Here is a 72,089-nt window from a genome sequence, read left to right as displayed (position 1 = left end):
AATGTACTCACTCTTGCAAACAAGGAAATTACAACCATGGAACAGTGCGTCTCAGACATTAATCATAATTGCTTAATAATATCAAACAAGGAGATGTTACTGCAAACTTAGACTTCTTACTTAACTTCAGAATCGGAATCGCTGTCACATCTGCACATATTCCAATCGATGCGACGTACTTCCAAATGCCTGCATTAAGCAGTTTAGTCACAAAGAAATATTTTGTCAGCTAATTTAACTTAATTGCATGGCATAATCATTTCACCTATTTCTCTAAAAACAGATATTTTAATAAGAGAGCTGCAAGGAGGTTATAAAAATCTTACTTTATTTCCCAATTGCCAGGAAAGGTCTCTGCTGAAAGTTGCCAGACAATTACAGATTCTGGGGGTTTCCATAGCTCTTCAATGTATTTGTTATATACCATTAGTCACCAGGTGAAACCCTTCACTAATAGCAATACCCTTCAACAATAGCCCCAGAGAATTTAACACTGATTGATGGCAGGTCACCTGGAATTGGTTGGCAGAATTTCCAATTTTCTGTTGGGAAATTGCTTATTTCTCCAACTCTATTCCCATTTTTACAAGTGGACAGCAAGCGAAGATTATACATTATTATGTGTCTAAATATAAAATTGTGATGGATGGTGTCACACATTTAAAGAGAGTTAAGCATTTAATTTAAGATTTTTAAAAAATGTTTAAAATGTATTTTTAATCTTTCTCGGGAATTCATGGCTGATCCCTATTGAGGGAAATATTGAAAGATTGCCTAAGGAACGTCATTTAAATACAGTATCATTTTCATAAAAATTTACTTTTAGAGTTTCAAGGCAGCCACACCAGACCTTATTGTGAGTATATCTGGGGATCTCGGGCTTATGGAAGGACTAGGAAGGGATAAATAGACTATTTTCGTAAGCATGAGGACTAATGCTAAATTTGGCAGACAGAAGAGGACAGAAGGCAGCCAGACTCAAAAGCCACATTAAAATCAGAAGACAAAGATCTCCATTTACACAACATAACTATGTGCTTGAAAATGCATATTGGGTTAAATTTTAAGTGTGTTTGAGGTGCTAAAATGCTGCCTATTGTAATAACTCTGCAGATATCTCTATACATATCATCTGGACCTAATTCTTAATTTTAGCATTAAATAGGCAGCTGCCTAAATGCTAACACTGTGCAACAGGGGGCAAATAATGCAGTAATATTGAAGTGCAGTCACTGGGGGGCCAGGCTGAGAACACCCAGCAAAACCCTCAAGTCTCGGCCCAGCATCTAGTCTGTCTAAGGATTATTAAGAGTTCTCATTTTTGTCTTCGCACAAAACTGTAGTATATAGTTTCAAATCTAAAATATTTATTTCAAAAACTGAGTAATCAACTAAGTCTCTCTACTCACAGATACCTTTCATTAACAGATTTTTCTTTTTCATGTGTATAGGTGAAAGTTGAGGGGCAAAAATGAAAAGCCTGCCTGCTTTGTAAACTACACTTTTGGTGCGATGAACATATTGCCATGTTTGAAAATTACATGTGATTATTCCTAAGTGCCATTTTAGACGCTGGATATAACTTCTTTACAGTCAGCCTAATGTGTGTGACGGAAACCTACTAAGGGACATTTAGCTTGCTTAGTTTTTCTTGTTCACTCAACAAACACTTATGAAATATTTGCTCTTTATATAGGATCTACCTCCATCCATATTGGAAATACAAAACCTTCCCTCTTACAGAGCTCCCATTTCAGAGATTGAGCAACAAAAGTCAGACAAGAAAGATGGCACCTGCAAAACAGTACAGCAGTCAGGGGTGAAGCCAAACCGATGGCTAAACCCCAAGAGTCAATCATGAGGAGAGGTCAGAGAGTGATGGGATTGCTGGATGGTCCCTGGAGTGCATCAAGACACTGGTCACATGGTCATCTGACCAGCAAGTCTTCCAAGCTGAATAATAGAAAAGACAAAAGGAGCCTGCTTAGTATGTTCGTAAAAGGAGAGGGAGGGAGAGGGAGAGAATGAGAGAGTGGAACAGAGACAGAGAGTAAGAGAGCGAGACAGGCAGACAGGGGTAGAGAGAAAGAGAGTGAGACAGAGACAGAATGTAAGAAAGTGAGACAGAGAGAACAAAGAGAGTGAGACAGAGAGACAGAGAGTAAGAGAGTGATAGAGTAAGACAGAGAGAGGGAGAGCTGAACTCTTGCTTATATCTTTCTACCTTCAGAAATCATTCCCTCGAGTGTATTTGTGAAATGTCAAAAATATGAATGTTTTCTCACTAGAATTCTCTCCATATTGTGAGAACAAAAGTGTTTATTGAGAGGGTTTTTTTTTTTTTTAAAGCCTCCATGTTATAGCTCATTACTCGGTAAAGCACGGAGATTCTAGGGAAATGAAGACACTTCCAAGAATCTGCTATGCAGATGTCTGCTGTTTCCTTGTACAGCCCGGCCTATCATTTGACATCACTCGACAGTTGTTGGTGATAAATGTCAGCATGGCGTGATTTGCATGACAGTTATTTTGCACATGTTTCCTGCCAGACGACAAGCTCAGAGAGAGTGAGAGCCTGCTTGCACCCTGCACACACAACAGCACTTTAGTTTCTGCAGAGTCTGTAACAGTGCAGGCATTTTATCACATTTTCCTTTTACAGGAAATTTACTCCTTAAACAAAGGAAACAATAACTGTGAATTGTTAGCCCAGCCTAGGATGCAGCAGACACTCATTGTGACCTCTTGATGGTTGAATGAATGAATGAATGAATGAATGAATGAATGAATGAATGAAAATTATCTTCACCAATAAAATCTAGAGAGGACTAACTGATACAGATAATAGTGATTGATCCATCTTAAAGATTCTCGAAGTTATCAAAAAGCAACCAACAATCTTCAGCCAGAGAATCCCCACTTTGATATTTCTGGTTGTTTCTTGGTCCAAAGCTATGTACTTTTTGTTGTTGCTTATTTTTGAGATTGTATTTTTTAATTACACCATTTCTCTCTTCCCTTTCCTCCCTCTAAACCTTTCCATATAACCTTCCCCATTCTCTTCAAATTCATGACTTCTCTTCATTCATTGTTATTGTATGAACATACGCATTTATATTTTAAGTGTTGAGTCAACGCACTGCTACTTATATATATGTTTTCAGGGCTGACTGTTTGGAACTGGACGATCGATTGGTGTGCTCTTCCCTGGGAAGGACTGCCTCTCCCACTCCTAGCATTACCAGTTGCCTTTAGTCTGCGTAGAGTTGAGGCTTCATGGGCTTTTCCTCTTGCACGCGTGTTCATTGGTGCTCTCCTTGTTCTTATATTTTAAATTTTATTTATTATTTTATGTGCATGAGTATTTTGCTTGCATGTATGAATGTTTGGCTACCTTGTATGTGGCTGGTGCCCATGGAGGGTAGAAGAGGACATCAGGATCCTTGGAACTAGAGTTATAAACAGGTGTGGGCTGCCTTCTGGGTGCTGGGTCCTCTAGAAGAGCAGTATGTTCCACTAAGCCATCAATCCAGGCCCTTCTCCTTGTCTTTACATATTTGGGCAGAAATGTTGGTAAGACTCTATGGATATAATTTCTGTTGCTAGTAGGAGACTACAATCTCACAGCAAAATGCCTGATCCTCTAGCTCTTGCAATTTTTCCATCCTGTCTTCTGCAATGTTACTGAGCCGTAAGGTGTAGAACTGCTTTGCACATCTATCGATCAGGGCTGGCCTCCACAACTCTGCATATTGGTTTGTTGTGGTTTGCAGTAGGAGTCTGTTGCCAAGAAAAGTTTCCTTGATGAGGGATGAAGACTACACTTAGCTGGCGGTATAAGACTAAACATTTATAGATTATTGTTAAAGATTATGTTTTCCCTATCTAAAAAATCATTTTAATCCTATGAAGGATGGCGTAGCTCTAAAGATGACCTATGGAGCAGGGAAGATGAACTAGCAGCAGTTTCTGAGCGCTTGTGTATGTATCCACTGCTTGCCTTACACAGCTTGGCCACTGGATTAGGAGGCACGAGTGGGGAGTGGCTATGGCTCATGAACAGAAGAGAGAGACTTATAGAACCATAGTGCCAAGAGTGTGGGCCCTCTAATTTTTGTGAAGATGCAGTTTGGCTTTTGTTTTTTATTCCCAGTGACAATAGGAAATAAAAGAGAAACGCTGAGTTTCTCTACAGACAACAAACTGAGCAAAAGTAGACCCTCTAATGCAGCAGTTCTCAATCTCCCCAAAGCTGAGACCCCTCAATACAGTCCCTCATGTTGTGGTGACTCACAACCCTAAAAGTATTTCCATTGCTACTTTAGAACTGCAATTTTGCTGCTGCTATGAATCATAATGTGAATATTTTTGGGGAGAGAGAGGTTTGAGACAGGGGTTGCGACCCACAGGTTGAGAAACTCCTCTGTAATGCTTTCTCCACCACTGGATGTTTTCTGACTCTTCTGAAATTCTTGGCCTCATTCGCTGATTCATTAAAACCAAGGTGAGCCCATCTTTCCTGTCTCGACGTTGGGATCTGGCTACATTCTATGTTCATGCTCTGAAATACTTGCCTCTCGCACAAACTCGGTGAGACAGCTGCTGAGCTTGCTCAAACACCACCTGTAGCTTCTCAGGTACCAAGAATTGAGCTCTGCATCCCTCTGCCTGGTGATGCCTTTAGCACATGGTACCACTTTGCCACCTAGTAATAGTGCCCCAGAAGTAACCCTCAACTATGAAGACATGGTACTTCTGTGATAAAATCCCTAGGACCCTCATTCTTCAGTGAGAAGACCCCGAGGCCTGTTCTACAGTCCCCAGAGGTCTTGGTCCTTGGTTACCCACAGTGCATGCCCATGAAGTAAAAGACCTATATTTATTTGACTTCCAATCTGTGTCTCATGTCCTCTCTCACACACATAGAATAGAGAACCTGGCATCGGTTCCCAAATTAAACACTGACACACAAAGACTTGTCTCAGGATCGCCTGTGAGGATGATACAAGTTATGATGTTAGGGAATGGTGACAGTATCTATGATGTAGAGCCCTTAAGAGAGTTCATTCAGTGAAAACAAGCAAGTGTGCCCACAAGAAAGCACACAGCTGATAAAAGTCACTGGATTGATAAGTACTGAGTCTGCTGGTGTTGACATGTCTCCTCTGACAAAGTGTCCCCTGATTTTGATGATCTTGATTCTCTATGAGTGCCACACCTCTGCTCTTGGTATGTCTCTCAATCCCCATTCAGCTGACAGCACACATCAAGATTTCTTACCAAGATCTTCACCTTCAACTATTCCCTGAAGTGAGCTAACCTGAGCTACCCTCGACAGCATCCCAGTCAGCAAAGTGAAACTAAGCAGACATTAGTAAAATAGAATTTTTAAAGCTTGTATTGCTGCTAAAGTGTTACTGGGAGGACTTGAATTTTCCAGATTTGCCACTATTTAAAGATACAAATTTCCAGGTATCATTTTAGAATGTATTTGGACATTCATTTCTTGATATTCCTTTTCTTTTCTGTGTATAGTAGATAAATCTGTGTTGAATGGTATAAAGTCATATGATAGTAACCTGTCTCTAGCATGTAAAGATCTCTGAGCAACTAGGTGACATCTCTGAGCAAATGGTAGAGATTTAGGCTGTCCATTCTTGTTTACCTTTGAGGAATTAAAACAAAAACAGTATTGACAGACTGAATATTTCCACTCCTGAAGAGTTCTTTAAAATGCGGAAGAACTTTGTCCTGACCTCTAAGGTCTTCCTGGCTACTGTAAGCTACATAAAGATACTGGTAAGTTTCCAGTAATGTGCAATGACAGTGTACACACACACACACACACACACACACACACACACACACACACACACACACGTAGAAACACTGTAGGAACGTGTACAAAGAGATGGCCTGAAAGAGCATCAGTTGAAGCCTCAAAGGGAAAGTGACATGCATGAGAACTTTAGCATGAAACAGTAGGGAGAAGGTCTATTGGTGATAATGCTTTTCAAACTCTACCTAAATGGTAGGGTTAAAAAGACTAAGATCACATTGATCCCCAAAAGCTATACAAACACAAATTTCTTACCTGGGTTTGTATTAGTAATGCATGGAACTAAATCTGCATTATAGAAATACAAAATACAGTGGCAACAGAGTGTACCTGTAAGATACTATTTGCCTTTTTTATACCAAGCCATATCCAGGGCCAAAGGGACAGAGTTTGACATTATAGTCTGACCATTGCAGTTTAGTCAGTCATTTGAGATTGTGACAGGCAGAAGGTAAATGTCCTATGGTCAATGTGATATGGACTGTTTATTAATAAATAAGAACAAAATCTAATGAGCCATGCTTCCATTAGCTAGATCACATTCTAAGAACCCTTGTTACTCTTTATTAGGGCTTCTCTGCGTGAGACATCATCGGCTTTCCTAAAAGACAGTCATCATCATCCCTTGTATGTCTAAAATTGAAGCCACAAAATTTGATGCAGAGAGATTCCAAGGGCATCTGCGTGCAAAGATCCATCCAATTATAAATCCATGTCAAGGTCCATGCGTGTGCGCATGCATGTATGCTAGCGTGTTTGTAGTGTTGAAGGGAGGACATGAGTCACTGGAAAGTATGTATGTTAATAGAGCAGAGGGCCTGTGAGAGAAAGGTGTTACTTCTTACATTTTCCAGGAATGTTCACTCAAAGATGTTTAGGGAAAGTTCAAATTTTTTTTCCAAATTCTCAAAGTATCTTTATATTAAATATGGCTAATTGTATTTATTGCAAACATGGTTTAACAGTAATCCTCATATTATGTTTACAGAACATTAGGAAAAAAACATCATTTGAAGGAAATGCTTTTTTGCTTTTTATTTTAATTAATTTACTTTTTTACACTCCATATTATATCCCCCTACCCCAATCCACCCTCCAACTGTTCCACATGCCACACCTCCTCCCCACTCCCCTACCTCCACGTGGATGTCCCCATCCCCCACCCCACCTGACCTCCAAACTCCCTGGGGCCTCCAGTCTCTTGAGGGTTATGTGCATCATCTCTGAATGAACACAGACATGGCAGTCATCTACTGTATGTGTGTTAGGGGCCTCATATCAGCTTGTGTATGCTGTCTGTTTGGTGGTCCAGTGTATGAGAGATCTCAGGGGTCCAGATTAATTGAGGCTGCTGGTCCTCCTACAGGGTTGCCCTTCTCCTTGGTGTCTTTCAACCTTCCTTAATTCAACAACAGGGTTCAGCTGCTTCTGCCCATTGGTTGGGTGCAAATATTGCAGGGAAAGTTCAACTTTTAAAGATAATAATCTCCGTTTTAGACTTCACACAAAAACCTAACCATTAAGGTAAGAAATCGCAGATCAAAGGTAATCATCATAACCTAGAGAGCAGAGAAAAGTTATTTTTTTTCTCAGGTAAGATGCAAGAAACTTACTACCAGCGTGTTGTTATCAGACGCCTGCTCATTTCCATCACAGAGAGGAAGTGCAAGGCATCAGCCTTCCACAATATTTGGGTGCAATGTTATTTTCTCTGTCCCCAGAGCCAACACTTCCGTAATTATTTGATATATAAAAAAAAATTATCAAAAGCATTGGTGCACATCAGTGAGAACTTTCAACCACCTTGAAAATGACTTTTAGAATATTTCATTAGCAGACTGTCTCTCAGAGCCTGAGTTGACATTCATGTTTCTTCATACCAGTCTTTCATCCATAAAACCCTTTGTTCTCCTGAACAGTTTCCAGACAATGTAGGCAATCACAAAAAAAGCATCCACCCCAGCATTTGATCAGCCTTATTCAAATCTCATCTATTAATACTTTTGTGAGATCTTTCTAAGAATTTTATTTCCTTTCTTTCAATACCATCATATTATTTCTTTTTTAAAAAAAATGCTAAATTTAATGAAATGGAAGCCTGATATTTTGTAGGAAATAAGCACAGCTCGTGGGGAAAAAAATCCATCCACTATTATCACTTTCGATAAAGTATATGAGAAAGTAACCATTGTGTTGGGTTTGAAGATTTAATTTTAAATACATAAGATTGAATGTCTAGCCCTCAGAATATTATGGGAGGCAGCCTTTACTTAAACAGCATCTCCCACACACCCAAAAGTAACATATTCAAAATAAAATAATTTGAGTAGCCAAAAACATAAGTATGAATGTTTTAATAAAAAGCAAAGCATTAAATGAGCTGGTTAGGATTACAAAGTCTTCCTAGACCCCTTACAACATGAAGGATCGCTGTGATTAATATCTGCAAAATCAAGAATCATACCACTTCAGCTCTTCCAGGAGTTATGCAAAAACGGATACTTTAGTCAATCTACTGTAAGCATGACACTAGAGCTGCTCCTAAAGAACTGAACTGTTGCTGAGTCTTGGCATGGGAGAGGCCATATTTTATGAAGCACGCATACTCCAGAAGCAGGAAAAGCTGCTTTTGATTCACAGCTATGCCTACTAACCCGATTTTAGTCATTTAAATGATTTGGAAAAAGAGTGCATTCGTTACTTATCCTATCGATGTAATAAATGCCCTGACAAAAACAAGTTAAGGGAGAAAGGGGCTATCTTGGGCTCACAGCCCAAGGGCACAGCCCACCCTAGCAGTGAAATCCTAGCACAGGGGCTGGAGGCATTGACTCTGCAGTCAGGACCCAAGCCCAAGGAATGGCGCCGCCCACCTTTAGGATTTGTCTTCCTACCACAATGAGCTTAATCTAGATGCTTCCTCTGCAGCAGTACCAAGGCTATCCTCATCTAGATAATCTCTCACAAGTGTGATCAGAGACTTTGTATCATAGTCAAGTCCAGAGCCTGTTAATAGGTTAATATTGACAATCAATATTAAGCATCACAGACAGTTAACACAAGCCAGGAAAATCAAGAAATACTAAGCTCAATTTGATTTAATAACTCTGAGGTGTTGTTGGGTTTTGGGGGTTTGTACCATATGCATACAGGTGCCCAAGAAGGCCAAAAGGGGTGTCAAATCCACTGGAATTACAAACAGTTTGTAAGATGCTAGCTGATATAGGTGCTGGGAACAGAACCCAGGTCAAAAGCAACAATGTTCTTAAGTGCTGAGTCAACTCTCCAGCCCTCTTTTATTTTAAATGGATTAATTTCTTCTCTATGTGCTTCTGTCTGTAGAGAGGGGAGTTGCAAAACCCACCCTGGACTTGCCAGGCCACATCTTTGAGATTCTAATTTCACCTTCTTCTGAGAACCTTGAATTTCTAGGTTTACTGATTTGTCATCCAGATTAATTTACTAGTATGGGACTTCATATTTGTGTTTTGTTAGTAAACAAAAATTTATTTCAAGTAATATAATGTCACAGAGAGATAGACACTGTCAAAAAAATCAAAGGGTTGGAAAATAGTACTGAATGGAGCTGGAGAAACGGCCCAAGAGCTAGGAGCTTTGCAGCTCCTCCAGATGGCCCTGGTTTGATACTCAACACCTGCTTGGAGGCTCACACCGGGCTGTAACGCCAATATCACGGTATCTGGTGCCCTCTTCTGGCCATTATAAGTACTGCATGCATGCGGTGCACTGACATACAAGGGAGCCAAACATCCATGCGATGCAAAAATGAAATGAAAATAAATAAGGCTAAGAATATTTCTTAAACAAGAGAAATATATTTAGCATAATCATAAATTCAACAGAATGTTTTAATATCAAATTGGAGACAGAATACCCGCCCGTTTGTAATCCAGCACACGTGAGACAGGCAGAAGGATCACTGCAAGCTTGCTACAAGGTAGCACTGTCTCAGACACAAAAAAAGTAACATCGAGATGGAAATAAAATCAGTTCCTCACTGTCTCTCATTTTTGGCAGTTTCCCCAATGTTTGCTCCCACCATGAAGTGCTGCCTGCCCCAAAATGAGGAGCCTACCTACCCATCATAGCCTGAAACCTCCAAATGAGTGACTCAAAACAAGCTTGCTATCTTTGTAACTTACTCTCCCTGGTACTTATTGTAGGGATAGGAAGCTGGGTAAACACCAATTCCTGCTTTCACACGGGAAACATAGACACATGGGCGAACAGTCACAATTCCCAGTGTAGAAATTGTCTATGCGTTTCACGGACTATAGAGGAGAACCCACATTCTCTTACACGCTGGTCCTCATTTGTGCCTGTTACTTGGATCTATCTTTGTCATCCCCAGCACTCTGGAAAATTACATAGCGCTCTTAGGAAATCAGGAAACTATTCTGAGCCTGTGGTTTTCTATAGCTCACCATGGAACCGTGAAGGGCAGCTGCCAGCTTGACTCATACATACCACCCAAAATGTACTCCCAGACACTCCTCCAGACTCTCTGTTTCACGGTAGCCCCCACCTAGCCTTGTTTCACTTTCTGCAACCCACCCTCAAAGTCACTGCTGCCTCGGAAGCTGTCCGGTGATCTTTCGTGGTAATCTCCAGCAGCCAATTGGGTTTGGCAGTCTCTGTGCTCACCCTCTTCCGACCCACTCCCGAGTCTCCTCCAAGATGCCCCGTTTGTAGATCCCAATCTAAACGAATCATATCAGCTTACTACCTTGTTTCCAACTGGGGTTAGTCAAAGCAGAGCAGAGTCCTTTCATGCAAAGAGAGAGCTTTTCATTGAGGAAAAAATATAGAACGAAATCCTGTCATTTTTCTGTCTATGCCCTGGATGAGTCTAAAGGACATTAAGTGAAATAAACAGGTGCAGAAAAATAGTTGCCATACTGATATACGCAAAGGGAGATAGTTCATCTCAGAGGATGGTGGCTACAGAGACTGGGGAGGAAAGGGCAGGGCGAGGTGGAGAGGGATGGTTAACAGGTACGGGGTTGGAGAAGCTACTAATGTGTGGCAACACAGCAGGGTAACTCTAGTTAATAATTACTAGCTAAGATTTTTAAATAACAGGTGTTTGAGGTAAGGATTTGTCAGTTTCCCTGATATGATCCTTATGCATCATAAGCATGCATTGAAATATCACACTATACCTCAAATGCATGTACAGTTACTGTGCCGATTGAAAATTTAGATTTTAAAAATAGAGTCCCTCAGCTGGTCTCCACAAAGCTTCCTCGTGCTGCGTTCTGTAACTGCTCCTCTTCCAACTCTTGCCACTGGTAGCCAGCCTCATCGCCACCCTCCTCTATCCGAGGCTTTTAAAAAGCACCGTGTCGTGGAGTCCCCTCGGCCTGCCTACACTTTGGCTAAGTCTCTTTATTCAGTAAGACTCCTCACCTCAAACCACCCCCATTTGAGGTGGCAATCTGTTTCCTGCCAGCAGCCTGCCAAGCTGGAGTCCTTATCGGATTTGCTTGCTCGCCAACATTTGATACCAGCGTCGGCCGCCTTCTTATCTCTAGCGACCTGCTTCGTCTCCCTAATGAGTCTGCCTCAGAGTGGTCAGGAAAAGATGACAACACGAGTCTTCAAGTGGCCTCCCTCAGAAACTCGTGATCAGAGTAAAAAACGTGTGCTTTCCCCTACACAATACCTGAGTGCCGCCCACACACGGTCTGAGTGGACTTGTGCGATCTCCCACACGCTGATGAGCGTCACTGGTAAGTACTCTCCACTCTGAGATTCTCTGTAGAGAACCCGCACATCTTCAGCACCTCAGTCTTCTCAACTCAACACAGGGCCTTGGCTGCCCGTCGGCTTTCTTCTCCCATACAGTGTCCAGCATGCTCTCTCAAAGCAGTAAACACGGGCCACCAAAGGATTGATTTGTTTCCTGTCTCTCTTTTTATTTCTTTTTTTTATTATTAGATGTTTTCCTTATTTAAATTTCAAACGTTATCTCCTTTCCTGGTTTCCCTTCCGAAACCCCCTATCTCATCCCGCCCCCCCATCCCTGCTCACCAACCCACCCATTCCCGATTCCCTGTCCTGGCATTCCCCAACACTGGACATGGAGCCTTCTCAGGACCAAGGGCCTCTCCTCCCATTGATGTCCAACAATGCTATCCTCTGCTACATATCCAACTGGAGCCATAGGTCCCTCCATGTGTACTCTTTGGTTGGTGGTATAGTCCCTGGAAACTCTGGGGGTACTGGTTAGTTCATATTGTTCCTCCTTTGGGGCTGCAAACCCCTTCAGCTCCTTGGGTCCTTTCTCTAGCTCTTCCATTGGGGACCCTTTGTTCAGTCCATTGGTTGACTATGAGCATCTCCCTCTGTATTTGTCAGGCATGGGCAGAGCCTCTCAGGAGACAGCTATATCAGGCTTCTGTCACCAAGCTTTTGTTGGCATCCACAATAGTGTCTGGGTTTGTTACTGTATGTGGGATGGATCCCCAGCTGGGGCAGTCTCTTGATGGTCTGTGCTTCAGTCTCTGCTCCAAACTCTATCTCTGTATCTCCTCGCATAAATATTTTGTTCCTCCTTCTAAGAAGGAACTTCCTTCTTCTTGGGCTTCATTTGGTCTGTGAATTGTATCTTGGGAATTCTGGGTTCTGAGCTAATACCCACTTATCAGTGAATGCATATCATGTGTGTTCTTTTGGAATTGGGTTACCTCACTCAGGATGATATTTTCTACTCCCATCCATTTGCCTATGAATTTCATGAATTCATTGTTTTTAGTAGCTGTGTAGTATTCCATTGTATAAATGTACCATTTCTCTGTTGAGGGACATTTCTCTGTTGGGTTCTTTCCAGCTTCTTGCTATTATAAATAAGGCTGCTATGAACACAGTAGAGCATATACCCTTGTTATATGTTGGAGCATCTTTTGGGTATATGCTCAGGAGTGGTTTAGCTGGGTCCTCCAGTAGTACTATGTCCAATTTTCTGAGGAACCACCAAACTGATTTCCAGAGTTGTATCAGCATGCAATCCCACCACCAGTGGAGGAGTGTTCCTCTTCCTCCACATCCTTGCCAGCATCTGCTGTCACATGAGTTCTTGATCTTAATCATTCTGACTGGAGTGAGGTGGAATCTCAGGGTTGTTTTGATTTGCATTTTCCTGATGACTAAGGATGTTGAACATTTCTTTAGGTGCTTCTCAGCCATTCCTTTGTTGAGAATTCTTTGTTTAGCTCTGTACCCCATTTTTAATAGGGTTATTTGGTTCTCTGGAGTCTAACTTCTTGGGTTCTTTGTATGTATTGGATATTAGCCCTCTAGTGGGCTAATATAGTGCTGGTAAAGATCTTTTCCCAATCTGTCCGCTGCCTTTTTGTCCTATTGACAGTGTCCTTTGCCTTACAGAAGCTTTGTAATTGTATGAGGTCCCATTTGTCAATTCTTGATCTTAAAGCATAAGCTGTTCGTGTTCTGTTCAGGAAATTTTCCCCTGTGCCCATGTGCTTGAGGCTCTTCCCCACTTTCTTTTTTGTTTGTTTGTTTGTTTGTTTGTTTGTTTGGTTTGTTTTGTTTTTTGAGACAGGGTTTTTCTGTAAAGCCCTGGCTGTCCTGGAACTCACATTGGAGACCAGGCTAGCCTCGAACTCAGAAATCAGCCTACCTCTGCCTCTGCCTCTGCCTCTGCCTCTGCCTCTGCCTCTGCCTCTGCCTCTGCCTCTGCCTCTGCCTCTGCCTCTGCCTCTGCCTCTGCCTCTGCCTCTGCCTCTGCCTCTGCCTCTGCCTCTGCCTCTGCCTCTGCCTCTGCCTCTGCCTCTGCCTCTGCCTCCCGAGTGCTGGGATTAAAGGCTTGTGCCACCATGCCTGGCTCCCCACTTTCTTTTCTATTAGTTTCAGGATATCTGGTTTTATGTGGAGTTCCTTGATTCACTTGGGCTTGAGCTTTGTACAAGGAGATACTAATGGATCAATTTGCATTCTTCTGCATGCTAACGGCCAGTTGAACCAACACCATTTGTTGAAAATGCTGTCGTTTTATTCTATTGGATGGTTTTAGCTCTTTTGTCAAAGATCAAGTGACTATAGGTGTGTGAGTTCATTACTGGGTCTTCAATTATATTCCATTGATCTACCTGTCTGTCACTGTACAAGTACCATGAAGTTTTTATCACAATTGCTCTGTAGTACAGCTTGATGTCAGGGATGCTGATTCCCCCAGAAGTCCTTTTATTGTTGAGAAGAGTTTTTGCTCTCTTAGGTTTTTTTGTTATTCCAGATGAATTTGAAATTTTCCCTTTCTAACTCAGTGAAGAATTGAGTTGGAATTTTGATGGGAATTGCATTGAACGTGTAGATTGCTTTCGGCAAGATGGCCATTTTTACTATATTAATCCTGTCAATCTATGAGCATGGGAGATCTTTCCATCTTCTGAGATCTTCTTTGATTTCTTTCTTCAGAGACTTGAAGTTCTTATCATACAGATCTTTTACTTGTTTGATTACAGTCACACCAAGGTATTTTATATAGTTTGTGACTATTGTGAAGGGTGTCCTTTCCCTAATTTCTTTTTCAGCCTGTTTATCCTTTGAGTAGAGGAAGGTCACTGATTTGTTTGAGTTAATTTTATATCCAGCCACTTTGCTGAAGTTGTTTATCAGGTTTAGGAGTTCTCTAGTGGAATTTTGGGGATCACTTAAGTATATGATCATATCATCTGCAAATAGTGATATTTTGACTTCCTCTTTTCCAATTTGTATCCCTTTGATCTCCTTTTGTTGTCTAATTGTTCTAGCTAGAACTTCAAGTACTATATTGAATAGATAGGGAGAGAGTAAGCAGCCTTTCCTAGTCCCTAATTTTAGTTGGATTGCTTCAAATTTCTCTCCATTTAGTTTGATGTTGCCTACTGGTTTGCTATGTATTTCTTTTATTATGTCTAGTTATGGGCTTTGAATCCCTGATCTTTCAAAAATTTTTAACATGAAGGGATGTGAATTTTGTCAAATGCTCTTTCAGCATCTAATGAAATGATCATGTGGGTTTTTTTTCTTTGAGTTTGTTTATATTGTGGATTACATTGATGGGTTTCTGTATATTTAACCATCCCTGCATATCTGGGATGTAGCCTACTTGATCATGGTGAATGATCATTTTAATGTGTTCTTGGATTCAGTTGACTAGAATTTTATTGAGTATTTTTGCATCAATGTTCATAAGGTAGATTGGTCTGAGGTTCTCTTTCTTTGTTTGGTCTTTGTGTGATTTAGGTATAAGCATAATTGTGGCTTCATAGAATGAATTGGGTAGTGTTCCTTCTGTTTCTATTTTCTGGAATAATTTGAAGAATTCTGATATTAAGTCTTTTTTGAAAGTCTGATAGAACTCTGCACTAAACCCATCTGGTTTTGGGCTTTTTTTTGGTTGGGAGACTTTTAATGACTGCTTCTATTTCTTTAGGGGTTATGGGACTGTTTAGATAGTTTACCTGATCATAATTTAACTTCAGTATTTGGTATCTGTCTAGAAAATTGTCCATTTCACCCAGATTTTCCAGTTGTGTTGTACAGTCTTTTGTAGTAGGATCTGATGATTTATTGAATTTCCTCAGTTTCTGTTGTTATAGCTCCCTTTTCATTTCTGATTTTGTTAACTTGTGTACTGTCTCTGTGCCCTCTGGTTAGTCTGGCTAAGGGTTTATCTATCTTTTTTTATTTTATCAAAGAACCAGTTCCTGATTTGGTTGATTCTTTGTATAGTTCTTTTTGTTTCTACTTGGTTAATTTCAGCCCTGAGTTTGATTATTTCCTGCCTTCTATTCCTCTTGGGTGTATTTGGTTCTTTTTGTTCTGGAGCTTTCAGGTGTGCTGTTAAACTGCTAGGGTAAGCTCTCTTTAGTTTCTTTTTGGAGGCACTCAGACCTATGAGTGTTCCTCTTAGCACTGCTTTCATTGTGTCCCATAAGTTTGGGTAGGTTGTACCTTCATTTTCATTAAATTCTAAAAATCTTTAATTTCTTTCTTTATTTCTTCCTTGACAAACTTATCATTGAGTAGAGCATTGTTCAGCTTCCATGTGTATGTGGTCTTTCTGTTGTTTTTGTTGCTATTGAACACCAGCCTTAATCCATAGTGATCTGAGAGGAGGCATGGAATTATTTCAATCTTCTTATATCTGTTGAGGTCTGATTTGTGACTGATTATATGGTCAATTTTGGAGAAGGTACCATGAGATGCTGAGAAAAAGGTATATTCTTTTGATTTATGGTGAAATGTTCTACAGATAGCTGTTAAATCCATTTGATCCATAACTTCTGTTAGTTTCACTGTGTCTCTGTTTAGTTTGTGTTTCCAGGAACTGTCCATTGATGTGAGTGGAGTGTTGAAGTCCCCCACAATTATGTGTGCTTTTAGCTTTAGTAAAGTTTCTTTTATGAATGTTGGTACCCTTGCATTTGGAGCATAGATGTTCAGAATTGAGAGTTCTTCTTGGGAAATTTTTCCTTTGATGAGTATGATGTGTCTTATGTTATCTTTTTTGATGACTTTTGGTTGAAAGTTGATTTCATGCAATATTAGAATGGCTACTACTCCTGCTTGTTTCTTGAGATCATTTGCTTAGAAATTTATTTTCCAGCCCTTTATTCTGAGGTAGTGTTTGTGTTTGACACTGAGGTGTGTTTCTTGTATGCAGCAAAATGCTGGGTCCTGTTTATGTACCCAATCTGTTAGTCTATGTCTTTTTATTGGGGAATTAAGTCTATTGCTGTTAAGAGATATTAAGGAATAGTGATTGATGCTTCCTGTTATTTTTTTATGTTACTTTTATGTTTGTGTGGTTATCTTCTTTTGGGTTTATTGAAAGAAGATTATTTTCCTGCTTTTTCTAGGCTCTAGTTTCCCTCCTTGTGTTAGAGTTTTCCATCTATTATCCTTTATAGGGCTGGATTTGTGAAAATATATTGTGTAAATTTGGTTTTGTCATGGAATATCTTGGTTTCTCCATCTATGGTAATTGAGAGTTTTGCTGGGTATAGTAATCTGGGCTGTCATTTGTGTTCTATGCGGGTCTGTATGACATCTACCCAGGATCTTCTCACTTTCATAGTCTCTGGTGAGAAGTCTGGTGTAATTCTTATAGGTCTGTCTTTATACGATACTTGACATTTTTCCCTTACTGTTTTTTATATTCTTTCTTTGTTTTGTGCATTTGGTGTTTTGATCATTATGTTAGAGGAGGAATTTCTTTTCTGGACCAATCTGTTTGGAGTTCTGTAGGCTTCTTGTATGTTTATGGGCACCGCTTTCTTTATGTTAGGGAAGTTTACTTCTATAATTTTGTTGAATATATTTCCTGGCCCTTTAAGTTGGGAATCCTCACTCTCTTCTATACCTATTATCCTTAGGTTTCATCTCCTTCTTGTGTCCTGGATTTCCTGGATGTTTTGGGTTAGGAGCTTTTTGCATTTTGCATTTTCTTTGACTGTTGTGTCAATGTTTTCTATGGTGTCTTCTGCACCTAAGATTCTCTCTTCTATCTCTTGTATTCTGTTGGTGATGCTTGCATCTATGATTCCTTTTCTCTTTCCTAGGTGTTCTATCTCCAGTGTTGTCTTTCTTTGTGATTTCTTTATTGTTTCTAGTTCCATTTTTAGATCCTGGATGGTTTTGTTCAGTTCCTTTACCTGTTTAGCTGTGTTTTCCTGAGGAATTTTTGTGTTTCCTCTTTAAGGTCTTCTACCTGTTTACCTGTATTCTCTTGTACTTCTTTAAGAGAGTTATTTATGTCCTTCTTAAAGCCCACTATCATCATCATGAGACACGATTTAAAATCAGAGTCTTGCTTTTCTGGTGTGTTGGGGCAACCAGGGTCCACTGTGGTGGGAGAACTGGGTTCGGATGATGCCAAGTAGCCTTGATTTATGTTGCTTATGTTCTTGTGCTTGCCTTTTGCCATCTAGTTATCTCTGGTGTTAGCTGGTCTTGCTGTTTCTGACTGTGGCTTGTCCGTCCTGCAAGTCTGTGTGTCAGTACTCCTGGGAGACCAGTTCTCTCTGGGAGGGATTTAGGTATGGAGAGCTGTGGTACAGGGTCAGCTCTGGGGTGCAGAGACCAGAAGGATCCTGTCCGCAGCTGATCCTTGGTTCCTGGGTCCTGATGGCTCTGTGAGGGTCCCTCTTGGGCCAGGAATTTGAAAAGAAGTGGTGGTCTTACCTGTGCTTGCAGGTGTGTAGGCACTCCTGGGAGGTCAGCTCTCTCCTGGAGCTATTTGGGTATAGAGCCCTGTGGAAAAGGATCTTCTCCCATCCCAGGCCACCCCTCAGTCCCTGTGTCCTGAGGGTTCCAGGTGGGTTCCTCTGAGCAGCAGTGGTGTTCCTACCTGTGCTCATAAGCCTGTCCACCCTCCTGGGAGGTTCACTGCCTCCAGATGCTGTTTGGGTATGGACTCGTTTCCTATCTCTGAAAGGGCTGTTCCTTAACTTCCACTATTTTGATAACTTTTGATGTCATCTTTCCTTCTTTGTTTTCAATTTCAAACATCTCATCTTTAAATTTTTTCTTATTATTTATTCTTTTCTCATACGAGACTTCTGGATTGGAGCCTCCTCTCCTCTCTCTCTTTTCATCTCCCTCAGACTCACCCCTCCTTTGTTTCCTTTCAGAAAAGAGCATGCCTCTCAGGGATACCAACTGAACAAGGCATAACAAGATGCAATAAGGCTAGGCACAAACCATCATATCAGGCTGAACAAGGCAAGCCAGTAGGGAGAAAAGGGTCCCAAGAGCAGGCAAAAGAGTCAGAGATACCCTACTCCCACTGTTAGGAATCCCACAAGAACACCAAGCTACATAAAGTATAGACAGAGGACCTAGGTCAGACCCATACAGGCTCCCTGCTTACTTAAGGCTCTGTGAGCTCATTTGAGCAATGCTTAATTGATTCTGTGGGTCCTGTTCTCGAGGTATCCTCAAACCCTCTGGCTCCTACAATCCTTCTCCTCTTTTAGGTGCTTCCCCAAGCTCTGCCTAATGTTTGGCTATGGGTCTCTGTATCTACTCCCATCAACTGCTAGAGGAAGCCTCTCTGGTGACAACCAAGCTAGGCACCAATATAAGAGTATAGCAGAATATCATTAGGAATCATTTTATTGACATTTTTCGCCAGTCATGTTAGGGTCTACCCTAGGTAGACAGTTCCTGGTCATACCAGCAATGTCAAGCACAGGTTCCCTCTTGTGGCATGGACCTTAAGTTAGCCCAGTCTTTTGTTGGCCACTCTTACAAGCTCTGAGCTACCCTTTCCCCAGCACATCTTGCAGTCAGCAGAGGTTGTGGGTCGAAGGTTTTGTGGCTGGGTTGGTGTCACAGTCACATGACTGGAAGCCTTGCCAGGTTACAGAAGATGGTGAATTCAGGCTCCATATCCTCCAGTACTAGGATTCTTCACTCAGGTCACCTTCATAGGTTCCAGTAAGTTTCTACTGCACTAGGTTTCCACATTGCAGCTCCCCCAAAGCTGCACAATTTCAGTAATTTCTCCTCATACTCTCTCCCTTGGTCCCTTTATCCCTACCTAATCCCTCCTGTTCCCATCCCCAGTCCACCTGTATAATCTATTCTAATTCACCTTCCCACAGACATCCATGTGTCCACCTTGGTGCTTAGTCAGTCTGGGTCTGTGGATGATAGCTTGATGATCCTATACTAACAGCTAATGTTCACTTATAAATAAGTACATATAATGTTTGTACTTCTGGGTCTGGGTTGTTTCACTCAGGATAATTTTTTTTTCTAGTTCCATCCATTTGCCTGCAAATTTTATGATGTCATATATATAACAACTGAGTAATACTCCTTTGTGTAGATAAACTACATTTTCTTCATCCATTCTTCAGTTTACAGACATCTAGGTTATTTCCAGTTCTGGGTATTGTGAATAAAGCCACTATGAACATAGTTAAGTGAGTGTCCTCGTGGTAGGATGGAGAATCTTTGGGGTATATGCTCAAGAATGATATAGCTGGGTCTTGAGGTAGATCAATTCCCAGTTTTCTGAGGAAGAACAATATTGATTTCCATAGAGGCTGTACAAGTTTGCACTCTATTGTGGTTTGAAAGAAAATGACCCCATAGAATTATAGGAAGTGACATTATTAGAAGGTGTGGCCTTGTTGGAATAGGTGTGGCCTTATTGGAGGAAATGTGTCTTAGTCATTTCCTGATACCTGCCAATCTGGATGTAGAACTCTCAGCTCCTTCTCCAGGACCATGTCTGTATACACACTACCATGTTTCTGCTATGGTGATAATGGACTATACCTACAAACTGTAAGCTATCGCCAATTAGATGTTTTCTTTTATAAAAGTTGCTGTGGTCACGGTGTCTCTTCACAGCAATAGATAAGCTAAGACACACGTTCGCTGGCGATAGAGGAGTATTTCCCTTGCTCTACATCCTTACCAGCATGAGCTGTCACTTCTGTTATTGATCTTAGCCATTCTGACAGGTGTAAGATGGAATCTCAAAATAGTTTGGATTTGCATTTCCCTGATGACTAAGGATGTTGAACATTTCTTTAAATGTTTATCCCTTTCCCAGTTCCCTCCCCTTCTCCTCTGAGAGAGTGGAGGTACCCCCTGGAGATCCCCCCACCCCTGATACTGTGAATGACTGAAAGTCAGAGGACAACATGCAGGAGTTGATGGAAGATCCCCTCCCATCATATGGGTCCTATGATTCAAATTCTGGTCATCAGATTTAATAGCAAGCACCTTTATTCATGGAAGAATTCTGCTCCCTCAATTTCTTTCAGATATACCCCACCTTCCTACCCACCAAACTATATCTTTTTCTTTCTCGTTGATGTGCATAACATGTAGGAAAAAAAGTGCATCAAACAGGTAAACATTGTCCAAAAGACTTTTAAAACATACAGCCTATTGGTGTTGCCCTCAGCTTCCCTCCAGAGATGGAAAGAAAGTCCTTATTGCAGAAGACACCATACACTTCAGACATGGGGGCCCAGAGGCCCCTGAAATGGAACTGACCTGAATTCCTCTTCCATGAGAACCAGTTTACATGGTACCAGAAGGTACCATGGGATCCTCCAAAGCAGAGAATCAGCCAATATAGTCCTACCCAGCGAGGATGCCTATGAACCACAAAAACTACTAGCATGGCAGGATAACCCTAAAAGTGTGATAATAGCATGCATACTTTGATGGTAAGCAGCTCTCTAATTGGACTTAAAGAGGGAAACTTTGTCTGGTTCTGGAAACCTAGCCAAATACTCGAAGCTAATGAAGCTCTGTATCTTGGAGGATAACCTAAACCAGAATAATCTCTAACACCAATCTATAAATATTTGTCCTTATACCCACAGATAAGTGTAGTCTTCACCCCTCACCAAAGAAATTTCTTTTTGCAGAGGACCACTGCACAATATATACAGACTTATGGAGCCCAGTCCCAATGGATATGTCTACAAAATAGTTCCTGTGCCTAAGGCTCGGATAACATTGCAGAAGGTGATGGCTGGGAGGTGAAAAGAGTTTAAGAGCCAGATGATCAGGGACCCTAACTTATCTCCTAGTAACATTAGATGTTACCCGTAAAGTCTCAACAACATGATGCCTCAACATGAGCTGAGCAGACAGTAATAGACCTACTAAGAAACCCTATACAAAGAACTAAGGCAGTTAAGTAATGATGAAAGCAGGAGAAATGGTTTTCCCAAGGGAGAAGCATTATTGAATGATTATCCAATACCAAATAATCAGCCCTGAAAACATACATGCAAGTAACATTCTACAGACTGAGCAGGTTATACATAAGAACATATATGTGCATGTACATGTTCATGAAACAGCAATTAAAGAAAATGAGACCATGAATTTGAAGGAGGGCAAGGAGGGGTATATGAGAGGGTTTGGGGGGAGAAAAGGAGAGGGAAAAGTGATGTAATTATATTAAAATCTCAAAAATTAGAAAAAAAGAAAAGGACATAAAATAAAACAAAAACAATAAGACAAAATAGTATTACTCTTCCTTTATGAAGCTATTATAATCCAATGTCTGGAAGATATTATGGATTGACTTGAATGTTCACTTTCTAAGGATATTCCTTATCCAGCAGTGTTTTTGCAATTTTCTAATAAGACCATCTGTCAACTAACCAGAATATCCCCAAAGTAGAAATTTTTGACAGTATCAGAATCTTACTGTCTTAGGATTTTATTGCTGTGAAGAGACATTATGACCAAGCCAATTCTTATAAAAGAAAACATTTAATTAAGTCTGGCTTACAGTTTGAGAGGTTCAGTCCATTATCATCATTGTAGGAAGCATGGCAGCATCCAGGCAGGCATGGTGCTAGAGAAGGAGCTGAGAGGGTTCTACGTCTTGATCTGAAGGCAGCCAGGAGGAGACTGTATTCTTCAGGAGACTATACTCCACACTCGAAGCCCACCTACACAGTGACTCACTTCCTCCAACAAGGCCACATCTCCTCTCAAAAGGCTACACCTCCTAATAGTGCTACTCCCTATGTCCAAGCATTCAAATACATGAGTCTATGGGGGCCCTACCTATTCAAACCACCATATTTACCTAATCTTAAATATCCACCAATGATCTTTATTCACAATTTATTGTTTCTGATTTCTGCTATATCATAGTTCTTAATTTTATGAGTTGATTGTTAGCTATATTAAAATAATTGAGATCAATTGACTGTTATGGCTACTTAATTGCCAAGAAAGCAGAGAAAATCATTATTTAACTTTTAAAAATGAAGATATATGTGAGTATCCATCAATTTGCAAGTAAAAAATATGCAATTTAATTTTTACTGATAAACTCTTTTTCTGTGTAGTACTTTTCCACTTAATGGGCTATTAGTAGGAAGATTTATATCAATTTCTCTACTAAATACTGCCATTTTAAAATGTGATTCCTCAGTTATTTTGCTGTAGACTGTTTTGATAAATGTGAATAAAGTATTCTACATTTGTAGATAGCTAATATACCAAGACTTAAACTGGGCATTCTTTGCTTATGTGAGTTTCATCTAATTACATGGCCATTAGGTATATGTCTCAAATGCTCAATATCTTTCTCTTTACAATCAACTTATACTTAATTAAAAAGTAGTGACAAACTTGCTAACTCTGCATTAGCTACTCACTTGTGATACAAATTTAATAACAGGTCTAAATTATTTTAAGTGATTTAAGGATTTCCAATATACTCTCCCAACCTCAAAGGTTTTTTTTTACTATTATTATTCAAACAACCAGGAAGTGAAAACATCATGTTAATTAAGTGTTTTCCCTATTTTTAAAAAATAAGTTTCCCTTCATCTTAACATTATAACACAACATATTAACACTAAATTTACAGAATAAGAAAATAAATGAGCAGCACAAAATGTCTTATTTATTCAGTGCTATTGCTGTGTAATAAAACGTGATTTAAAATAGGAAGGGCAATATGGGATGAAACCCTACTTTGCTTTTGGGACAGAACCATTTTGATTTAGTCATGTCCCTGCTTCTGCCATTGTCATGTAGCTGCTTCCCATGGATTAGACATGACTACCGTTGGCCTCAAACAGAGCAGCTGTGATCACCCATACTTGAGCTGCTCATGAGAGTGGGACTATTAACATTCCCCTCAGGAGAGTGAAGGAAGACTTGTGAGGACTACAAACCTCCAGGGAACCACTGGGAGTCCCTGCTTTCCTTGAAATCGTATAAGAGGTTAAGCAGTAGACTGAGGGTTGGGACTTTTCAGTAGTACCGTATCCTAAGCTGCCCAGGGTACTTCCCCTGGGTGTGGCTGCCACTGACTCACACACGCTCTATGATGACCCTCTTTGGTTTGTTGTCATCCTCAGAACGTCTTCCAGAAGGAAGAGTACAGCAGAGGCCATAGGTAACTGGGCTTTGATTCTTCAAACCACAGAGTTATTGGGCTACTAAATGTTCTCCGTTTTCCAATCTACTTTCTCCCTCGGAAGGATACCCTCTCTTAATCCTCTCGCTTTGCTTGCTAGTACCTATGTATCTCTATCCAATGCTTGGTTCTGAGATGTTAAGAGACTAGGATGTCTCCAGGGGTGCCTTCCCATTACCAATTTCAACTGATAGCAATAGGAATTGATGCAAAACTATGACAAGGATAGACAGAGTTCACCAAAGTATTTGTTGGGGCGTTTCATAGGTGGACCTGAAATTCAGGGGACTCAATGAGACACAGAAAGACAAGCACTGCGTGATCATACACATACAAGGAATCTTTAAAAGACTGTTGCACAGGACTTGGAAACAGAATGACGGTTATCAAAGACTGAGGAAGGGGGTGCTATACTGAACCTATTTCCCCCTAGAGTGACATAATCATTAAGTATCATGAAGCAGAATGGCTGTGATAGCCTCCAATTTGTCACTGCACTATGACACTGTCTTGTAATCTACAAATGTGTTGAGCCACATTCACAAATACCCTTTGATACGTGTGTCCTGTGGACCACAGATTATACCTGAGCACTGTCATTCACAGCAGTGAAAAAAGCAGAACAATATGTCTGATACCTGGGTCTATGAATCTGTTTATATTTTTTCCCAGAAGAAAGTTGGTCAAAGTCACCAAACCCTTGCCTAAGATTCCAATAACCATTCCCTCCTACCCTTCCCATAGTCTTCACATGGTCTTGATGGTATGGGAGGTTGATGATTGGTGGGGCGGGGGTGGGGGGGTGAGACATCAGGATACAGTTTTCCTAAGTCATCATCATGTTAGGGTGGAAAGTTTCAGCGATGCCTTTAAATCATCCATGTCCCTGCAGGTAACTCCAATGAGTTTATTTAGGGGAAGGAGGAGGTAGATCAACCAATAAAGTGCTTGCCTTGCAGTCACAACAACCTGAAGTTGATCCCAGAACATGTATTTTAAAAACCTGACATGTTGGAATGCACATGAAATCCCAATGCTAGGAAGGCAGAGACAAGGGATGTCTGGGGCTCACTGGCAAGCCAGCCTAGTCTACTTCTTGAGACCCAGGCCAGAGAGAGACCTTGTGTCAAAAAAATTACATACATCTTCTGAAAAATGACACATGAGGAGCTTCTCTGGCCTTTGCAAGCACACACATTTATACCTATGCAGAAATCAATACTCATATGTAAGCACACAATCAAAATAAAAAATGAACTTTAAGGGCTGGAGAAATTGTTTTGTGCTCAAAAACACTTAGCTGTTCTTCCAGAGGATCCAAGATCAATTTTCAACACCCATACTGTATGGCTCACAATCGTCTGCCACTCCAGCTTGAAGGGACCTGATGCCTCTGGCCTTTCAGACACTCACACTCATGTGTACATTCACACACATACACACAATTCAAAATAATAGAATAGGGGCTTTTTACAATTTTCTAAGTAAACTTATTAGTTTAACAAGAGAGTTTTGGAAGGAATCATTTCTTTGATCTCTTGGCATCCTATCTATGGCAAAGAAACCTATATTACTTCTCCCCTAAACATTAACACATTTTTTTAAAAGTAGAGTTATAATACATAATGAGAAAGAATATTTGATTCCACAAGACACTTTATCAAGATGATAAAATAAATAACTACTGAAGCACTTTGCAGTCAAAATATTCTACTGTAGAAGCAACTTTCTCTTTCCCCAAAATAATACAACATCAGCATTCTTTTTTATTTAAATGTTTTTTATTATGTATTTTCCTCAATTATATTTCCAATGCTATCCCAAAAGTCCCCCATACCCTACCCCCCCAACATCAGCATTCTTTATGGTATTTCCAATAATGGCTTTCCTTGATGGTCTTGCTATCTACATAGGCATTTCTTCATTGTATATAAAAAATAACATATAAACTATGTCACAGTATACTCACCATCTCTGCCATTACTGCCAGGAATTGTCATTTATTATCCCTTCTGGATAAATCTTTCATTATAAAAGGCCAAAAGTTGAGTGTTAATTCAAATACTGTCAATATGTCTACCTATATTGTTAATCATACTGACAGACAATAAATTTCCTGCATAGCAAAAAGGAATCTTGAGGTGCTCACTTAAGAAAGAGAAATATTTCTAATGGTCATGAAAGTACTTTTAGTGTCTTAAGACCAAAAAATATGGCTTTTTAATACACATATTTTCTAGAACTTTTGGCCTCTCACAATTTAAATATGTTTGAGTTAGTTGCTTGCTTTTCTTTATGTAGAAGTAAAAAGATCCATCATTGACTTGTACTAATTATGTCAACCTTTTATGAATTAATGCTGAAGGTCTAATGTATAATATATTGTGTTTATATTTAATGATATTTTGTGTGCTTGGGATCTGAGTGCTATTAACTATCCCCATGACTCCCCTCCCCCACTGACACACACACACACACACACACACACACATGCAGTAACTATGTGAAAGGATGTGTCAATTATTTTGATTGTGAGAATCATCCAGTGTGTCATCATTATCACCTTAGACTCCTTGAATATGAGTAATCTTTTAATTTGTCAAATATCCTTCAGTAAATCTGAGAGAAGTGGTTTTTCCTCTGTAACATCCCATAAGATTATCTTCTCCACTCACATGTGTTCATTCCAAAATAATATTGTGCTGGTTAGTTTCATGTCAACTTGACTCAGCTAGAGTTACCTGAAAGGAAAAAAATCTCGACTGAAAAAATGCCTCCATATGATTGGACTGTAACACTGGGCAGTGGTGGTGCACCCCTTTAATCCCAACACTTGGGAGGCAGAGGCAGGCAGATTTCTGAGTTTGAGATCAGCCTGGTCTACAGAGTGAGTTCCAGGACAGCCAAGGCTATGCAGAGAAACCCTGTCTCAAAAAAATTAAAAAAAAAAAAAAAGATTGAACTGTAAGGCAATTGATTGGTGGGGGAGGACCCAGCCTATTGTGGGTGGTGCCATTTGTAGTGGCTATTCCTGGTTGTCAGCTTGACTATATTTGGAATGAACTACAATCCAGAATTGGAAGGTCACCAGTGACCCTAATCTGGAGGCTGGGAGATAGAAGTTTCTGACCTGGATCTTGGTATGGAGATCTTGAAGACTGGGAGATCTCCAAATTCAAGGTCATATGGGACTAAAGGTGTGGTGGCACACACCTTTAATCTGGGCTACACCTTCTTCTGGAGACCATATAAGGACATTGGAAGAAGGGAGTCGTGCTCTCGCTCCTTCGCCTGCTTGCCGTGTGGGGCTGAGTAACTGCTAGATCCTTGGACTTCCATTCACAGCTACTACTGAACCATTGTGGGCAATTGGACTGCAGACTGTAAGTCATCAATAAATTCCTTTACTATATAAAGACTGTCCATTAGTTCTGTGACTCTAGAGAACCCTGACTAATACACCATCCCTGGGCTGGTGGTCCTGGATTTTATAAGGAAGGAGACTGAGTAGGACATGGTGAACAATCCAATAAACAGCATCCTTCCATGGCCTTTGCATCAGCTCCTGACCCCTGTTTTGAGTTCTTGTCCATGACTTCCTTTGATGATGAACATACTATGGAAGTATAAGTCAAATAAACCCTTTTCTCCCCAACTTGCTTTTGATCATGGTGCTTTATCACAGCAGTAGTAACCCTAACTAAGACAAATATTTTCTTTATCCATTTTCCTCTCAGTTACCTTGATATTTGTGTTGTATTACCTCTCCTTGGAACTCAATCTTCAAAAACCTGAGGTTATAAACTTGAGTCATTAAAGCCAACTAGTACTACTTTATTTTGAGGCTCAAAGATTGGTCTTAAAATCATGAATGCCTATGTCACAAACTGTGAGTCACAAACAAAAACAGTATAGATGAATCAGGGCTTTTATGAACTTTAAAAAGGTAACAGAATCTTGAACATAGCAGCCATCCATGCCTTGAACAAATACTGAGACACAGGAAAGCACTAATCACTTTTAGACATTCTAGAAACAAGAAAACAGTGTGATTTCCAATTACCAAAAGTCTTAACCCCAAAGTAAGAGTAGTACTATGTCCAATTTTCTGAGGAAACACCAGATTGATTTCCAGAGTGGTTGTACAAGCTTGCAATCCCACCAACAATGGAGGAGTGTTCCCTTTCTCCACATCCCCACCAGCATCTGCTGTCACCTGAATTTTTGATCTTAGCCATTCTGACTGGTGTGAGGTGGAATCTCAGGATTGTTTTGACTTGTATTTCCCTGATGATTAAGGATGCTGAACATTTTTTTCAGGTGCTTCTCAGCCATTCGGTATTCCTCAGGTGAGAATTCTTTGTTTAGCTCTGAGCCCCATTTTTTAATGGGATTATTTGATTTTCTGAAGTCCACCTTCTTGAGTTCTTTATATATATTGGATATTAGTCCCCTGCCTGATTTAGGATAGATAAAAATCCTTTCCCAATCTGTTGGTGGCCTTTTTGTCTTATTGACAGTGTCTTTTGCCTTGCAGAAGCTTTGCAATTTTATGAGGTCCCATTTGTTGATTCTCAATCTTACAGCACAAGCCATTGCTGTTCTATTCAGGAATTTTTCCCCTGTGCCTATATCTTCAAGGCTTTTCCCCACTTTCTCCTCTATAAGTTTCAGTGTCTCTAAATTTGGAGCTGTGACGAAAGGATGGACCATCTAGTGATTGCCATATGCAGGGATCCATCCCATAATCAGCTTCCAAATGCTGACACCATTGCATACACTAGCAAGATTTTGCTGAAAGGACCCAGATATAGCTCTCTCTTGTGAGACTATGCCAGGGCCTAGCAAACACAGAAGTGGATGATCACAGTCAGCTATTGGATGGGTCACATGGCTCCTTATGGAGGAGCTAAAGAAATTACCCAAGGAGCTAAACGGAACTGCAACCCTATAGGTGAAACAACAATATGAACTAACCAGTACCCGGGAGCTCTTGTCTTTAGCTGCATATGTATCAAAAGATGGCCTAGTCGGTCATCACTGCAAAGAGAGGCCCATTGGACTTGCAAACTTTACATGCCCCAGTACAGGGGAACACCAGGGCCAAAAAGGGGCGTTGGGTGGTTAGGGGATTGGGGGGGGGTATGGGGGACCTTTGGGATATCATTGAAAATGTAAAAGAGGAAAATACCTAATTAAAAAAAAAGTTTCTGTGTCTTTGGTTTTATGTGGAATTCCTTGATCCACTTAGATTTGACCTTAGTACAAGGAGATAGGAATGGATCAATTCGCATTCTTCTACATGAGAACCGCCAGTTGTGCCAGCACCATTTGTTGAAAATGCTGTCTTTTTTTCCACTGGATGGTTTTAGCTCCCTTGTCAAAGATCAAGTGGCCATAGGTGTGTGGGTTCATTTCTGGGTCTTCAATTCTATTCCATTGGTCTACTTGTCTGTCGATATAATAAGGTCTAATCTTGATTATTCCTACATTTTAGAAAGCCATCATCAGAAGAAAAACTTCATGATAGGCCTTGTTCTCTCAAACAGAGAAAATAAATAAGTAAAAATATGATATCTGCCCATCAATCCAGTTATTCATTGAACAATCATTGTTTCCTAATATGTAACCGAGTTTAATATATAAAATTCCTATCGATAATATTTAAGGACCTAACAGCATAAAAGTTCCTCTCTCAAGGCTAAACAAGATACCATGCAGAGTGGTGACAAACTTCTGACTTAGAAGAGAGACTTAGAAGCATAAATATAAAAACTAAATTATGAAGGACAGAGAATTGGCATGTTTTATTTCCATGTTTGTTTTCTTAACTCTAGTTTATTGCTGTGCAAACTAGTTTGTTTTGGGCAATGATAAATGTTTTAAGACAGGAATATATATTTAATAACCAAACTAGAACAAGTCTTAACCTTACACCTATGTATTATCTAGAGACGTGTTGAAAATCTGATCATCTTACTGTCACTGCTCCAAGCTATCTTTTTCTAATAAGGTTAAGGAGGTCACATACTTCATTTCTTTCAAGATGTGCTGTGATGTGCCTGGAGTCAGCACTTCAAATACCATCCAAGGTTTCATATCAACAGCAACCTTCCCTACCCAGCATTCATGAGGAATTGAAAATAAGTCTTTTCAACATCGTGCAAGGAATTATATTTTAAAGGAAGTTTTTGTTAAATGGATAAAAATAAAATAAATTCATAACCTTGACTTTCTGACGTTAATCTGTACACGTTTTATTCAAACTGTGTCCCTTGGGTCGTTGTCTGCACAGAGGGATGTGTTTCTTTCCTCTGCATGAGTAGGATGCCTGCATTTCTCCCTACTCCTAGCCCCAGTAGGATGTTGACTTGTGATCAACAGAGAGAAAAGATCGTGGAGAAATGGGCTATTTATCCACATGGCATGTTTCCTCATGAATGCCTTTTTCCTGGTCTGTAAGAAAAGTTTCCATGACAACCAAGCCACTAACATTCACCCCCCACTAACTGACGTGCTTCCCTCCCAATTGATCAGCTGGATGTGTGTTAAAATTTCTTTGCCCAGACTGGACAATCTTCAGGGATTATTTGCCTGCTTATTTTTTATTAGCTGGACCCTTGGCCAGACCTTTTTAAGTAGGCTTTTCTCTTTGATCCTTTAGAAGTATAATCTTAAACTAAACAGAACGAGTTTTAGACATTAATCATTTCATAGGAAGTAAAATATGAACATGAATCTTCGTTCTCCATAAGGGATACATGGGTGCTCTGCAGATGACTAAATTTTATGTTTGGCCCCTCCCTGTGTCCCTATCACATTGTCTACCAGATGCTGGGTCCCAACAGTTTTTGTATTTATGTCACTATATTAGAGCAGAACCAACATCCTGGTAATTTAATAATCCTCTTGTTCTCAAATTTTTTATATAAGAAGGTAAGGAACTTTTGGTAAAATATTATTACATCCCAACTCTTAAGCTTCTGCCTATGAGAAAGACTAGATGAAAATGTGCTAAAATATTTATAACTATTATATTTAGCCTGTGCAAATATAGAATTATTTCTGCTGGAACTTTTCAGTTTGATTTTTTTTCACTCTAGTTACTTGGGAGAATTTTTTCTGGTGTGTATCTACCATGTTCAAGGCACTGGATTACCCTTCAGGGTCAGCTAATAAATCTTTTATATTTAAAAATATGAGAAGAAAAGTTGATCCATGCAAAAAAAAAAAAAGCCAACCAGGGTTCACCTACCCAAGCATGCACCCACAGGTATCATGGCTAGTCTCTAAAGCATATTGAAAATCAGACAGGCCATGAGGAAAGGGCAAACCCCCTTCTCCTTCTTCAAAGGCAACCCTGACCTTGGGTTAACCTCCTTACTCCTTTTTCTCAAACAAAACCTGATAGTTGCCTAATATTATTATCACCATCACGTCAGCTTAAAATAGCTCATGGTAGACCAGTTGTATGTAGCTTGGAGTTATATGAATGAAATATAGAAGCCTAGTGGGAAGTCATACTTTTGAGATTCCACAAATACTAAGATTCACAACTATGTGTGTCCCTATGGGGACACAGAAGCTGTGCCTGTGGTATTTGCATACTATCTTCATGACAGATGAGGTCTCTGTGCCAGAGTTGCTACTACACCTGTCTAATATAAGTCTTATTGTTTCATACCTGAGCTTCTGTCAAGCAGAAAGACAGGAGCAAGTGCAGGGGTGGGGTAGATAAGGAGTATGCTACTATGTGGCTCTCTATGGTTGTTATTACCATTAAAATGCTTGTACAGTCTCTCCCTGGCCTAATAGGATTTCTGATTAAACTGATGCCACAATTAATCTTTTGCAGAAAATATGAAGGGGACAGCCTATTTTAGAAGAGTTGAAAACAATCCCTCAGTTTTACTTTCACTAGTAGGGCTGGTGGCCTAGAATGTGTGTTTGCTGAGAGATATACATATAATATACAATGAGATGCACTATGTACTTGCCTTCACCTTCCAGGGATGCAAGGTGATATTTTTTTAAATGTTTAACTTCTATATAAAGGAATAATAATTTGTCTTTTGCAGTTGTACTAAAAATAAATGTTGGGGAGCAATCTGGTCCCATTATCAAAGCAATCTTCTTACTGTAGTGAGAAACTTATAGGTCACACATGAACTAGAAATCACTGGAATGCAAACAGAACTTTGTAGACATGCCCAGTTGTGTAGCGGAGTTGCCTCATTACTACTAAGAACTGTTAGATGGTCAAATGTTTCAGGAGCAGATTGTTAAACACTACTCTAATTAAAAATTTAATTGCATAAAGTTGCAATTAAATAAATTATATTAAAACAAAGATTACAGACAACTCAGAATCTCCCCTCAGAAATGAAAGACTCATTCCCCAGCTGTTGGATAACTAATGGCAGTCTGCCTTGGCTATCGGCCCTCTTCTGGGAGAGCCTTGGTGGAACACAGCCCTCCCACCCAAGATCACATTCACAGCCAAGTATCATCAAATCTGATACGTAAAGGTATGAGCACTGACCATGACTGCGTCTGCACACACAGATATTCATAGGATAGATGATGCTTTCATGAGTCTGGGTAATAATCAAGATCCTCTTTTGTCCAAACCATCTTGTAAAGAACTTCCTAATAATCCCCCTGCACACTGATTTCCAACTATGACAACACCCAGCCAAGCATATTGCTCACAAGTCCGCTGTGTTACAGGAACCAGAATCAACGTTGGTAAATAAGACATAAGTCCTTTTCCATAAGCTGTTACAACTTAGAAGGACAAAAAATTCGTCTGTTAAGACACTGGCTAGAAACTGGAGAGATGCTTCAGAGGTTCCGATCACTTGCTGCTTTCCAGGGGAACCAAATTTAATTCCAGGCACCCGTATGAGATGAGGTGACTTTCAACCACTTGTAACTCCAAATCCAGGGGATTTGACATCCTCTCCTGGCTTCCATGCATATTTGCATGCATCTGTGCACACACACACACACACACCCCACATCAAACACCAACACACATACAGGCATATAAATGGAGATAAAAACAAGTCTTTAAATGTATTTTTTTAAATAGAATTCTATGTAAAGCTGGGAATATATTCCTCTAATCCCAGCACTGGGGAGGCTGGGACAGGAAATGGTCAATTCAGGCCAGCCTGGCTCTATAACAAGACCCTATCTCAAGAGAGAAAGGAGAGAAGATGTAGAGGAAGGAGAGAAGGAGGGAGATTGGTGAAGGAAAACGTATCTGGGTAGACTTTTAAAGGACAAATTGGAGCTAACTAGTCATGGTGCCGATAAATTAAAACAACAGTTATACAGGCATCTCACATACAAGGAACCACAGCTTCAATGCCAAATGACAATGAACACGTGACCACAGTGTAACGAATACAGTTTCTTCAAAGTACCTCTAAGGGTGAAGACAGGAAGAACTGACATGTCACGCGAAGATGTTTCCCAAAGAGACGTGATGTGTTAAAGACTCTGAACTTTGTGTTAAAGGGAAAGAAAGGCAGGTGGAGAAGTCTGGGTGCTTGTGTTTTCTACTAAGCTCCGGGATAAGAAGAGCAGTGCTGAGAGTCTTGTGGAAGGGTGGGGGATAGGACTGAGTGAGCCAAAGGGGCAAGGACACCACAAGATAACCTAAAGAGTCAACTAACCTGGGCCATGGGAGCCCCCAAAGACTGAACCACCAGCCAAAGAGCATCCAGGGGCTGGACATAGACCCCTACGTATTCGTAGCAGATGTGCAGCTTGGTCTTCATGTAGGTCCTCTAACAACAAGAGTAGGGGCTGTCTCTGACTCTGTTGCCTGCCATTGGATCCCCTTCCCCTAGCTGGACTGTCTGATGGGACCACAGTGAAAAAGGATGTGCCTAGTCTTGCAGTGACTTGATGTGCCAGGGCAGGATGGTACCCAGGGAGGAGCTCCCCTTCTCTAGGGGAGGAAGTAACAAGGGGAAGGATTTGTGAGGGGACTGGGAGGAGAGGAGGAAGGGAGGCTGTAGCGCAGATATAAAGTAAATAAATAAAATAATAACAATAATAATTTTAGAAAGAGCTGTGAACAGTATGAGTATTTTTAACTGACTCTTTGAACTGTCAAGAGGTCACAGGAGCAGAGTGGTGGCTTCTTTGGTTAAGAGTGGTGACTGCTCTGCCATAGGACTTGGATTCCATTTCTAGTACCCACATGACAGCTCACTCAATCTGTAACAATCCAGTTCTAAGGGTTCAGATACCCTCTTCTGGTCTCCTTAGGTACTGCATACACGTGTTGCTCAGATTAAAAACAAACCATACATACACATAACATAAAATAAAAAAGAAATTTAAAGGAAGGAAGTTGTGGTCAGGTGTGATGTCATATACCTACAACCAAGCATTCAAGAGGCTGAGGCAGACAGATCACAAGTTTCAAGCTAGAAATGTGGCAGTGGATTTGAGACGGGGAGACCAATGCCAGAAACCAGTGAAGACGCATCTGTAGTGTTCTTGGTGGATGTAAGGGGCATTAACCTGAACCAAAGTTGAAATAAAATGAATTAAGAGGCTTAATTAAAATAAATGATCATCTTGGAGTGGGCACTGGACGTATTTAGAATATGGAGTCAAGAAGCGAGTAGGAAAATAAGAGAAGACTCACATTTCTGATTTGGAAAAATAAAGACAGGAAAGACAAAGTATGACAACCAGAGGAGAACAGCGCAGTGATTTCGAGACATGTTGACTCTGACCTGTTTACAGGGAGCACAAATGGAAAGTCAATGGCTCACATGAGTTCAAGATGGGCAAAGGGCACAGTAAAGGAGACATGGGGTGGGGCTTTGGGGCTAGAGATGTATACATAGTTCAGTGGGTAGAACACTTGCCTATCATCCATGAAGCCCTGGGTCCGATCCCCAACACCACATGCCTGTGACGTCAGCACTTGAGAGACGGCAGAGGACCAGGAATTCAAGGTCATCTTTGTCTACACAATGCCCTTGAGGACAACCAGGCATAAGTGAAACACATTCTCAGAAGAAAAGGAAATACACAGATGTTTGCCTGTCTGACTCATTCAGCTCTCAACAGCATTTCTTACACTTTCAGGTCCCAAGAGTGTCCCACCAACCAGCAGTTCTGATACCATGCGGTGCACTTAAAGAACAAGCTTTTAATGTCAGGCAGATCCTCACTGGTATAAAAACTTAGACAGGTTACACACTGCAAGTTTATGCTCTGCAAGGATGCAGCAAGATTTCCTACATAAAAGTGTGTTGCACACAGTAGGCCTCTTCCGGTGATTCTCTAGGGCCTGGCCCACCAGTTCATAAAAGACTTGGTAATATTCCTAGCGGTACTTTCCACTTCAAACTCCTAACACTCAGAGATATTTTTTCACTTTATTGATACAGATTTAAAAAAAAAAAAAATCCGACCACCCCCACCCTCTCTACTACCTGGATAAGCAGAGTTTGTGGTCCTCTCCTGGCCTCTTAGGCATCTGATTTGCTTCCTTTCAGTTCAACGTAACAGCAAACCATGAATTGTCCTCCATCTGTGTTTATTGCAAACAAATAACTCTTATCTCCAGTGGACCTGCTTGGTTTTCTCTTAGTCCTGAAACTTTTTAATTATTTCATTTTATTTCCCTGACATTAGCCTGTTTCTCTTCAGTTCTGATAACATGAATAAAGAGACAAAAGCAAATTTGTGTTTCTCCATTTCAAACATTTTTACCACTGGAAGCAAGCTGAGGCTCTTTGAGTTGGTTTTGATTATAAAGTTCAGTGACCGCAACAAAAATTTCTTGGCTAGAGCAACGCAGTGTCCCCCTGGTGTTTCCTTACAAGGAGCTGAGTTAATTTCATGGAGGTTTCTCTGTCTGAGGAAGCAGGTTTGTTGGTTCCTAAAGCCAGGTCTTCAGTAGAGCAGCCAGGGAAGACATGGGCAAGCCACATCCCAGAAGAACAGGGGCAGAGGGAGCCGGGGAGGGAAGCAGGTGACTGACTCCAGGCAAAGTCATGGGATGAGAACAGAAAGGAAAGCTTTGGCTTTCAAATTAGGTAAATGAAGCACAGTGTCCAAGGAGGTCCAGGTCCCAGGCCAAACCTGAAATGAGTACCAAGACTACCTTCTGAGGAATGAGGACAAACAGCTGAAGATGCTTGGTGTGACTCCAATCGGGAGGAGTAGGTCATTTTTCTTCACTTTTCTACAGCTCTCTGTGAGTAACATCCAAGAGAACTATACAAAAACCCATAAAGGCTTTCCTCAAGCCATGGCCGCCATTTTCTTCTGTCAGCACCTGCCTTACTCTTCTCTCCCATCTCAAGCCTCTGCTTCCCTCTCAGCGCTCCATTTGCCATGGCTCACAATGCATCCCCAAATCAGGTAGTTTCTTCTGTCTCTGCTTGATGGGACCTTCTGCCCACAAATTTCCTCAGCAGCATATCCCACACCTGTATATCTCTCTGCCAATGAAGACTCCTCAACAGAAACCAAAATGCTGATTATCTGCCCCATTCACAGAAGCCATCCCAGGATGGTGAAGCTGTGCAAGGGGGAACAAGAATGTTCTGAGCACAGACAAAAACGCTGCATTAAAAAACAATGAATTTATGAAATTCTTGGACAAATGGATGTATCTGGAGGATATCATCCTTAGTGAGGTAATCCAATCACAAAAGAAGTCATTAGATATGCACTCACTGATAAGTGATATTAGGCCAGAAACATAGAACACTCAAGATACAATTTGCAAAACACAAGAAAATCAAGAAGAGGGAAGACCAATGGGTGGATACTTTGTTCCTCCTTAGAATAGGGAACAAAATACCCATGAAAGGAGTTACAGAGACAAAGTTTGGAGCTAAGACTAAAGGATGGACTATCCAGAGACTACCCATCCCATAATCAGCCATCAAACCCAGACACTACTGCATATGCCAGCAAGATTTTGATGAAGAGACCCTGTTATAGCTGTCTCATATGAGTCTATGCCAATGCCTGGCAAATACAGAAGTGGATGCTCACAGTCATCTATAAGATAGAACACAGGGCCCCCAATGGAGAAGTTAGAGAGAGCACCCAAGGAGCTGAAGGGGTCTGCAACCCTATAGGTGGAACAACAATATGAACTAACCAGTACCCCCAGAGCTCGTGTCTCTAGCTGCATATGGCCTAGTCGGCCATCACTGGGAAGAGAGGCCCCTTGGTATTGCAAACTTTATATGCCCCAGTACAGGGGAATGCCAGGGCCAAGAAGCGGGAGTGGATGGGTAGGGGAACAGGGCGAGGGGAGGGTATAGGGAACTTTCGGGATAGCATTTGAAATGGAAAGAAAGAAAGAAAGAAAGAAAGAAAGAAAGAAAGAAAGAAAGAAAGAAAGAAAGAAAGAAAGAACGGAAGGAAGGAAGGAAGGAAGGAAGGAAGAAAGAAAGAAAGAAAGAAAGAAAGAAAGAAAGAAAGAAAGAAAGAAAGATCCAAGTAACAATAATAATAATAAAAAAAAAGAAATGAAACTGAATTAGATCCTGAACATTTAAAAAAAAACTATAAAGGATATTTCAGGACAATTGAAACATTTGATTATTGATCTTATAATAAAAGCATTGAATTGAACTTAAAAAAAAAGACTCTCATCTCTCTCACTCCACCAAATTCTGAAGATAGTTCATTCAGTCTAACAGGTGTGTAAAGTCACAAAGCTGGCAGGAGGAAGAAGAGCTTGGATTGACAGTCAACGTCAGGGGTCACTCTTGTACATTAACTGCACAAGTAATGTATATCATGTACTGTAGTCTAACTCAATGTTTTGGCAAATCTCATTTATAGGTTATACTTTTATGGTTTGACATCATTGATTTCTCCATGAAGAGTTGCCAACGTCTCTCAGTCCTGCCATCTTCCCCTAAATCTGTGTCTCTCTTGCCCATCCTACACAGTGAGTGTAAGAGGCACGGTGATGAGAGTCATCTCCCACGCCTTTTGTTCTCAAGGCCGTATCTCAAGAAGGCTTTGCTTTTCTCTCACATACATTGAGATGTAATGCAGTTCACGATGCTCACGGTGCTGGAGTGACATTTAGAAACCCAAAGTCTGACACCCAGCTTTAAAAACTTTTATTAGGAAATAAATATCCCTCTTCTGTGGTAAAGGGAAGAAAAATTCAAATGAAAAGGGCAGTGAATTTAATAATCACCCAGATGAATAGCAATGTCAGGAGGGGCCGTGCTGACTGGTGTGGTACCCACTCACCTCTACCCTGACTAAATATGACCCCCACTTTAGACTTCAGCTGCATGTTCAGCCAAAGACCTCACTTTCTGCTTTAAATGCCATGAGCTGACAGAACCAAATACCCTGAAATGAATTCCCAAGTGGACCGGGCAAATTCCTTGTTCTGTGAATCTTGAGATGTACAAAGAACTTCACACGGACCACAGTCTGGATCTTTCAGAGATACAGAAAGGATGCTAGCTTTCCTTGTCTAGAAGATGTGTCTCTGAGGACAGAGCAGTGATAAGTCTCATAGTCATGAGTTGTTAGCACTTAGATCTTAACTATCTCTCCAAAGCCCATATGCTAAAGGCATAGACTCTGATCTGTGACACTCCAGTGAGTTCATGAAACTTTAAGAGATGGGGTCCTATACAATAACTGTTGGGGCCCAGAAGTCCCTGTAATCTCAGCCTCTTGTCCCTGGGCCATCATCTAACACTCTTTTGCTTCTTCCACTATCTTGCTTCCATTCGTAATTGACTCCGGACCTTTTACAATGAGGGCACTCCTTTCTGTACCTTTTACAATGGGGACATTCCTTTGATGATAATGTGTTACCTAGCACCACCCATTTGGCCTGAGCAAACACCATTTGTGGGTTTTTATCTTTAAAAGCCCTCCATTTCCCAATGATAAACAAGACATGAACAGGATTTTTGTTTTGCCTCCTTCCTTCAAGTCTTCTGACCCCAAAATTTGTCATTGTAGCTCCCTTCCCTTGAGAACCCTGTTGTTTAAGTCCTGCAGGCCAGGGCAAATAACATAATGCCATTGGAGGAATACCCTTGAAGTAGATATTGAAGCCCTGCACCCATCCCCTCTCTCTTCTTTGCAGCCGCCATGTGTTTTGTTCCACCGTGTTCTGCCTTTCCACAAGCCCAAAAGCAACAGAGCCAAGCCACCAAGGACTGAAACCTCTGTAACCATGAGCCAAAATAAACCTTTCTTCCTTGGTTGATTGATTGTCTTAGATATTTTGTCACAGGAACAAAAAGGTGTCTCGCATAAAACTCCTTTTGAAACCCACTTTACTACGATGATTGTGGACTCTAGAATGAAAAAGATCTAAGTCTAAGAGGAACTCTGCTTCCTCCTCTATTTGCAACCTATGCAATGTGTTCTGCTGTTGCTTGGCATCAGGAACTTCCTATCTGAAGTATGTGAGCAAGTGGGAGACATTGTACTTCTAAAGACATTGTAGTTTGTGTGTAATAACTGCTGAGCCCCTCCACACCTTTAAACACAGGTAATACCCTAGTGTTCCTAAGAGTCTTCCAGAATACACTAGAGAACTCAACATGTCACAAATGCTGACAAAATTGAGACATAAGGAAATTAAATAACATGGCCACTGGCCTTCAGAGAGTTGGGGAAACTTTTTTTCTTCATCTTGCCACCTGCTGTTGTTTGAATGTGAACTGTCTCCCTTAGGTTCATATGTGTAACACTTGAGCCCCGTTGATGATTCTGCTAAGGGAGGTCATAAAACCTTTAGAAGTTGGAGGTTTGCTGTGGGGCAAACATGTTTCTGAGGACAAAGCGGTAGTAGGATAGCTGTTAGGATTTGAATCTTAAATGACACTGGGGTGGGCCTTCAAGTTTTGCAGCCCATCCCAACTTCCTGCCCACTCTCCTGGGTGTGGATACAATGTAACCAGCCAGTCTCCTGCTCTCATCACCATGCCTTTTTGTCGGTCTGCTACAATGTCCTCCCCATATTTCCTTGTGTCTCCTCTTATATATAGTATACATGATAAACTGTATCTGTCTGGAACTATAGGCCACAATGAACCCTTTCTCCCTGAAGTCACTCTTGTCAGAATAGTTTATCACAGCAAGGAAAAAGCAACCAAGACATCATTCCACCTGAGAATTTCCTCCAGTCCCAGAATGTCTGTTCCCACGAACCTAGCTGTAGATGCAATTGATTAATGCCGCTGTGTTCCCATTGTTATGGATCTTGGGTCATTCAGAGATTTACCAGTCTGACCATGAATAAAATTTAACAAAGAAAAGGCTTTTTTATTCATATACTGACACTGGGTCTACACCCTGAATTGGGATTTCCAAATGCAGTGCCTAGCCTCCTCAGTCCCAGGCTTTTAAAAGGAAAGACCATAAAGGTCATCTCATGCAAAGCAACTTTTTGTTTACAGAAGCAGAAACAGCCTTTAAGTTAACATCCAAGACCAGGAAGTTACAAAACTAACAGTTAGCAGCCTTTAACAGTCCCAAGTCCAATTTTACTTCATAGTCCTCTTAAGCACAGAAATGTTGAACTCTTAAAGGTAAAGTTAGCCATCAACACCATAGCTCTTTCTCCAGTGTTTCCTGGATATTCTCTCTTTGGTTGCATGAACATATTTTTTTTCTTTTAAAATTGTTTTACTTCTCTTTGTGTGATATATAGTAGAGTAGAATGTGTGTGTGTGTGTGTGTGTGTGTGTGTGTGTGTGTGTGTGTGTGTGTGTATGGGTATGGGTATGGGTATGGGTATGGGTATGGGTATGGGTATGGGTATGGGTATGGGTATATGTATATATACAGTAGGTACCAACTTCACTTTCTTCCCTGGCCTAAACTTACTATAATCCAGAAGACAAAACCACAAGGGATTGGGAAAGGACCCACAGCCTAGGGTGAAGAGCAGATAAAAAGAAAATGGAAAAGGATGGAGAAGAACTGGAAGGTTCGGATTCTTCTTGGAGAAGTTTTCCTTTTACAGCAAAATTAAGTGGAAAGTACAGAGTTGCCATACATTCTCTCTGGGCCCTCTCCCAAAACATCCACACAAGCATGGTGAATTTGCTAATGTTAAAAAAAAAAATAAAAATAAAAATAAAAAATTTGCTAATGTTAAAAAATAAAAATAAAAATAAAAAACCCTAACATTGACATGTTGGTTTTGTCAATCAAAGTCCATGGGTTACATTATGGTCCACTCTTTGTGTTGTCAATTCTGTGAATTGGGACAAACATATGATGACATGTTTCAATGACAGTGGTGTCATATAGAGAATTTGGAGCCCTAAAGCTCCTCTTCCTGTGCCTTCACCCAAACCACTAGAGGCACTGGGCTTTACCCTATACTCCCACAGTTCTGCCTTTCCCAAAATGTTAGAGAGAGAGGGAGAGAGAGAGAGAGAGAGAGGTGGAACTTTTCAGATGGGTTCCCTTCACTTTCTCTGAACAAAATTCCATGCCTTGATAACTTTTCTTAATATAGCACTGAGTAATGTTCGCCACAATAGTGCTATTTGTGAAAGGATATCACTGTGTAACCCAAACCGACTTGGAACTCACTGTGTAACTCAGGTTATCTTGGACTTGTGAACTTGTTGCCTTCCATGAAAATTCTTTAAAGAATAGAAAAGAAAGAAAGAAAAAAAGCTAACTCAGGGACACTGAGATGGCCTCAGTATGTAGAAATGCTTGCTGCCAAGCCTGACTGTCTGAGTCCAATCTCCAGAACCCACATGATGGGAGGAGAGAATGGACTGCCACAGATGCCTCTTGCCTCCACACTCAGGCCATGCTCACATAACAATGACAGTGTGCCATCTGAACTGCCCCCCAGTCCCAGAACTTTCTCCATGAACGTGGCTACGGAAGCAATTGATGATGATACCTGACTGTGCTGTCTATTCTCCTTTATGTTGTTTGCACATTCCTCATTTCCTTTTTAAACTGTTTTCCTTATATTTCTGTATTTACAGGTTTGAACAAGATTATATGTAATATGAAATGTAATGAAGTGAGGATTTAGGAAGCTGTCTTAGTTATACTTCTATTGTTATGAAGAGATATCATGACCAAGGGAACTTTTATAAGAAAGCATTTCATTGGGAGTTTGCTTACAGTTCCAGAGGCTTAGACCATTATCATGGCAGGGAACAAGTCAGCCGGCAAGCAGCCAGGCATGGTCCTGGAGAAACAGGGGAGAGCTATATCCTGATCCGTAGTCGAGTGAGGAGAATGAGGAGGTGGGGGGCTAGGGGAAAGAGAGGACATGGCTTGAGCTTTGAAACCTCAAAGCCCACCCACAGCACCACATCTCCACCCACAAGGCCACACCTTCCAATCCTTCCCAATAGTCTACCAACTGGAAACCAAACATGCACATATATGAGCCTCTGGGGGCCACAATCTCATTCAAACTACCGCAGGGATCTTTATGAAAACCCCCAAACAACTCAGGCTATGGCCAAGGACATGTGTTACTTTCCACAAACTGATAGTCAGGTCTTTTGCTGAAGACAACACCTACATATGTCAATGAAAACATAAGTCAAGCTAGTGCCTAATTAGTGTCTTTACCCCGACTGCCTAGTGTTCATGGCACTGGAAGGCGCCAGAAGAGAAACAGCAACCCAGCTACAAACCCTTCTATCTACAATGATGACTTGATTGCTTGATATGCTGGCACAATGGCAACATAGACATTGTAGAAGTAAACAACTACTATCTGACCATTTTAAGGCCCACTCCATGAGATAGAACCCATGCCTGACATTGCTCAGATGGCCAAGAATCTGAGACTCAGCAGGCCACGGAACTCAGGGAAAACTTCTTTCTGCTAAAGGAATGTATAAGCAAAATGACTCCTAACAACATTCTTCTATAACAATAGAACAGTCTTTTCCAGCCATCATCAGAGAAGCTTCACCCTGAAGTAGATGGGAACTGCAACAAAGACTCATAATTCAACAATGTGCAGAGAGTAAGAGACCTTGCAGCACACAGTCCTTAATGGGATGTCTCCATCAAATTCCTCTCCTCGAGGTTCAGGTAGAAGAAGATGCAGAGAGATTGTAGGAGACAGTGGGGCTGGAAGATACCAAGGAAACAATGCATTGCAAACACAGTAGAGACCATGGCAGCATGTACATAGCCCACACAGGTTCAAGCCAGTTGAGGTCCCAACCCTGAGAGAGGAACAGAACACAAGTTCCACCTCTAACCTAGAAGCTATCTCCAACTGACAACCAGACAAACACTTGCAAAGGAAAAAATAATTTTCTCTAATGGAGTCTTACTGGGTATGGTGGTTTGAATAAAAAAAAAATGACCCCCATAGGCTCATAGGTCCATAGGGGGTGGCAATATTTGAAAAGATTAAGAATTGTTTCCTTGTTGTAGTAGGTAGGGCCTTGTTAGAGGAAGTGTGTCACTGCAGGAGAGCACTGAGATTTTCAATGCTCAAGTCAGGCCACGCCATTCTCTTCCTGAACACCAACCCAGATGTAGAACTTTCAGCTCCTTCTTCAGCACCACGTCTGCCTGCACACCACGACGTTTCCTGCCATGACAGTGATGGACTAAATCTCTGAACTTTTAAGCCAACTCCAATAGAATGTTTTCCCTATTAAGAGTTGGTCTACTCGTAGTGTCTCTTCACAGCAATAAAAACCCTAAGACACTGGGTATAAAAAGCACACTTAAAGGTAGACCCCATCTACCCTGCAGTATTTAGCCAATACTTGGTGGTATTTCAGAGATATTTTGTCTCATTATGCTTCCTTTGGACATTTTTTTCTTTACCTTATGGGTCTTTTGCATATATATTATGGTTTCTACTTATATGTTTCATGGGTTGTGTGTGTGCATATCTGTGTGTGTGTCTGTGTGTGTGCACACTTGTACATGTGTGCACATGTGCTTTATGTTTCTGCATGTGTGTGTATTTTTCCTGGGTTTTTTTTCCATTGTTGTTTGCTTATTTGTTTTGATTTTGCTTTATTCTGATTTGCCTGCTTGTTTTCTAAACAGAGAAAAAAAGGCCTGGAATTAGATGGTTGAGGATGGAAAGAGGATCTGGGAAGATGGGGGTGGGCAAAACAATGATCAGAATATATTATATGGAAAAAGAATTATCATAATTAAAAATAATGTAAGGGGTACACAGCAGCTCACAACTGTCTGCCACTCCAGTCCCAGAGGATCTAATTCCCACTTCTGGTATCTATGGGCACTGAACACACAAGGTGTATATACATGATGCACATACATGCAGTCAAAATATTCATACGTGTGAAAAATAAACATAAGCTAGGAATAAAGACAGACGTGATAGAAATTAGCTTTAGCTCATATACTTATACACAAACACACAAGTAAATAGGTGAATAAATAAGTAAATAAATATGAAATAAATAAAATGTTAAAGAAATAAAGGCTGACTCAGATTTCCTACATAAGAACTTTTCCTTTTTTAATAAGCTTCTCCATGTAGTTCTGTTGTATATCTAGGCTATGTAGATTTTTAAGATTTGCAATATTTTGCCTAAACTTAAAAAGCAAGGGCATCAGGGGACTTAGGTGATACTTTAATCAGTACAGTGCTTGCATTACAATTCTGAAAACTTGGATTTGATTCCCAGAATCCATATTTTTAAATAAGATATGATGATACATGATTATAATCCCAGTTCCAGACAGGTAGACAGAAATGTATGCCTGAGGCTTGCTGGATGGCCAACCAAGCCTACTACCTATTTGATGAGTTCTAGACCAGTGAGAGATCTGTCTCATATAAAAAAGGTGGGTGGCACTTGGAAAACAGTTGTGGTAGTCTTGTATCAATATACATGTGTGTGCATACCTGTGCACAAGCACCTACACACACACACACAACAAGTGTCAAATCTCCTTATCTTTAAGTTGATTCTTAACCTTTGCAGAAAAATGAGTGATGATGGTGATGGTGGTGGTGGTGGTGGTGGTGGTGGTTCAGAAGTAGATGTGTTTGTGTTGCACTCAGAATCTCCTCCTCCTTCATGAATCCTAGTAGAGGGAGAACATAGAAGAATCTGAAGAGCATAGCTGCTCCCAAGAGGCAAGTTTTGCTTTCGCCTCTTGACAAGTTGAAGGAAGAAATAAGATACCTGATTTCCTCATTTTTGCCACGTTCTAAAAGTTAAGAAATTGCCTTTTCAATTTTGTCCTACAGAAAGTAATATGCCACTATTTAAAAGTAAAGAAACCAAGGCTAGAGACATTGAGCAAGATGGCAGTTGATAAACTAGAATCAGTCTGATGCCTACCCAAGTGCCTGTCTTCTTGTTCCACTGTCTTGCACGCCCCAGTTCAGATTACTGGGACTGTAGAGCCAAGGATCATGTGTGGCTTCCATCCCATTTTCACCTGAGTACTTGACAAACACAGAAGCACAGTAAGTAATTCTTGAATTGTATCTCCTATCCAACTTGCTTAACTTCTGAGAATGGACACATTTTGAGTAGTATGGATATGGATAGAAATTGTATCTTAAATACTTGTTCAGACATACTGGGAAGGCTCCTTTTGAGAGGTTAAATGTAATAGGAAGTTGAAGGGAATAAACCCACAATTTTAAATGATTTTGTGTGATTCTGAATTTGGTTATAGCTTCAGTCTTAGACACAGATATCTCTTAAAGCTACAGGTAATTCTGTACAGCTTGTTAAACCACAAATTCATAATGACTACTATGGTAGCTTCGTACCTGAGCCTAGCATGGCACACCTTTTGTCAAGGAGAGCCAGGTTAATGGTGCCTGTGATTTATCAGCCCTTCAGATGACCACAGGTTTCATTCTACTATGCCTCAACCAGATTTATTGCTTTTTTTAAGAGTAAGCATCAATTTCCTCATGTTAAAAAAGTTGCCAATGAATAAAGAACAGGTTATTCCTTCAAACGACAGAGTGTGTTTCTTTATAAATCCTCTCCAAGGGCTCCTAATGACATCCAGCTCATATTGTACCCACAGAATCAACCCCATCTGCCCCTGGGCCTTCTCAATCTACAAACACATTAGCTATTTGGGGTGTGCATTAATTCTGCCTTCCACTCAGTGTCTCGTAGTTCCGAAGAGGCAGTAGCTCAGTGCTAATGAGGTCAAAGTCCCAGGTTTGATTTCTCAGGAGAACAAATGAAAATCCCTCTCTTGTTTAGAGTTATAAATATCACTGAACCTTGCCAGCTCTGACTATTTTTCTCTCCTGAACAAATCCTGGTGGAGAAAAGAAGCAATCATTTCATTGTCTGGTTCTCAATGCACCCTCTATAAAATGAGAATAATGAACTGGTATTACTCATCTTTCCCTGAACAGTGTTAGGATTCAAGTCTGATGTAGTTCCCCAGGCTCATATTTTGAGTCCTTGTGACTATATTTTGAAGGCGGTGAAGTCCTAAGGAGATGGGGCTGGGCTGATGGAAGAGGGTCACTAGGGTGGCCTTCAAGGTCTATAGCTGCCTCTGGTCCTGACTTGCTTCCTAATCAGCCACAGTGCAAACAGCTGCCTTCGCCACACTTTCCAGCTGGGACTGAGCCAAAAGAGTTCCTGTCATGATGCCTTTCCCCAGCGTGATAGACTGAATCCTCATGAAACCATGAACTAAATTAAGCCTTCCTCCCTGAAGTTGTTTCTGTCAGGTACTTTGTCACAGGGGTGAGGAAAAAATGACTAATACAAACAAAGAGAAACTGGAGGGAAGAATGTGTGCATACATTATAGAGACAAGAAAAAAACAGGGATGCGTGGAAACAGGGAAGGAAGAAGGTACGGAAAAAGGAAGGGGTGAGTGGTGGGCTGATTAGCTTTTCTCGTTGCACAACAAAACAACTAACAAAAGCAACTTAAGAAAAGAAGGGTTTGTTTGTTTATTTGTTTGTTTGTTTTTCTTGCAGTCCACTGCTGTGGGAAAGCCATTGCAGAAGTAACTTGAGGCAGCTGATCACACTGTGTCCCAGTAGCTAATCAAAATGATGAATGGTTGGCTCAGCTCACTTTCTCCTTTGTATGCACTCTAGGATCCGCCCATGGAATGGCATCACCACATTTAGGGTGGATCTTCCCAAACTACTTAGCCTAATCCAGATAACCCCTTACAGACATACCCAGAGATTCATTTCCATGATGATTCTATTATAAGTTGGGGCCAAAGAGATGGCTATTGTGGTTAAAAGCCCTTGCGGCTCTTCCAGATGTCCCTGGGTCAATTCCAAGCACCTGCACAGCAGTCCACAGCCATCTGTAACTCTAGCTGTATGGGATAGGATCCAACACCTTCTTCTGGTTCTTGTGGACATCAGGCACACACATGGTACACAGAAAACCATGCAGGGAACATACTCATGTTCATAAACATCTTAAGAATCAATTTAAACAAGTAATTGCATTGAGTTGATAACCAGGATTAGTTATCACATATCTTACTGAGTCCCACTAATTATAGTGGTCTCTTTGTGTATCTGTCACTTACAATGGTAATGCCTTCATGCTTTTCTCAAGGGGCCACCTCTCTTTCGCTTGGTGTTTGAAGTAGTTAAATGCATTTCTTGATTTTAGCCTGGCAGATCATAGCCTCCGGTGATCAGCACAGGCCTCATGTTTGGTGACAGTAATCGTTTCAGGATTGGGACGAGCCCACATCACCTCTTTTCTGAAAGCCAATCCCATCTGTATTAGTCAGGGTTCTCTAGAGTCACAGAACTTATGGATAGTCTCTAGATAGTAAAGGAATTTATTGATGACTTACAGTCGGCAGCCCAATTCCCAACAATTGTTCAGTCGCAGTTGTGAATGGAAGTCCAAGGATCTAGCAGTTACTCAGTCTCACGTAGCAAGCAGGCGAAGGAGCAGGAGCAAGAGCAAGAGCTGGAGCAAGAGCTGGAGCAAGAGCTGGAGCAAGAGCTAGACTCCCTTCTTCCAATGTCCTTATATTGTCTCCAGCAGAAGGTGGAGCCCAGATTAAAGGTGTGTTCCACCACACCTTTAATCCCAGATGAAAGGCGTAGCCCAGATTAAAGGTGTGTTCCTTAAACTCCGAGATTCAATCTTCTGGAATCCATAGCCACTATGGCTCAAGATCTTCAAACCAAGATCCAGATAAGGATCTCCAAGCCTCCAGATAAGGGTCACTGGTGAGCCTTCCAATTCCGGATTGTAGTTCATTCCAAATATTGTCAAGTTGACAACCAGGAATAGCCACTACACCATCTCTTTTCTGAGGAAACGTACACTTGGAAAGTGAGCAGGTCAGTGGTGTTTGGGAAGCGTTCTGAGTTCCAAACCCACCTGGAAATGGATCTGCACCATTTAGGGATACTGAAAACTAGCTTCTGTGGCAGCAACATCTTAGGCTAATATTTCCACCACCCCTTAACTTCCTTTTTTATTTAAAGCCCATTTAAAGTCTCTCTGAGACTGGAAGAAACCTGACCATCACAGTACAGACAGCAAGAAAAAGGCTCAGAAATAGATGATCTGCGGTGGTATTGGGGGGGGGGGGGGGATGGGGGGTGGAGGGGAGGAAGGATAAAGTTGCACCCAGCACTCATTTAAATCCTGACTCTTCTAACGACCAGTGTAAGGATTAGTATTGACTGAATTCTTTTATTTCCTTTGCATATGTAAAATGGAGGAGACATCTCTTTTTTTTTCCATTTTTTATTAGGTATTTCGCTCATTTACATTTGCAATGCTATACCAAAAGTCCCCCATAGCCACCCACTCCCTCTCCCCTACCCACCCACTCCCCTTTTATGGCCCTGGCATTCCCCTGTACTGGGGCATATAAAGTTTGCGTGTCCAATGGGCCTCTCTTTCCAGTGATGGCCGACTAGGCCATCTTTTGATGCATATGCAGCTAGAGTCAAGAGCTCCGGGGTACTGGTTAGTTCATAATGTTGTTCCACCTATAGGGTTGCAGATCCCTTTAGCTTCTTTGGTACTTTCTCTAGCTCCTTCATTGGGGGCCATGTGATCCATCCAATAGCCGACTGTGAGCATCCACTTCTATGTTTGCTAGGCCCAGGCATACTCTGACAAGAGACAGCTATATCAGGGTCCTTTCAGCATAATCTTGCTAGTGTATGCAATGGTGTCAGCATTTGGAAGCTGATTATGGGATGGATCCCCGGATATGCTAGTGTCTACATAGTCCATCCTTTTATCTCAGCTCCAAACTTTGTCTCTGTAACTCCTTCCAAGGGTGTTTTGTTCCCACTTCTAAGGAGGGGCATAGTGTTCACACTTCAGTCTTCATTTTTCTTGAGTTTCATGTGTTTAGGAAATTGTATCTTATATCTTGGGTATCTTAGGTTTTGGGCTAATATCCACTTATCAGTGAGTACATATTGTGTGAGTTCCTTTGTGAATGTGTTACCTCACTCAGGATGATGCCCTCCAGGTCCATCCATTTGGCTAGGAATTTCATAAATTCATTCTTTTTAATAGCTGAGTAGTACTCCATTGTGTAGATGTACCACATTTTCTGTATCCATTCCTCTGTTGAGGGGCATCTGGGTTCCTTCCAGCTTCTGGCTATTATAAATAAGGCTGCTATGAACATAGTGGAGCATGTGTCCTTCTTACCAGTTGGGGCATCTTCTGGATATATGCCCAGGAGAGGTATTGCTGGATCCTCCGGTAGTACTATATCCAGTTTTCTGAGGAACCGCCAGACTGATTTCCATAGTGGTTGTACAAGCCTGCAATCCCACCAACAATGGAGGAGTGTTCCCTTTCTCCACATCCACGCCAGCATCTGCTGTCACCTGAATTTTTGATCTTAGCCATTCTGACTGGTGTGAGGTGGAATCTCAGGGTTGTTTTGATTTGCATTTCCCTGATGATTAAGGATGTTGAGCATTTTTTCAGGTGCTTCTCTGCCATTCGGTATTCCTCAGGTGAGAATTCTTTGTTCAGTTCTGAGCCCCATTTTTAATGGGGTTATTTGATTTTCTGAAGTCCACCTTCTTGAGTTCTTTATATATGTTGGATATTAGTCCCCTATCTGATTTAGGATAGGTAAAGATCCTTTCCCAAAACTTCAAGTCTCTGAAGAAAGAAATTAAAGAAGATCTCAGAAGATGGAAAGATCTCCCATGCTCATGGATTGGCAGGATCAACATTGAAAAAATGGCTATCTTGCCAAAAGCAATCTACAGATTCAATGCAATCCCCATCAAAATTCCAACTCAATTCTTCAATGAATTAGAAGGAGCAATTTGCAAATTCATCTGGAATAACAAAAAACCTAGGATAGCAAAAACTCTTCTCAAGGATAAAAGAACCTCTGGTGGAATCACCATGCCTGACCTAAAGCTTTACTACAGGGCAATTGTGATAAAAACTGCATGGTACTGGTATAGAGACAGACAAGTAGACCAATGGAATAGAATTGAAGACCCAGAAATGAACCCACACACCTATGGTCACTTGATCTTCGACAAGGGAGCTAAAACCATCCAGTGGAAGAAAGACAGCATTTTCAACAATTGGTGCTGGCACAACTGGTTGTTATCATGTAGAAGAATGCGAATCGATCCATACTTATCTCCTTGTACTAAGGTCAAATCTAAGTGGATCAAGGAACTTCACATAAAACCAGAGACACTGAAACTTATAGAGGAGAAAGTGGGGAAAAGCCTTGAAGATATGGGTACAGGGGAAAAATTCCTGAACAGAACAGCAATGGCTTGTGCTGTAAGATCGAGAATTGACAAATGGGACCTAATGAAACTCCAAAGTTTCTGCAAGGCAAAAGACATCTCTTGCCTGTGCTGAGTGACATGCAGGATTAACTAACTTAAAAGGTACCAAGACTGTGCACATTGGATGCACACTCCATTTCCTGCTTCCTGCATTGCCAATTAGCTCTCTAATACCCAGAAATGAGAAGGAATCCAACACGTTCTCAGTGAGAGTGCCCTTGAGGCTGTCAGCATGCACACGGATTCCAGGTTCCCTTCTCCATTCACCAGAGTTCACCGCCGTGTGACTAACTAGATTACTATCTCCACCCAGCTGCACTTATTGTTTCATCGTCCATAAAACACAGAAGCCTTTTATAACCATGAGTATGAAAGATGTGGCCAGGTGGGGTTCTGCGACAGACACAAAAGCACAGGAGAAAGCCCAGCAAGGTGGACACAAGCAATCCTGCACCAGGCTTCACTCTTGAGAGAGAGAGCTTTGGAAAGACATGAATCTGTTAAGAAATGCACAATTAGGGTGTTCTCTTTTACTGTTTTTATTTGGTTTTATTTTATTAATGTTTCCATTGAAATAGGATTACATCATGTCCCCCTTTCTTTCCTCTCTCCAGCCCTTCCCAGCTACACTCCCTCAAACTCCTCATGCCTCTTTTCTTTGATTATTATTGTTACATGAATATGAATATATATTATGTATTTCTATGCATGAATACATATGTGTGTATGTATAACCTGTTAAGTCCACTTTTGTTGTCTCCTTTTGTTGAGTACTAATACCCAAAACTGAAAACAAATCTGGAAACAACTCCATAATGGAATGGTTAAGAGAGAATAAGTATAAGGGAGACATAAATCAGGCTATAAAAAACAACATGGAATGACTACAAAATATCACACACACACATGCACATATGCATGCATGCATGCACACACACACTTCATTAAGTGCAAGTAAACCTGGGCCGTCTGCATAAACTCAGTGAATTGCATCAATGGTTCTATGCTAATTGTCTTCTTTCATTGACGTCTTGGGAGATGTGACAGGAAGAAAACATAACGGAGTACCTGGAGTCTATGTTTTGTGTTTTATGGTAGAGGCAGACCAGTCTCTGAGTTCAAGGCCAGCCTGATCTATATAACAAATTCCATGACAGCTAGGACTATAGAGACCCTATGGCAAATACCCCTACCCCCCAAAACAGAATTTAAGAATAATATCAGAAAGCCGGGCGTGGTGGTGCACGCCTTTAATCCCAGCACTCGGGAGGCAGAGGCAGGCGGATTTTTGAGTTCGAGGCCATCCTGGTCTACAGAGTGAGTTCCAGGACAACCAAGGCTATACAGAGAAACCCTGTCTCGGAAAAAAAGCAAACAAACAAACAAACAAAGAATAATATCAGAACACTTGTCCTGGCTAACAGAGGTCAGTGTGCTCTGGGGTCTCCAAACTGTCCTATCTTAACTGACCACACACTCCCACCCAGTAGAATGTTGTTTGTCACTAGATACTTCTCCTGTGGAAATTTTCTTCCTCTGACTTCTATGGTACCAGTTCCTTCTTGTCATTCAGTTCCCATCTGATTACACTCTCAGCAAGGCTTCTCTTGTCCACAGAAGGAGTGTCCACCCCTCAGCCACTTTGTCACACGCTCTCTATTAATGGGCATTGAAGTATTCATTCTGTTATATTTGTTCAATATTTACCCTGTTGTATTCATTATTCTCCTAACTGTAAAATAGGCTCTATTTAAAAGATTTAGGGTGTGTGTGTGTGTGTGTGTGTGTGTGTGTGTGTGTGTGTGTGTGTGTGTGTTATGTGTGTGGGTATCCTTAGAGGCCAGAAGAGTATAACAGGGCCCCAGAATTTAGCATGACAGACGCCATGTTAGAGACACCATTTCGATCTTAAAACCCCTGACATAGGTCTCAAGACTTGTCAAAATGACAACAAAAAAGAAGTCCCTACATGTGCTAACCTTGCTTTTTTTGGCTTCTGTACTTACGTTTCTTGCTGCATGATGTGTGCCAGCAAGGATGTGGTCCTTGACCATAAAAAAAGAAAGAACTATGATGCCCAGGGCTGCATGACCTGGGCAAGTTCCTCATACACCCACTGGCCAGCAATAGACTTTCCTTTGAGCTTTAAAGGTATACATGTGGTAATCTCCGGTGTGCTTACCTTGCAACATTCTGGAGGCTCCGGCAAAATCTCCATAGACTAAGACCCTAGGACACTGGCGGTCTTGGATCTCCTCCAGATCAATAGTGAAGAAAATGGAAAGTTCTTAGGAGGTGAGTACCCCGTGACATTCCAGGATCTCACAAACTTCTCCTGCCTCTAGTCCTACCACCCCAGAGGCTTCCATCGCTTCCACCCTAAAATGGGAAGTTGTAGGAAGTCACCAGAATCTGTCACCTCCATTGTTAAGTCCGTCTATAGAGCCTTCCGAAGAGGACTCATAGAAATGGCTGGATACAGTCTAATTTCAGTGCCCAAGATCCAATGTGAGAGATGTCACTTTACCCCCTGGGTAAGTCTGTGTGAGGCCACCTCTTTTGCTTTTACTATTTATCTGTGTGCCTATCTGTGTGTTTCTGTAAGTTCTGCTGGTGTGAAATAGATCTGAAAATGGGAGGGAGAGTGACCCAGTGCACCACTGAGGTGCATGCTAAACACTTCAATGAGAGTTGTGTAGATGACGATGGGCATGGTGTCCATTTCTTACCCAGCAAACTCCAGACATCCTGTGAATCAATTGGAATCAATTGAATCTTTTGGAGTCAGGTGATCCAGGGGAGGATCTTCGGACCCCCAGATGGTTCAGGTTGTCTGGAACATGATAAATGGAGACCCTGACTATACTGTCCAGTTTTCGTTTATTGACCAGTGGCTTTCTCTGATATATGAACCATATCCCGGGCTTAAGACCTATATCCTCTTATTGGGGACCCAAATCCTCTTGAATTGGCCAGGTCACCCAAAGAAACCCAAACCTCCTGTTTTCTCAGTCCTAGTGGAGGAATTTAACTTTCCCCCTCCTGGTACCTCAGCGTGGTCCCTGGCTACAACCAGGAAAGGAAGAATACTTCCCCCAGCACACTGTGAAGGATAGGCTCTTTCACCTCAGGCCCCCTTTCTCCTTCACATACAGTGAAGTGGCTCTGGCTATGGGGCTCAGGGAAGAATTTATGTGGGACACAAATAGGCACCCATCCTCTATGTAAGGAGGGCCCTTTGCATGCCTGAGATCCAGAGTCCCTTTCTGCCCCTTACATGGTTTATATTTCCTTTTATCTAATTACCTGAATAATTGGAAAACTCAGAACCCATCATTCTCAGCAAAACCCGGAGCTTTCATTAGTCTTCCCCAGACTGTCTTTTACATTAGCTGACCTTGGAAGATTGCCACCAGCCTCTGGCCACCCTCTTCACAGCAGAGGAGAGGAATGGGATCCATCTTTGAAAGTAGGAAAGCCACCCTTGAGCAGGTGGAGAATGGCTGGAGGACAGCACAACCCAAATAGAATGGATTTTCTCCTCTCCCTGACCTGACTGGGACCCCAACACTGGCCAAGGTAAGGAGGTTCTGGATGACTCTCACTGGGCCATTTTTGGAGGATTAAGGTCGGCTGCTAGAAAACCTACCAATCTGTCTGAGGTTACAAGAGCCCCAAGAATTCCTCTCTAGATTCCTCTGGGAAGCTTACCAGGCAGTCACCCCCATAGATCCAGATGCACCAGAAAACCAGCAAGCAACCAATATTGCTTTTGTTGTACAGTCCACCCTAGACATTAGGAAGAAACTTTAGCAATTAGAAGGGTTTGAGGATATAAATAGGTCCCAATTATTGGAGATTGCTCAAAGGGTTTACAATAACTTTGACTGTAAAAGAAAAGCAAGATAATAGATTGTCCCTAGCAGTAGGAGGCTGTGCTCAAAGAGACAAAGAAAAGAGATCCCAGAGGAGGAAGCCAAAAACACTGGGGAAAGAAGAGGCTAGGAAAGGAATGTCAAATTGGAAGAGGAAGGAAGGATGCCTCATCCTTTACTTGGGTGAGGACTGAAAGGGACAGGGCTCCACTGTACTGAGACCCCAGCATCCCAGGGTAACAATAAAGGAAGAGACAACATCTATTAAATTCCTGGTTGACATGCGAGTAGCCCATTCAGTCCTGACAGAGATGCATGGGCCATCTCAAGAGACACCCATCCTAGGAGCAACTGGACAGACTGCTCTCTCCCTGGATGGCCTCTCTGGTGGTGGACTTGTGACAAAGTACTATGACCCACTCCTCTTTAGTCATGCCAGACTGCCTCTATCCCCTAACTGGGAGAGACCTATTACAAAACTCATTGAGGATTTAGTACAGTCAGGGACCAATCCAACAGTTGCCATTCCCCTTCCGCTGGAGCAAGCCCATTATTATCTGTATCACTTATAGGGCATTTCTGACCTACACAATATTCAAGAAGTGTTTGAAATCCCAGTGTGTCGTGCAGACCCAAGTCCTAGACTTGCTTAACAGCAAAAGAATGGATTCTCAGAGTATCTCATCATTTCAGGACAATATTTTCTTTAAGCCTTTTATACCTCTGTCTTTAAAAATAAAATAAAGGTGATGTACTGACATTCTCATTTTCAAGTCCCTGGTGGGTTTCATTGTCGCAGTCACCTGGGGTTATCAAGTTGCTTCCTTCACAATTGCTGGTCAGATGAGGTGCAGCACAAACTATCATATGATCACACCTCTCCCCACAGAACAGAGCTGTCTCATTCTTGAGGACAGAACAATGGCTGGGTATTGATTTCTACATGAGCAATAGTGTTTATCTCTTGTGCTTTCAGCCTAAAAGCCTTAGATATCTCAGGAATTTTGCTAGGGTAAGGCACCCCACCTTCCTTTAGACTGAAAATTTAGGCTCTCGTGGTTTCTCAGATAAGCGGTGGGAAGCATCATCTATGAACTGAATGGCTATACTGGGGGCGGGGTGAAGAAGGTATCATGTGTATATTAAATACCACATCCTCACTTATAAGAAATTTCCAGAATTAGTCAGGGTTCACCAATTAGTAAGATCAAATTTGAAGAGAGAGTGGCTTGTAATCTCTAAGATACATGTATTCCCGAGGCAATGAAAGACAACTCAGTCTGTTCTTTAGCAGAGCCCCCCAAAGAGTCCTATACAAGCATGTACCCATTTTAGTGATGATAACATTCAATGAAGCATTTAGGAAGTGGGACCTTCTGTTTCTCATTCTTTAGTGTTTTTTCAGCCAGCTTGTATCTTCATAAAACCAGCTTAAAATATTTGCCCCTGAAATGAAGATTTATTTCAATCAAACCACTCAGACTTTTATTTCATTCCATCAAAGCCAACTTTAACTCCTGTGATGAGCTCTCCTCAGATGGCCCAGCAGGGAAAGGCACTTGCCACCAAGGCTGATGACTTGAGTTCAATTCCTGAAAGCTTGTCACACTTGTCATAAATTATAAGCCAACTTTAAATCATATTTGTTCAATTTTTAAGTGAGAAAAGTCCATGGTCTTGGGGCCAGCCTGAACAGTTAAGTTCCTCATCCAAAAACCCAATCGTTTCCCCCAAATGCAGAAAAACATTTACCTATTTCTCCCAATAAAGAGAGTGCCAGGAAGCTTCTTCATGAATAATCTCAAATTGAGACAAAAATAACAAATCATTTTTAATGTTGCTTGTCTATATTTCTCCATGCCCCCATGTTTTGGGGCTTTTCCAACACTCTCATGAAAATACTGGTATCTTGTTTAACAGAAGAGTAAGTGAAATTGATGGTTGCAATGTAAGTTAAATTATATGAGATGGAACAAGAGGAAAAGTAGGTGGGGATATTAGCGGTCTTGGGACCTCTTGGCCCCTTGTCATGCTGAAAGGGAAGTGCCTGTGGTCAACTTTCCCCTTCCCATGAATCTATGCCAAGCATCTGTTGTGTATCAGACACTAGATACACACTATTCACTGGGTCCCCATCTGCCAAAGTGACACTCTACATGTAAACTCATCTCTGTGACCAATACTTGAAGAGAGCAATATACAAGAATGAATTGTTATTTGGGTTTATGTTTTCAGAGATGCTAGTCCAGTTGAGAGGGTGAGGAGGTGTGGAGCTGCTCATCTGTGGCAGAAAAGGAAGGATGGGGGAGGAGAGAAGGGGAAGGGGACAGAGGAAGAAATGTGTTGGTGGGTTTTCTCTTTACGTGCTCTGATTCCATCTAGCCCCCAGTCTGTGGTGTGGTACTGTCCACATTCAGAGTCTCTCTTCCCTCTGGATACATGCTCACACACCAGAGGTCACTTTATCAGACTTCTAGGCACATCTCCATCCAACCAAATTGACAGTCAGGATCCACTGGAGAGGTGACCCAATGGCTAAGAACACTTGTGTCTTTTGCAAAAGATCCAAGAACAGTTGCTAGCATCCATCTCAGGCAGCCCACAATCACCTGAAACTCTAGCTCCAGGGGACCTGATGCCCTCTTCTGAACTCCACAAGCACCACAGACTTGTGTGCATAAGCACACAAAAAAGTAAAAATGATTAAATGAAAAACAAATCTTTAAAACACATACATAAATACCATTATGTGAACACTAGTTTGTGTACAATTTGTATTCCTTGGCTTCTACTGCCCCATACACACACACACACAGGGCGGGGACAGTGAAATATGGACCTTTTACATACTCTAAATGACAAGCAACATCTATCATCATAATCGCCTTTGTCTTTCTGTTCCAAGGTGCTAGCTGTTTATCCTGACTCACCTGACTCACCGTTCATCCCTTTGCTCTGCTGAAATGAAGCCATAGCAGCCTGGGGTTTCTATAATTCCCTGCACGTCAGCTGTATCTTAATTGCTTTTTCTTTTTCTCGGGAGAGCAGAGTAGAATGCAAGAAAGTGTTCTGTTGTTATTATAGGATAACCATGAATCCATAGGTAATTATTTGCAAACTCCAATGGTTTATCTAGGAATGGCAACAAATTTCTTATGACATATCTCAGAAGAGAAAGAGATATTGAGATACCATATCCTAGCAAACTTATTATCAGCAGGGATCTTGTTTTATGAGATTTCTGCTCGGGGAAAGGATTAACGTACTAATTCATCAAAACCCACATATCCTCTATCATGAAACTATACATTAAATGTGCAGCCACCAGCTCAGAAATTAATGCAACTTTCAGTGTAAGTTCTTTAAATTCTTCGGTTTAGCCACAGTAACAATGCATGAGTTGGAAATGAGTTTCCAAATAGGAAGGAGATACAGGAATCAAGAGGTGTAGACAATCTTCCTCCAACCTTACAGGCTTGACTTTGGTCAGCCTTATATATGATCACAAGGGTAGCAGCCACTAAGGTTCTCCAAAGCCCCTCTTTATGTCATCCCCAGCATGTGAGAATCAAAAATCTTGGATACAATAAGAAAGCTAGTACTTTCATTAAACTTAAGAGATGGGCCCTCGGCTGTAAAACCTTAGAACCCACATGACTGAACCATACTCCCTGCGTGAAATAGAATCTATGTCATACATTTACAGAGAAGAGTCTCTAATTTAGGGACCACTTACGGTGGTATAAGCAGAAAGTTAGGAACAGATCAAAGACGGGCAACAAGAAACTATAATAATATGAAAGCATTAATAGTCCCTAAAGCCAAAGCTAGGATGGTCCAGGGACTTGGTGAGAACTGAAGTCATGGAGGAGAGGTCTACAGAGGAACTGGCGGGATGCTCATCTTGCTGGGTTTAGATCATCAAGACTGAGAGGAGTCAGTAAAAGGCACTGCATCATCTTTTTACCACCACATTCCTGTACACAGCCAGTCTGTCTCGCTGGTGAGATAGGTCCGAAGTATGTGACCTGAGTGATGGGTTTGTCACCGGTCAACCTTGCAGAGTGCTGAACAGGGCAGAGAGGGCCAAAGAATGAAGGCGGAGCACAAATGAACACAGTGAAATGGAGCCATTTCCCATCATCCCTTCTCAGAGTCTTTATGCTGCAGCTGCTTCCTCAAGTTTATTCACATGTTCCTCTTCGAGTGCAGAGCTTCTCTTTCTCTTTAAAGGCCCATTTAAACACCGTCTCTGAAGGAGACTGCTGGAAACTCCAATTGCAGAGTTGTGATCTATAAAGTCTAATGCAATATCCCTCAAAACAAGATGAAGTGGAGACAAATTGGATTTCCCAAAATCCTCTGAGTGGTGCTAGTTGTGTGGATGTGCCAAAGGCACTAATCAGTTAAAACCAGGGGTCACTAGATTGCCTTGTAAGAAGAAGGGTCTGGCTAACTGCAGGATAACTGTTATTTTCAGGAACTGGGGGTGGGGAATACAATTGCAGGTCAGTGGCAAATCCTTCAGGACAAAAAAGGAGAGCCTCCTTAGTATCCCTCCTGCCCCTCCACTCAACTCTCCTGCAAGTACCTGATGTGTTGTCCCAGGTGTCTACCTGGTGACTTCAAATGGATAGTTTGATCACATGACTAAAGAGGTGAGCTTTGGCTATATTTGCTATCTACTGCTTTAATGTGCATCCCTTCCCTGTGGTTACAGAATAACACAACTGACCCACATGCAGAGTTGTGGAGCCCAGTCCCAGCAGATACTCCTACAAACCAGTTCCCATAACTAAAGCTCAGGGCACACTGCAGAAGAGGAGATAGAAAGACTGGAAGAGCCAGAGGGGCAGGGAACTTGCTCCTAGTGATGTCAGAAGCTACATCCATAAAGCCTTGCCCACAAGACTGCCTAACATAAGCTGAACAAAGTCAAGGCCAATAAACATCCAAAAAGGAAAAGTTTTTTTTTCCTTTTTGAAAAGTAAAAACCTGTAAGGTCTCAACACTACACAAAGAACTACAGGCAACTAAGGAATGCCAGGAGCAGGAGAAATGGTCTTCCTCGAGGAAGAACACACCAGCTGCTCATCCAATTGAGAGGCCAAACCTACTCCATCTTGGGAGAGGCATCCAAAACAAAAACAAAAAGAAAAAACAAAAAACAACAAAACAAAAAGCCTGAGAACTTGACCCATGGCAGAAGCCAGGTACCAGGAAGGACCCCATGGCCTGTCCTTGGCCAGAGTTACTCCCTAACTACTTCCTAGCAACAGTTAATCAAAGATTAGTCTGATTGGTTTAGATGTGCTTTCAGACCATTTGTGATTGTTTATGGCCTCACTTCAAAGCACCCACCTATTGGCTTACAATAGTCATTCAATTAGATGCTTGCCAGAATGGACACCCCAGAATGGACACTTGCTCCCATTTCCTATAAAACTTTGACCCTGTTATAGCTGTCTCATATGAGGCTATGCCAGTGCCTGGCAAATACAGAAGTGGATGCTCACAGTCATCTATAAGATGGAACACAGGGCCCCCAATGGAGAAGCTAGAGAAAGCACCCAAGGAGCTGAAGGGGTCTGCAACCCTATAGGTGGAACAACAATATGAACTAACCAGTACCCTCAAAGCGCATGTCTCTGGCTGCATATGTAGCAGAAGATGGCCTAATCAGCCATCACTGGGAAGAGAGATTCTTTGGTATTGCAAACTTTTTATGCCCCAGTACAGGGGAATGCCAGGGCCAAGAAGCAGAAGTGGGTGAGTAGGGGAGCAGGGTGGGAGGAGGATACAGGAAACTTTTGGAATAGCATTTGAAATGTATATAAAGAAAATATCTAATAAAAGAATTTGGTTTGAAAAAAAAACAACTTTGTCCCAATGAGAGTTCAGGGCTACTTCACCAAACCATCCTGTGGGCCAGCAGTGAGTAAGCCCAAACTCAAGTTTATTATAAAGAGACCATAATGTAATTGCCTTGGAGTCGGCTCCTGGTTGGTCTTTTGGGCATATGAACAAGGCACATCACAATAACAAATGATCAACCCCCAAAACACACATATATTTAACATTATACAGACTAAGCAGGTCATATATATATAATATAAATATGACATCATTAATGAAACAATATTTATAATATGTAACAATCATTAATAAAAATGGAGGCCATGAATTTGAAAGAGAGAGAGGGAAGTATATGGTAGTGAGAAGAGTAAAAGAAAAAATGATGTAATAAAATAATAAGTTCAAAATAAATGAGTACATAGATATAGGTATCCCAACTGTAATAGTGTCTTCCATAGTCTAACAATGTAAGATAAGATTCAGGCTTATTTTTTGTATAATATTTAATTCACTAGCAGGAACCTATGAACTAGGTCTTCAAAAATAATACTGATCCTTGCGTAGTGGCATGCATCTTTAATCCTAGCACTTGGGAAGAGTCAGAGGTGAGAGAATCTCTAGGAGTTCAAAGACTATCTGGTCTATATGGGAAGGTCTGGGCTAGCCAGAAAGACTTTGACGAGAGAAAGAGGGGGGGGAGGGAGAGGGAGAGTGAGAGTGAGAGGGAGAGGAGAGAGAGAGAGAGAGAGAGAGAGAGAGAGAGAGAGAGAGGATATAAGGAAATATCGGGAGGAGTTATATGTGTTTTGATTATAGTGATATCACAGATCCAAACACATCAAGTCATATAAATTATACCTAGTTTCTGTATACTAATTATACTTCAGTAAAGCATATCGGTATAGTGAGATTCAAGACAGCTATAGCTACACAGTGAGATCCTGTCTTGAAAAAAAAAAAGTTAAATTGAATAAATAGAGAACTCATCTCACACACACACAGTCAAAGAGGAGGGTGAGGTTGCATCTTATTCTGTTAGCTGTGTATGCTGATGAGATACTATTTTCAATTTCCAGCTGAATATTTAAGTATCTTCATTCTAAGGGGGACCTTGACTAATCATAGTACTGCTAAGGAGAGTATGAGAACTTTTTAAAATCCTGGAAGTCCTCTGACAACTATCGTGATAGACTCCTGGCTGACTCCAAATCTACTCAAGAGCTACTTTTTTTTTCTGAACACTGTCAAATGCATTTGCACAGAAGGGGAGATGCTTTTCCCAGCGATAGGTGGCTCATCCATATGCATGTGTGCACCATGCCTACCACTTCTAATCCAAATCTTGAGATTTGAGATTCTGAATGCTTGCATGAACTGGCAGGAGAGAATGAAAGATAGTGCAATTTACAGTTTAAACGCAAAAGGCTCGCAATTTTACAAGTCTATTTAAAGAGGTTCCGAAACCAAAGCAACTCATATGCTCATCATAAAGGCACAGCTATAAAAACAATACACACTATTAAACACTTCCCTTGAACAGACCAACCCAGGAAAATTAAAGGGAGCTAGGAAAGAAAGAGACGCCATGTTAAATGGCTTTTTTGTGGCACAGTAAGGCAACTACAATTTCATCTGTCTCCAAAGAAAAGGCCATTTCCAAAACTCAAAGGAATTCTAACAAATAAAAATATATACTTAATTTCCAAGGCAGTTCTTTTTTTTTTTAATTGCTGGCAATACATAGCCCTATACCAAGGTTACTTTGGAAAGGAATTTCCTTTTACTGGCTCATCTTCGAAGGAGGCATATAGAGTTCTGGTCAGAAGGCTAGCTGCAGATGAAAATGGGGATGGAAGCCCTGTTTGGTATGTTGTAAACATGCCGTCTCCAAGCCCAAAGGTCTGGGGATGACACGCTGAAGAGAACCATGCGCATCTTTTCTTCTTCCATTTTGTCCCACAGTTAGAGTCCACACCGGTATCATTTCCCATTTCCCAGGAAAGAAATTAAAAGTCAGAAACAATTTAAATTATTTGAATCCTTTCCCATGAGAAGAATGTGTATACCTCGGAAATGAGTGGGTTCTTTGATGGGGAATGTGCTTATTTGCTGTTGACAGCTTTTTAGTGAAAAAGATAGAAATCAGATTGAATTTCGACAGTGAGAAATTGAGAGCTCGTTCTGCCAGCAGGAGGCTGAGGCCTCTAATTTTACCTCCGCAAAACAGAGATGAACCAAGAATATAATCTGCCTACTTTTCGAAAACAAAACATAAAAATTCTCCATGTAGCTGGCTTCAAAGTAAGAAAAATTGCACATAGCACCAGCTCTGTTCTATCCACCTTGGATTTAATATAATGGTTAGACTGTATTCAAAAGCAGATGGAATAGATTCCAAATCCCATTATACTCTCTTTTCTGAACTTTTCATTTGAACAATGAAGTCCACAGTAACCCCATCAAACTTCCTTTAACCAAAGGGCTGACAATCCCTGAATACCAAAAGCGTCTCCTCCAACACACAAAATTAAATGACATTCTACACAAAACAGGGATCGTCAAGGATACATTTTGGCAGCAGAAGTGATGTTTAGACGGCCTTCCTTGGGCTCCAGTGAGCTCTTAATTGTATATAATAAACCTAAACAGACAACACTTGCTTTGTAACAGAAATGAAATTTGGCTTTGGTGAGTCCATCAGGTTCTTCAAACATAATCCATTGTCTGGTACTCAACCTCAGACAGCAGCTATGTTTATAAATTTCTCATGCCAAATGGAGCCAGAGGGGAGAAGCCTGATATTAGTTTGTGATGGATGTGGAAGGGGATTTTGCTAACAGAGATTTGAGCAGCAGAGATGCCTATCCTTAATACTACTATGAATGGTACCACAGAACGAAATGGGATAAATGTTATTGGAGAGTCAAAATATGGTTCTATTGGGTAACATCACTTGAGAAGAAAATAATAATAACCACACCAGCTACTGTGACCAACAGGCAGGTTCATATCCATGAAACAACATGAAAAAAAGAAAACATGGTATGTTAAGCAGGCACTCGTCACAATTATAGGACAATAGGGGAAAAGGACTATACAACTACTGAGAAATGTAGAAGTTTTATGTGATAGAAAAAGGAAAATTGTTGCAGCTTATAATATAGCCTCAACCAGCCATGAGTTTCAACAATTTAAAAATAAATTTCCTCTGCCAATGATGTTCTTTTCAGAAAGTTTTTCCTTGTGCCAAGGAGCTCAAGAGCACCCCCTGCTTTCTCTTCTATTAGGTTCAGAAATATCTGGTTTTATATTGAAGTCTTTGATCCATTTGGAGTTGAGTTTTGTGCAGGGTCTAAAGTATGGCTCTGTTTGAATTCTGGGTAAATATGTATCCATCCCATTTGATCAACACCATTTATTGAAGATGTTTTTTCCCAGTGTGTATTTCTGCCTTCTTTATTATAGGTGTATGGATTTATGTCTGGGTCTTCAATTCTATTCCACTGATCACTGTATCTGTTATGCCAATAACATGTTGTTGTTATTATTATGATAGTTCTGTAGTACAATTTGAAGTCAGGGATGGTGATACAGTTCTTTGGGATTGTTTTAGTCACGGGATGGGGTGGGGGTAGGATTTGACATTTCAAAAGCTCAAGCTACACCCGGTATCACTCTCTTTTCCTGCTGCCTGGGGATCCAGATGGAGAGCTCTCAGCTACCTCTCCAGTACCATGTCTGCCTGCATGCCACCATGCTTCATGCTGTGATGATAATGGACTAAACCTGTGAACTGTAAGCCAGCTCCATTTAAATGTTCTCCTTTATAAGAGCTGTTGTGCTCAGAGCATCTATTCACAGCAAGGAAACCCTACTTAAATGATAAAAATAAATAAAATAAAAATAAATTAATTAACTCCAAATACACTGTCCCATAGATTATACTAAGTTTCTGTATTCTAATTATACTTCAATAAAGATTATTTAAAATATAGAATGGATACACAAGGGAGTATTACTCTACCTTAAAGAAGAATAAAATCATGTTCTTTGCAGGAAAGTATATGGAACAGGAAAGCAGCATGTTAAGTATGTAAAGTGGAATAAGGCAGAGTCAGAAAAACAAATTCTACATGGTTTCTACATTTCATCTGAATTTAAACAAAGACATGAAGGGGAAACTACTTGGGGAAAGGAAGGTGCCAGTGAGAGAAGGAAGAGAATACAAGAAGTGTGATAGTGAGACTGACTGTGATCACAGGGATGTAATGGTGAGGTGACTGATTGTGATCACAGGGATGTAATGGTGGGGCTGATTGTGATCACAGGGATGTCATGGCATGATTGTGATCAAAGGACATTATATGCATCTATGAGAATGTAGAGATACAACCCATCATTCTACATATATAATATTTGCAAATGATGTCTTATAAAGCTGTTTTAAATGATAGTTACTACCTTTATGCTAATTTGAAATATTTGATGAAATGAAAAATTTTAGGTAATAAGATTTAACTATTTTAAAGTTTAAATTTATTATTAAATAAAATTTATTAGAATCTCTAAACCAATATTCCAACTCAGGTGTTGTCTTGCCTGGTAAATTCTTCAAAGTAGTAAAGGAAAAAATAACCTCAGTCTTCTATAACATCTTTCACAGAAAAGAAAATAACAGGAAAACATATTATACCAGGATTAGCTTAATACAGAAACTTGATGAAAAAAATCTATATTTTACAAATGCTGACAAAAAATTCTGGAAACAGTAAAATTCATTAATATATAAGAAAATACATTACATCCAAATCACATTTCTTCTAAACAAACAAGATTCATTACTGAAAACCCATTGTGAGTCATCAAATTAAGAAATAAAATGAAGGGCAAAACCTAGGACCATTTTTAATCAATGGAAAAATGCACCTAGGAAACTTGTCAGCCTTTTCATTAACTCAAAATAATATGCTTAACAATTTAGGGACAAAATTGACCTTTGTAACCTGATAAAACACATTCTCACACTTAATATATTTTTGTATTTTCTTAGCATTACCTGGAATACGTATACCAGTGAGGAAAGTTCAGGATGCTAGATTCTCCACACAATTTGCAAATAATCTTGATGTTACTAAAATAGGAAAAGCAGAGGTTAGGTATTGTAATGTTACTAAAGTAGCAAAAACAGATGTTAGGTGTTCTGAGACATTGAGGAGCCCATCCTACACTGCCAATATTCTTCCTGGGATTTAGATAACAATGGCTATTTACAAATCTCAAGGTAATTCTTCATATGCCTTCTCTCCAGAACTAAGAACTTTTTGTCAGAGAAGATAATCATAAGTTTATGATTATCCCCACTTCAAGAAGAAAAATCTGATGTCAGAGTAAGCTTATATATTGAACTGAAATAGGTCTCTATTCCAAATTTCATCTTAAATTTAGTTATGACCTATTTGGATTAAGTCAAGAAATCTTGCCACTGAAAATCTAAGTGACCCCAAGTTTGTGGTATTCACTATTCACTATCCACTATAGGGAAAATATCACTATTTTGGTTGAACCCTTTCAAAAATTTCTATCTAACTAATAAAATTCTTAATGGGAATTTTTACATTTTTCATCTAAAAAAAAACTAGGAGTTAGGTGTTTATCTACCTATTAGGGTTTTTTGTTTTTATTAGACATATTATTTTATTTTATGTAGGTTTGGCTTGCATATTTGTAGGTAAACCAAAAGAAGGTCAAAAGAAGGCACTAGATCTCTAACTAGAGTTATAGATCATTGTGAACCATGTGCATGCTGGGAATTAAACAACTGAAATTTATGCAAGAGCAACAAGTTCTTTAAAGTGCTTAAAGCACTGAACTACCTCTCCAGCCCAGTATAATTATAATCCAAATGCTATGCTTCTTATCTATCTTATGTTTGAGAAATAAGTGTGTTCTAGAAGTCCTTATGCATTACTTACAAATGCTTCAATGTGAGTAAAGGATCTGATGTTGACAGGCAGAGCACAGTCAACAAGCAGTGTGCTCAAGTGGTCCAACCAGGAAATGGGGGGGGGGGAGTGCATCTAGGGGAAATTAGGACAAGGAATTGTTTTGGTGAGAAATGTAGGGGCTGAAACCCAACAGGAGATGGTAAACCAAGCCAGACATCAACAACAGTAGGAATCTTCCTGGAAATAAAGAACCAAAGAGATGAAGTCCCCAGTTGAAACTATAGACCCAGCATCACAATCAACAGAAACTTAATCATGAAAACTAATGTACCTCGTAGCAAAGGCAAGTCCCAAATCAGGGAGAAAAAAAAGAATATCATCTAGCTTCTAGCTCTGTGTCCACACCTCCATTTGCAAATCTTGTCTAGAAGCCAGAATCAAAAATAAAAAATCATGAGAAACTGAAGAGTGCACAATAGGAAAGACCAGGCCATAAAATCAATCTACAACAAAAAGATAAATGACCAGTACACTGCAACTCAGAAACATGGTACCAAGAACCCAACACAAAACTCCTCTCTTCAACTCTGCTGCCAGATAGCCCTCTTACACATCTTTGTCTCCTTCAATGAACTCTTTGGTGACTACAATTTAGAGATTTTTGCTCCAAAGGAAACATTAAATTTAAAGGAAATGCACATGGCCATCTCAACTCTGTATTCCACATCTCTGGGTGATACAGAGATTCAAGGATGTCTTCTGTAAAGTCAATTTATTTTTAATTTGTAAAGAGACTGGAGTTCTAGCTGCTCTTCCAGAGGACCTGGGGTTAATCCCCAGTGCCCAGATGGTGGTGTATAATTAATTATTAGTAACTCCAGTCGCACGGAATCCAATGCCCCTTCTGGATTCTGGGGACACTGCACACACATGGTACATAAACATCCATGCAGGCGAAATACCCATTTCAATAATTATAATTATAATTATAATTATAATAACAATAATAACAAACTTCAATTTTTAATTTTAAAAATAAAATATAATTTATGAAGGCCAGACACAAAACTCATTCTGTAAACCTTACCTCCTTTCTTTTTATTGCCAAATTTTTTTCAAAAGGAAGAAGAAGAAGAGAAAGAAGGAGGAGGAGGAGGAGGAGGAGGAGGAGGAGGAGGAGGAGGAGGAGGAGGAAGAAGAAGAAGAAGAAGAAGAAGAAGAAGAAGAAGAAGAAGAAGAAGAAGAAGAAGAAGAAGAAGAAGAAGAAGAAGAAAATTGTTTCGCTTGTTGGCTAGCAAGATCAAGTATCTGAACTGTCACCAGGATAAGGAAATGCCACAAGCATGAGTTCTTGCAAATAATAAGCTGTCCAACACAGAGGGTGGTCAAGCCCAGGGAAGCCTTCAGTGGCACCATATCAGATAATTGAGAAAATCCTCAAAAGAGCTTTTATTTCTCCTACCTTGTGTCTGTCTCGATTTTCAAAGATCATTCGTGAACTGAACCAACCTTGAAAAATAAACTTTGTTCTAAAGAAGGCTGTAGCAACCCTGTAGCACGAAAAAGAAAAACAAAATGTACAAAACTCCACCAAACATGGTACTGGAAGAATGCACATGACTTCTGTGTCTCTTTCTATCCTTGTAAATAAGGATTGGGGGACATGTCAAAAGGACCACTAGGGACAAAAGGAAGACACAGACAAACATGGGTACGTTGTGATGGCAGAGATGGGCATGAACTTCTCCAGCCATTCTGAAGTGTGCTCTTCTGTGGTGCTGAACATCACAGAAGAGTAAAGGGAACCACTCTCCCCAGATGTATTTCTGTAAACACCAGTGTGTAAGGACGCTCAGGAAACGATTTTCAGAATGCAGACTCTAGAGGAATATAGACTGAGCAGTTAGTGGGACTGAGCTCTTATTAGTGGGATTTGTTTGTGGTTTTATTGTTTGTTTGTTTTACTCAATTGCATTCACGTTTGGAATTCATATTTGATCTAAACAAGGAACTATGCAGCGTCTGTGATTCTAAAGTACATGTAGTGTACCTATATGTTTGTGTATAGATGTATATATTTGATTTCAATACCATTGTGATAGATATTTGAGTCATAAATAAAAGTCTTCTTCAATTTTTTAAAAAAGGATTTTAATGTGTTTGTTATTGTTGTGCATATGTGCATGTGGATATGGTGAGTCTGTCAATGGTCAGAATGTGGGGGTCAGAAAATAACTTAGAGGCGTTTGTTCTCTCCTTCCACCTCTATCTGGGTTCTGGGGCTCAAACTCAGGTCACATGTTTGTGCAGCAAGCACCTTTTCCTGCTGAGCCATCTTACAGGGCCAATTTTGTTCACGAATTATAAGTCTTTTCTTAAAACTGAAGCATTTGCAAGCTATTCTGTGGATTTTTTTTAACCCACTTTGTTTCTGGGTGTTTTTTTTCTCTCTCTCACTTCTAATTCTCTACTTGCTTACCACAAGGCTTAGAGCATTGTTTGACACAATAGGATTAAATAAAAGGCAAGGGAGCTCCTCCAGATACTTCCCCATGTTCTCTCACCTTAACTTTTAATTAAAACACTGTCAGTTGGGGATAAGCAGAAAATACAAAGACAATTATATACAGGAAACAAAAAAAAACATATTTCACCAAAGATTAAGTTATTAGTATTTCTTGGCTCTCTGATTATTTGAGATAAAATCACATGTGAGCCTCTGTGAGGTGTCATCCCCCAGTTCTGCAGAGACAGGAAGGAGAAGCTGAACAGGGTGTCCTTACGAGGCAACAAAATCAACGTAAGGAAAGGTGGTCGATCTGCCCATGCTGAAGCCACAGGTGCCTGCATCTCACCATCAGAGACATCAATGGCCATATTCTTCACAGCTCCTTCCAAGAGGCATGCAACATATAAGAGTATTGGGAGAACAAAAGCCCTGATTTTCACAAATGAGTCAAAAAAGAAATTGACTTTGGGGAGTCTGCTGATCGTGGTCATACGTTGTGATTTAAGTGACACGGTTCAAGCTACAACTTGAGTTGACAAGTTCACATGGAACAAGAGTAAATGGTACTGTTCACTGTGTGGCCTCTGTACTGTAGCAGTCCCTGATGCTTGTAAAAGAATGTTAGCACTCTTTGGAATGTTTTCGAAATAACTGATCTTAGACATAACTGTTAAGAGGACTTCACTCTTTTCCCCAAATGCATGACAGGTTATACTTTCTGTTGGTCCTAACCAGATTCTGCAAATGAGTAACCAATTCCAGTTAGCTGGAAAGATTTCCACCAACTAAACTATTGGTTTGTATGGCCCTTGACCTTGACTCCATGCTTTGATTGATTTGTTATATCAGATACATAGGGTTGTAGAGGTGGAAGCGATAAAGAAGCAGTAGTTGATCATTTCAAACACCTCATGTATGCGACTATTTTAAGGGAATAGCCCTTTCATCATCTATATGAGGATGATATCAATCACTCATGTGAATTCAGCATCATGCTAACTTCTCTAAGTCTCAACAGTTGAATAAAATGGATTTGAAAGTGTATGCAAGTGTACATACACACCATACATACACACCATACACACACACACACACACACACACACACACATACTCACCCCTAACCTTATTTATCCACCAATGATGACCCACAAGCTTTCTTAGAAGACAGCATTTCTTTCATTAGATCCTTTTTTTTAATTTACTCATCAAATTCCAGTAATCATTTCAAAAATTATATGATTTTGAGTTCTTGAATAAATATAGGCTTGCTTTAAAGAACACTTAATTCCTATGATTCTCAGTTGCAAGAAAAACAGACCTGTCCAGTATGGCCCCCAAAATTAGTTTATTGGAATATTTTTTTGGATATTTGGAACACAACAAAGCTTGAAAATGTGCACAACTGGAGAGTAAAAACTGTAATAATCATGGTAATATTGGTTAAGCGGTAAAGAAAAAGGCAAATGCAACAAAATAGAGAGACTGGAAGATGACTACTATACATGAGTCAGGAGACCACAGGAATTCCATAAGAGGAAAACTAATGAATATGGTCAATTCAATGCTTATATGAAAACAACAAAATCACATATTGACTCACATTTCATACAAAGGGCAATATTAACTTGAAGAACATTGCAGGCATAAATGAGAAAGATGAAATGATAAGACTTCTAGAATAAAATGGAATATGGAGGATTAGTAACTCTTTGAATAGGCAAAACTGTTTGAAGTAGAGAAGAAAAAACAAAAATCCTCTAAGTTCAGTAAACTGAACCTCATTAAAGTAACTGCTGGTGAGGCTGGAGGCTGGCTCATCAAAAACATTTAGAACTATTAGACTTTTTTAAAGTTTTATACACTTAATATACATATATATATATATATATATATATATATATATATATATATATATATATATAATATGCTCTGTTTTCATGCACACCAGAAGAGGGAATCAGAGTCCATAGCAGATGGTTGTGAGCCACCATGTGATAACTAGGAATTGAACTCAGAATTTCTGGATGAGAAACCAATGCTTTTAACTGCTGAGCCATCTTCCAGCCTTTGAACAATTAGAATTTTGTTTTCAGCTTTCCTGGATGTTATGGTTTGGATTTCGGATGTTCTCCCTGGATAGCAACAATTCAATGTGGTACATTTGAAAATCCACTAGACTGTGAGAGCTCTGACCTCACGCATGCATCACTCCATGCACAGATTTGTAGCTTCAGGGCCTAATGGAAGGTGGTAGAAATTTGGGGAGCCTATTTGGAGAAAGTAAGTCACTGGGGAACTGCTCTTGAAGGATGTTTACCCCCAGCAAATTCTTCCGGATCCCTTCTTCCTGGTTTCCATGAGACAATCAGCTTTCCTCCTCCATGCAGATTGCGCAATGAAGTTCTGTCTTACAATGGTCCTGAAATAAATAGAGCTAGACAACCATGTCAGAAACCTCCGTAACTATGAACTAAGATCATTTCCTCTGGTGAGTAGAAATTTATCACAGTGATGATAAGAGACTGCCTAACACAATAGTGGAAAGTTGCGGTGCTTACAGAGTGAAGACTTTCCAAAACATAGCACGTGACCATGGATGCCAAGCATCCCACATGAACAGTAAGCATCTATACCAGCCTCCCTGCATCGTCTTGCTCCTGTTTGAGAGTTGCGAGTGGCATGGGGAAGAGCTCTTGTCTAACTCCTTTGTTCACAATGAAAATAGACCAGGCAGCATCTGCCAGACCTTCTCTCTGTTACTGCACTGGTTCATCCAGGTGCCCCAGCACTTGCTCAGCTGTAGGAAAAATTAAGCATGTGTTAGCTTGTGATAGACTTGGAAGAAAGGGTCTCTTCATTTGTTTTAGTTGTTCATTTTTGTTTTGCTCACTGACTGATTAGAAAAGGAAGCTGGCTTGCTCATACGGCTAACCCAGGGAACATTTTCCAAGGTTAAATCCAAGGCTGTTCACTCTGGTCTAAATGCTTAATCCTATCTGCTGATTTTAGTGTCTTCATTCAGCTATAAACACAAACAATGACAATTCCAGCACAGGGTGACATCAGCTTAGTATAATTGTTTGTTAATCCACAAAGCACTAGGTGATTTTTTTGAAAGCAGCCATTTTCTATTCTACTTTTGCAGTACTCCGTTGTACCAGAGAGGAGAAGAGGAGAAGGGATAGAGAATAAGCCTTCCCTTTCGGAACTTTTGATGAAACTAGAAATTTGAAATAAATTAACTTAATAGAGTATTTTTTTAATTGCCAGATATCACATGACAAAATGTGAGGTGTAAGGGACACACACACACTCAGAGAGCTCAAAATATCATTGC

The sequence above is a fragment of the Mus musculus genome, chromosome 8, assembly GCF_000001635.26.
Source record: "Mus musculus strain C57BL/6J chromosome 8, GRCm38.p6 C57BL/6J".
Lineage (NCBI taxonomy): Eukaryota > Metazoa > Chordata > Mammalia > Rodentia > Muridae > Mus > Mus musculus.
This window is presented reverse-complemented; position numbering follows the sequence as displayed.